This window comes from Dioscorea cayenensis, chromosome 19, assembly GCF_009730915.1.
Source record: "Dioscorea cayenensis subsp. rotundata cultivar TDr96_F1 chromosome 19, TDr96_F1_v2_PseudoChromosome.rev07_lg8_w22 25.fasta, whole genome shotgun sequence".
NCBI lineage: Eukaryota > Viridiplantae > Streptophyta > Magnoliopsida > Dioscoreales > Dioscoreaceae > Dioscorea > Dioscorea cayenensis.
In genome coordinates, this window is record NC_052489.1 from 9,889,318 (window position 1) to 9,950,265 (window position 60,948).

The 60,948-nt window shown below is 38.1% G+C and overlaps 1 protein-coding gene, 1 long non-coding RNA gene and 2 other non-coding genes across 5 annotated transcripts; 2 read left to right on the forward strand and 2 right to left on the reverse strand.

The window, feature by feature from the left end:
• Nucleotides 1-8,498: 8,498 nt before the first annotated feature.
• On the reverse strand, nucleotides 8,499-8,605 carry LOC120250777. The gene has a single exon (XR_005533115.1). It is a non-coding gene; the product is annotated as a small nucleolar RNA R71 (small nucleolar RNA).
• Nucleotides 8,606-11,228: 2,623 nt separating this feature from the next.
• Nucleotides 11,229-11,335, reverse strand: LOC120250931. The gene has a single exon (XR_005533260.1). It is a non-coding gene; the product is annotated as a small nucleolar RNA R71 (small nucleolar RNA).
• A 19,301-nt stretch (nucleotides 11,336-30,636) lies between these two features.
• Nucleotides 30,637-31,650, forward strand: LOC120284034. The gene is made up of 3 exons (XM_039290859.1): nucleotides 30,637-30,868; nucleotides 30,979-31,412; nucleotides 31,621-31,650. Exons 1-3 carry the CDS (start codon nucleotides 30,637-30,639, stop codon nucleotides 31,648-31,650), a joined length of 696 nt encoding a protein of 231 aa, XP_039146793.1.
• A 12,935-nt stretch (nucleotides 31,651-44,585) lies between these two features.
• Nucleotides 44,586-57,534, forward strand: LOC120250348. Of its 2 annotated transcripts, XR_005532997.1 has the most exons (4): nucleotides 44,586-44,789; nucleotides 46,619-46,719; nucleotides 46,798-46,967; nucleotides 57,509-57,534. It is a non-coding gene; the product is annotated as an uncharacterized LOC120250348 (long non-coding RNA). The 2 variants fall into 2 exon arrangements; XR_005532996.1 differs by lacking the exon at nucleotides 57,509-57,534 and having other exon boundaries at nucleotides 46,798-47,074.
• The last annotated feature ends 3,414 nt before the right edge of the window (nucleotides 57,535-60,948 follow it).

Below are 60,948 nucleotides of genomic sequence, written 5' to 3' on the forward strand. Positions count from 1 at the left end.
TGAAAAGAGAAGAAAATAGCAATTTCATACCACCCCCATACCACCCAGTATTGGGTCGTATGCACTGTAGGAGAGGGATGAAATTGAAGTTATCTGCCTAGATTTTCATACCATCCCCATACCTCCCAGTATGGAGGCCATATGGACCCCATATGCACCCCGTATGGAGCGTGACTCTAGATTATTTTACTGCTATACAATCCCTATACGACCCCTATATGACCCCTATACGACCGATATGCCATGAGGTGTATAAAAGCTGACTTTTAGGGCATAACAAGGGACTTTTTCTGGACATGTTTTGAGAGACCACTTGAGAGACTTTGGGCGACCGTGGGAAGGAGAAGAAGGGCAAGGAAGCTAGGAGATTATTCAAGGCCAAGGTCCAAGGCTCTCAAGGCAAGAATGCAACATCATTCAAGGGGAGATCAACCACAATTTAAAGAAAGGAGACCCACGGCTAGAGGAAGTGTCATTCAGCATTCCTTTGGCAAGGGAAGCATCATTTGGCACATTCTCTACCTCTTTCTCCACCATTTCATCTAGGTAGTGTCATCTATGCTTTTGCTTTGTGTTTTGCATGATTGTGTTATTTTTTGTGGGATGATGACACACTAGACCACCAAGGCCACCGGGTGTTGGTGAACTTGGGGGGGTTTTATCATGTATTTTGGATGATTACTTGTTAATTCCATGCTTGGGTTATCTTGAGATTTAATCCATTGTTTTCATGCTAGGTGCTATACTAAGGAGAAATCGGTAGCTTTTTCATGAGTGATGCATATAGATGTGACTTGCTCACATGTATTAGATCATGAATGGATTAGAAGGGGATACTTGTATCATCATGCTAACAAATTAGGTTTTGGTGACCCTCCATGTTAGGTTTAAGCTGAAGAAGAGTAGGTTTACTCCTATTTGAGATTTCCTTGTACTTAATGCAATCATAGAAAAGTGGATTTAGAAGAAATTCCTATCAATGTTCATATGGGATTAGGGTTCAATCGCCGAGAAATTGGGTTTGTTCTAATCTAGAAATCTCTTGGTCCAATTTGCACGTGCATATTTTGATCATCATCCATGTTTCATGATAACCCCCCAAAGGGGATCCACATCCATAGACCTTTGCATTACATTGATACTCTTGCTTGCTCATTACTTGTTCTCTGTAATTTGTTGGAAATCTTGTTTTAGTTTTTATTGCATTTAGTAGAGTTAATTCCATCACTTAAGATCTTAGGTTAGATAAGGGGATACTTGTATCATCATGCTAAGAAATTAGGTGTTGGTGACCCTCCATGTTAGGTTTAAGCTGAAGAAGAGTAGGTTTACTCCTATTTGAGATTTCCTTGTACTTAATGCAATCATAGAAAAGTGGATTTGGAAGAAATTCCTATCAATGTTCATATGGGATTAGGGTTCAATCGCCGAGAAATTGGGTTTGTTCTAATCTAGAAATCTCTTGGTCCAATTTACACGTGCATATTTTGATCATCATCCATGTTTCATGATAACTCCCCAAAGGGGATCCACATCCATAGACCTTTGAATTACATTGATACTCTTGCTTGCTCATTACTTGTTCTCTCGTAATTTGTTGGAAATCTTGTTTTTAGTTTTTTTATTGCATTTAGTAGAGTTAATTCCATCACTTAAGATCTTAGGTTAGATAAGGGGATACTTGTATCATCATGCTAAGAAATTAGGTGTTGGTGACCCTCCATGTTAGGTTTAAGCTGAAGAAGAGTAGGTTTACTCCTATTTGAGATTTCCTTGTACTTAATGCAATCATAGAAAAGTGGATTTGGAAGAAATTCCTATCAATGTTCGTATGGGATTAGGGTTCAATCGCCGAGAAATTGGATTTGTTCTAATCTAGAAATCTCTTGGTCCAATTTACACGTGCATATTTTGATCATCATCCATGTTTCATGATAACCCCCCAAAGGGGATCCACATCCATAGACCTTTGAATTACATTGATACTCTTGCTTGCTCATTACTTGTTCTCTGTAATTTGTTGGAAATCTTGTTTTAGTTTTTATTGCATTTAGTAGAGTTAATTCCATCACTTAAGATCTTAGGTTAGATAAGGGGATACTTGTATCATCATGCTAAGAAATTAGGTGTTGGTGACCCTCCATGTTAGGTTTAAGCTGAAGAAGAGTAGGTTTACTCCTATTTGAGATTTCCTTGTACTTAATGCAATCATAGAAAAGTGGATTTGGAAGAAATTCCTATCAATGTTCGTATGGGATTAGGGTTCAATCGCCGAGAAATTGCATTTGTTCTAATCTAGAAATCTCTTGGTCCAATTTACCCGTGCATATTTTGATCATCATCCATGTTTCATGATAACGCCCCAAAGGGGATCCACATCCATAGACCTTTGCATTACATTGATACTCTTTCTTGCTCATTACTTGTTCTCTCTAATTTGTTGGAAATCTTATTTTAGTTTTTATTGCATTTAGTAGAGTTAAGTCCATCACTTAAGATCTTAGGTTAGATAATAGTTTGAGAAGAAATAATAGGAGATCCTTAGCCCAATGGAATACGATCGTCGTATCTTCACACGAGGTATTACCTGGCAATCTCGTACACTTGCGGGGAAGCAATCACTGGGAAGCATCCCAGGGAGGATTCCCCAGAGGCTGAGCATATGGAGTTTGCGATTTCTGAGCACTAGGCTTGGTTTGAGTGACTGTTAAAACTTAAGTTCAGTTAAACACAATTCCCAGACTTGAGTGTGCTCAGGGAGGTTCAGTTAGCGTATGACATGGCAGATGAGGTAGAGGAGCTACTATCCATGGGCAGTTTATATATGGCTATTGTGTATCAGAGATCTTGCTATCCGTATGGTGACACTTGAGGTATTAGCATTATTTGAGTTTGATCGATCGTACAACAAGTTTGATACTATAAACTCTATTCAGTTACATACATTCGGTCAGTACCAAAGCATGAGTGTTACACAGTTTTTAGTCTAACTGTTTTTATACGACGAGGCCTGTATTAACACTAAGGGGCTGTTTTGTTCGCGGTAATGATATATTACCACGTAACGAGATTACCGTGGTAATAAGATTGGGAATGTTATATGCCCAGGAATGTTGTGGTAATTCATGATAACCATGTTTGGTTGGAAACTCATGTTACATAGTAATCAACTTGGTAATATTCTAAATTTCCCAAAATACCCTTGTGTCTACTATTTTATGCAAGTTTAAATTTAAAAATAAAAATAAAATTTTTGGATAAAAAAATTAAATTTTTCGAAGCTAAACATATTCCAAAAAAATAATGTTATTTAAATTTAATTTTTTTATCCAACAAATAAAAGTATGAAAAATTATTATATTTAAACAAAGGGCATATTTGTCCAAAAAATATTTCAGATTACCACCCACTTGGTAATCCAACATAGCCACCTATTTTTGTGGTAATGGGATTACCAAGTTTCTTGGTAATCTTCCAAGGTTAGTAATCACAGATTACCATCAATATTACCACTATCAATAATCTAAACATGGTAATGTGAAAAGATTACCACGTAACAGGCGGTAATGTGCAAACATTACCACCAACCAAACGGCCCCTAAGGAGTATGAGCAACTATCGACAGATTATCCAGGAAGTCTGACTCCTCATTACGCATATAGAGCTTTATGTTGCCAGGTATAGTATGAGCCGAGGGTGTCCAAGGCCACGTGTCTTTCTTGACCTGCACATCATTATATTCATGCTATTTTAAGTAGGTCGGTGAATGGTCGTGGTGATAGCATTAGTGTACTCAGTCGGCAGGAGATGTTGTAACTTTATTCGATGATTCTAAGTGTGCCAGTCCACTTGGGACTTATCCTGGCAGAGTATCTGAGATATTAGGAACAGTATGTGAGAGTGGGAGTAATCTTCTCAGGGCCATATATCACCAAACTCATCATCACAATCGATCTACTGGACGTGATCAGGGGGGCCGAAAAGATGATTATCCCAATACCCCTCGGCTTGGAGACTATGAGACAGATGGGTATGATCAGGAGGTATAGAGACAGGGTGTATATGATGAACATGCCTCCACCAGAGCCAGTTAAGGCCGAGGGAGATTCAACCGCGGGTTCACAGCCTACGCTCAAGCATCAGCCTGAGCAGATAGAGAATGAGGCACCACCTGCAGCACAAGAGCCACCTCCAGTGCGTATGTTTTCTCCATCTCAAGCCTATGATCACTTTGAGAGGCTTGAGAGTGCTGTAGGGGTGCTACGGGCCGAGATTGCTGAGGTTCGCGTGACACAGGTCACCAACCACACAGAAGTTATGGCGCATCTCGACACCTTGCAGCAAATCCTACAACGAGACATGACCTCACCTTTTATGATGAGACCGAGGACTCCTCAGGCATCCCAAGCACCACCATCACCTCCAACAGCACTAACCGATCCACCAGCATCTATATCTTCACAAGCACCAGCAGTAGCAGAAGCACAGCCAGTAGATGACACCGACGATTGATGTGTCTTTACTTTATTTGTTTTTATGTCTTTAGTATTTTATTTCTGTATTTCACTTTGGACTCGTATTACTTCGAAAGGATCTTCCTTCTGAGTTTATCTTTTATTTTCAGTTGCTTTGAGTTGTATTTCATTCTTCATATTTTTATATACTTGAGTTTATTTTGTTTTTTTATTGAGCTTCACTGAACCCCTTGTTGCATATGTGCATATGGTCTTGTGAGTATGGAAATTAAGGACTAGTCATGGACACGGTCATTGTGATAATCACATGGCCGTGTGTGCTCCACAACCCATTGGAACTCAGCTCTCAATGAATAAGCTCTATCAAACGTACCATTAAGAGTTCAGGGGAGTATTGTTTCAATTGCCCACCTTCACATATGTTTTTGATTGCTTTGTATTTTATTGTGCTTGCATGTGCATATTAAGGGCAATGTACATCTTAAGTGTGGGGGGAAGTTCACATTACACTTATTCTATACTTATGCTCTTATTGTTCGTGCTCATGTAGCCAATGGCGGTTCACCTTAATTGCAATGGTTGTATTCTTAAGTTTAGGAGAATTTTGAACATTGAATGTTCTCATGCTCTAGTTTTTACTTGAATTTTTAGGAATTTTTATCCGATTGACACTTGTTTCACTTCTCACTCATTAAACCTTATGGAAACTCAAGTTTGACATTTAAGGGAGTAGTTAGTTGTTTCTTGTTTTAACTTCATTAAAAAAAGTTATTTTTGTTTTGTTTGTGCATTGGGGGTGGAAAGAGCTACTACCTATGAAGTATGAAGCTACTCTCATAAGTTGGATAATAGTTATACCCTAATGAGAGAAAGAGCTATCTCATGGGATGAGTGAAAGCTACTACCTCCGTAGAAGGAACTACCACCTCGAAACTGTTAAAGGCACCTTAGCGGCTGCTTCAGAAAGGGCTACCTTAGAGGATGTGTGAAGCTACTACCGTCTCTTTTCTCTCTTTTTGTAAATAAATAAGTCCCTTATACTTAGAGCTTTGAGGAGTATACGATGGGTTAACTTGCGTGAGTTTACACATACTTACACGATTTTGGGTTATTGTCCTTTTTTATTCGAGTTTTTAGCTAGAGCAATGATTTTTCATATATGGTGTTGAAATTTTACCTTACGTGTAGAATGCCCCTCTTGCATGCTTTTGGTGAACCTAAGGCCAACCACTTTCAATATTTCTTTCTTCTATGCTTCAATGTTTTATTTTTCTTGAGGACAAGCAAAAGCTTAAGTGTGGGAGAGTTTGATAAGTGCTTGTGTAATACTAATACAAAGTATTGTTTTCTTACATTGAGCATTGCTTTTCTTAGGTTTTATCACTTATGCATGTGTATTTGTGTTCTTTTGCGCATGTAGGGGTTGTGGAGACAATTATGAAAGAAAGAAACCTGATAGGTGTTTGTGTATTAATAATACTAAGTGTTCTTTCCTTAAGATGATCATTACTTTTATCACGTTTAAGCGCTAATACATGTGTATTTGTATTCTTTTACGCATTTAGGGTTGTGAAGCTAAGTTTTAAGAAAAGAGGCCAAAAGTAGATTGTGAATGCACTATTTGGTGGAATCTTGGAAGGAACAAACGCGAAGACACAAGTATGGCTCTAAGATACATGAATGTGTGCCAACCTCCATGTATTTAAGTCATTACAATGAGTTGGGGGGGCACGAAGGCAGTCACATTTGCGTATCCTAACTTGTGCATTAATAGGAAGATCTTTACCAATGAGGCCTTTGATTGAAGAAGAGTTGGAATCTACGACATAAACATGTGCCTGTTTATGTTGCCTCTATGAAAAGTGTGGAATTGGGAGTGTTTTGGTTGAGTACTATAGCAGGTTAATGTCGCAAATCACTGTAGTAATACACTATAGCAGTTATTGTTCACAGGTGATCGAAAATCTGGTTTCCAGAGAGTCGACACATGGGTGTGGAAATTCCCCACACCCGTGTGGAAATTCCACAGGACGATGTGGAAATTCCTAATACCCGTGTCGAAATTCCACAGGCCGTGTGGAGAATCCACAGGGGCGTGTGGATGTCCGATTCCAGCCCTATTTAAGCCACGATTCAGCCAAATTTTTAAGAGAATCTTTCATCCTTCTCTGCAACTTTTCTCCATCTTTTGAGAGGCCGCCAGCTAGGGTTTTGAGAGGCTTTTGGCAAGTCTTTAGAGTGGTCATACGGATTCAACACCGTTCTTTTCATGGCAAGTCTTTGGCCAAATCTTTCACCGATCTAGCGAGGTGTGCCCTAGGCTACACAAGAGGACCTTTTGAGAAGAAGAGGCTACTCCACAAGACCATCAACACAAATACCGAGGGGTTTTCCTATGGATTACTTATTTTACTTTCGATTTCATTATTGATTGTATCTTGCTCCATGGAGAGCTAAACCCCCTAGTGAATACTTGGATTTTTTAAACCCTAGGATGTTAATGTTTCTTTGACCTTTTATTATGCTTTCCTTAATTTATGTTTTTAATTGAGTTTCAATCTTGAATGCTTGTTGAATGATTTATCCCTTAGAGTAACACTAGGGTTGAGAGTTCATCTTTGTATCCTTCGTGGTGGGTGACACGCCATGAGTGTTAGACAAAGCTAGATTGGAGAGGGTTGAGAGGGTGAGTCGAGAGGTAGCGGAGCGTCCCTTTTCCCATCTGGTGTGATTTATCCTACCTCCAATTCCTAGAGTTCTTTGCGGTTACAATAGAGTGAAGAACTAAAAGATGAACTCCGATGGGGCTTAGTTGCTCAAGCAATAGAGTGAAGCATTGAAGTGACTTTAGTATATGGGGCTTAATTGTGACTAGGGGTCTTTCGCCTGGACCAAAGGGTTAGATCTACACATAGGAATAGGGTTTATCACTTGGAATCCCTAGAAATCTATGTAACTTTGCACAGTGTGAGGTGTTGAAACTGAGCGATTTCATCGCCGGGACATAGTGTAGAGTTAGTCATGGTTGACTTTAGATTTGGGACTGTGTGCTTTAGCATTTCCACTACTCATTAAGAATTAGTTAGGAAGTATAAAATTTGGTCTTGCACTTGAAACATTAGTCCTAGGGGGAGCATTATCCAAGTGCCCCACTTCTGTCAATTGTCTTTCCTCTCACTTACTTGGGCTTCTCGTTCTTGTTTCTTTTGTTTTTGCTTATATTACACTTTATCAACACAATCGTTATTCATCTTTGCTTGGCTAAGTAGCAATTTTAGTATTCTTATTCCCTGCTTCCTATGGATACGATACCCCACTCACTTGGGATTTATTACTTCGACAAACTCGTGTACTTGCGGGTCACACGCAAGGGGCGTTGTCAAGTTTTTGGCACTATTGCAGGGGAGTAGGTGTTTAGAGATACTTTGTAATTTGTTATTTTAGCCATTCATTATTCATTCTGCTTCATATCTTCCTATTCTATCATCATTCTGATTTGTTTTCTTTATTTTGGTGGAGCTCCTGGTTATGACCTGAGGGAACCCTTCTATATTAATTGAAGGTGATCCTGAACTTGAACGTACACACAAAAGAAAGGGTAAAGAACCTATGCAAGAACCGTTGAATCTAGCTGAAGTGGAAGTTGAAGGGTCTGACAACATGGCAGAATAGAATGAACAATAGAGAACACTTTCTGATTATGCCAAACCGTCAGTATTGGGGACACAATCTAGCATTGTGCAGTCCCCGATTATAGCTCTGAACTTTGAGCCAAAGGAAGCATTCATTCAATAGTTTGGCTGATGAGGATCCAAACAACCATATTGAAACTTCTTGGAATTTTATGACATGCTGAAGATTAATGGTGTTACAGATGATGCTATAAGATTGAGGGCTTTCCCATTCTCTCTAAAAGGAAGAGCAAAGCAGTGGCTACATTCTTTACCACGAGCATTCATCACTACATTTAATGGAATGGTCAAAGCTTTTCTTACATGGTACTTCCCTCTGGGGAAATCGGAGAAGCTTCGTAATGAAATATCGTCATTTGATTAGATGGAGGTTGAATCCTTGTTTGAGACATGGGATTGATTCAAGGACCTCTTATGGAAGTGTCCACAGCATGGTTTCCTTGAATGGATGATCATTTAGACTTTTTACAATAGGTTGAATCCAAGTACGAGACAACTTCTAGATGCCGCTGTAGGAGGTACAATGGGGAACAAGTCCACTAAAGAAGCCCGGCAGTTGGTAGAGGAAATGGCCATGAACAGCTACCAATGGATTGCAAGGGAAAAGAAGAAAGTGGCCGGACTCGATGAAATTGATGCGGTTACATCCTTAGCAGCCCAAGTAGAGGTATTGAGCAAGAAATTGGATACATTTACTTCACCGAGGGTGGTTGCAATCACGAATTTTGATGGTTATGGGGGTTTACATATGCCGTTTGATTATCCTATATCAATTGCTTCTTCAGCCCAGACTGAACAAGTAGACTTTATAGGCAATTCGGGAAGGGTACAAGGTAATCCTTATAGCAACACCTACAACTAAGGGTGGAGGAACCACCCCAATTTCTCATGGAGTAACCAAGGGCAGCAAAAGGTCATAGCACCACCGGGTTTTCAATAGCAACAAGCCCCAAACATGGAGAATAGAGTTTGAGGTTTGGAAACCTAGATGACCCATTTAGAGAAAGCCTTGACTAGATTTGTGCAATCATCGGATACACTGTTCCAATTGGTCAAGGGTACACTTCACAACCACACCGCTTCATTGCAAAATTTAGGAAATCAAGTGGGGCAAATTGCAAAGTCTCTGTCGGAGAGACCATAAGACAGCTTGCCGAGTAATACCGAGACTAATCTGAGAGAACATGTGAAGGCGATGACTTTGAGAAGTGATCATGAGGTTGAGTGTAGGTTTCCAAGTGAGAAGACCAATGTTGAAGCCCTTGAGGTCGTGGAGGTTGAGGAGAGAGCTAACAAAGAGAAGGAGGTGGCACCCGCACCTTACAAGCCAAGAATCCCGTATCTTTCAAGATTAATGAACGACCAAAATGATGAGCAATACAAGAAGTTCTTGGGTCTATTCAAGCAATTACAGATCAATATTCCTTTTGTGGAGGCGTTGTCTCAAATGCCTCGGTATGCCAAGTTCTTAAAAAATCTTTTGACCAACAAGAGGATGTTGGAGGAGAATGCATCGGTGATCTTAAATGCCTCTTGTTCGGCGGTGTTGCAAAAGAATATGCCGAACAAGAAGAAAGATTCCGGAAGCTTTGTGATTCCATGCAACATTGGCAATTTGGGTGAAGAGATGGCTTTGGCAGATTTGGGGGCTAGTATCTACATCATGCCATGCTCGTTCTTTTAGAAGCTAGGATTGGGAGAACCTAGGCCAACTCGGATGACATTACAATTGGAGGACCGAATAGTGAGACATCCAAGGGGCATCATTGAAGACATAGTTATCAAGATGGACGAATACATATTTCATGTAAATTTCATAGTGTTGGACGTCGATGAGGATGCACATGTTCCTTTGATACTTGGGAGGTCATTCTTGTGCACTTCCAAGGCACTAATAAACATGGGCGGCGGGGAGTTGACACTGAGGGTTGGAGATGACAAGCTCACTGATAAGTGCTTGTGTGATAAGAATATGAAGTGTTTTTTCCTTATGATGAGCATTACTTTTATCGGGTTTTAACGCTAATATGTGTGTATTTATGTTACTTTCATGCATATAGGGTTGTGAAGCCGATTCTTATAGAAAGAAGCCAATGTAGATCATCAGAGCACCATTTTGAGGAAATCTTGAGAAGGTTCAAATGTGAAGACATAAGTCAAGTTCAAGATGCTCGAATGTGTGCCAACCTCCTTGTATTCAAGCTAGCACAATGATTTGGAGGGGTACAAAGGCAGTCACATTCTAAGTATTCCGGCTTGTGCATGTGTAACAAGATCTCAACCAACGCGGCCATTCATTGAAGTAGTAAAGCGAAGCACTTGTGGATCTCACAATAAGTTTTTGGAACTGTTGCAGAGGACCCACCAGGAATACTCGGAAAACTTGGATCTTGTTGATTTTACCATTGTTTTGTCTACTTGTATATCTTGTTTTTATATATTATTTGTGTACATACATCTTCATTTTCTTATTTCTATTTCCTTTTTTTACTCTCTTTTCAATTTCTAAGTGTTGGCCTAAAATATTGTGCAAGGTACCCATCTTATGACACATGCAAGTCAAGCAAACTTAGTAGAGCCTGACAATGAAATTGAGAGGACTTTCCATCAAAGATTAAGAGAAGTGGCTAAGAGTTCAAGACAACAAGAAATTCAGGTTGAATCTAGTGAACCTTCAGTTATGGTCGAGCCTAGAATAACTTTATTTGATTATGAGAGGCCACAGTTCACTAGTCAAGAATTTAGTGTACAAGCACTAACATTGCCAGCAAATAATTTTGAGATTAAAGCAAGCACAATCGGGATGGTACAAAATTCAGTGTAATTTGATGGTCTGGCCGATGAAGACCCACATGCTCATCTATCCCATTTCCTTCAGATCTGCTCTACCTTTAAGATCAATGCAGTTTCTGATGATGCAATTCGACTGATATTATTCCCATTCAGTTTAAGAGGGAAAACTTACAGATGACTTCCTTCCTTGGCTCTCAGGTCGATTACCACATGGAAAGCAATAGTGGAGAAGTTCCTTGCTAGATAATTCCCACCAAGTAAGGTGGCCTGACTAAGACAAGAGATTTTTGCTTTTAGGCAAGGTGATTCTGAGACACTTTTCAAGGCACATGAAAGGTTCAAGGACCTTTTGAGGAAATGCCCTCATCATGGTTTCTCTTCTTTGATGAGGGTACAGATGTTATGTAATGGTTTAAACTATCAGACTCGTCAGCTCCTTGATATCGCAGTAAGGGCCTCATTGAGCAATAAATACCCTGAAGATGCCAAGAAGCTCATTGAAGATATGGTAAATAATGAATGTCATTGGAGCATATGACAGAAAGCACCAAGGGCAGCAGGTATTTATGAAGTGAATGATAACACCGCACTGGCCACAAAGGTTGAAGCATGTTGGGGTTCAAGCTTAAATTCAGGAGCTGTTTTATCTTGTGAAGCATGTGGTGCCGGCCATGCAACTATGCAATGCCCTATTTCTATTATTTCTTCGGCACCTGTAGAGACAGTTGACTATGTTGGTTGAAGACCAAGAGGACCGGGAAATCTTTATGGGAATACATATAATCCAAGGTGGAGGAACCACCCAAATCATTCTTGGAACCAAGGCACACCACTGAATATGTTCTAGCCAAGTTCATGATCAACACGGAAGAAAAGTTTCTAAGTGTAAACACTCGGCTTGATGAGTTTGGCACAGTGTTGAGATATGTCCAAGATCCTATTCAATCTCTTGAGACCCAAGTCGGACAACTAACTAAGGGCATGTTCATTTGGGCTGAAGTGTCTGGGAAGTGAGGGAAGTGAAATGACTTCCCCCACTTCGGGTGTTTGTTTATCCTAAAGTGGAGGAAGTGCCACTTCCCCCACTTTCACACTAGGAAGTGAAAATATAACTAGTCCTACTTCAATGAATTTTACACTGAAGTGGGTAAAGTGAACTCCATATAAAAATATGACTTCCACCACTTCCTTCATCCATGTTGAAGTTACAGGTATCTCATTTCTAGATTTGGTGAACTAACCCCTCCTGAGACGCCAGCCTCCCTGACACATCCGAATATGCGTGTAAACCGCAAGTGCACGGGTGTCGAAGTAATAATTACCCCGGTGAGTGGGTAGTCGAATCCACAGGGAACGGAAGTATTAGTATTAACCAATTCTTAGTTATCTAGTCAAAATCAATGGATGTGATGAAATGAACTAATTGCAAGAGAATTAATAAGCAAGCAAACGAGCAAGAAAACAAGTAAAGGAGATCTCAATCAATAAAGATGAGGTACCTGGACAATGCTCCCCCTAGGATCTAACATGAAGCTCATGATTCACTAAATGCTTCTAAACTGAGTCTAATGAGTCGACGTAATCCAAGAACAACCGGCCCTTGCCTCCAAGCCATCGGTACTAGTCCCCTACAAGGTCCCGGCGGAGAAATCGCTCAATCTCAACATCTCACACCCATATGACCGCAATACGCTCTAGGGACACCTAAGAGTGAAACCGATTTCTAAAGATAGATCCAACCCTAATTCCCTACAAGGTCCCTGTGGAGAAATCTCTCAATCTCACGCCTCACACCAAATATGGTTGCATAGAGTTTAGGGAATACGGAGATAGGAAACACTCGATCGGAAGAGAAAGGGGACACTCCACTATCTCATGACTCACCCTCTCAACCCTCTTTAACCTTGAAGTTTTAACTCTAATGGAGACCTCTCTCACATCAAAGTAACAAATCATATGAATCCAATCAACCACAAGGATTAATTAAACAAGCAAGTAATGGGAATACAAGATTAAAACTCAAATCAACTCGGATTTAATAGAAACATAAAGCAAATCATTACAAAAACATAGATCCTAGGGTTCACATGCCCAAATACCTACTAAGGTTTAGCCCTCCATGGAGCAAGTTACAAAACAATGATTATTACAATGAAAAGTAATGAAAACCATGAAGTAAAACCCCCTTAAATTTGTGATGATGGCCTTGATGGGTCGCCCAACGTCTTGAAGAATCCTTCTCCGAAGCTAGGTCACTGAAGGCTCCCTCTAAGCTATGACGGAGAGAAGATCGATCAAAGTTCGTGATGGACGCCCCCCAATATCGCCAAAGACCTCCTCCAAAACCCTAGCCGCCCTGCCTTCAAAGTGCTCGCCAAAACCCTCACCAATATGTGTGCTTTATAGCCTATTGGAACACCACTCCCAACAAATTGGCTCCATCAAATGAAACACTAGGAGTCAGGGGAGCATTGTTTCAATTGCTTCTCCCATATTTATTCTTGATTTATATACATCATGAGTGAGCTTGCATGTGTACATTGGAGACAATGTACAACTTAAGTGTGGCGGGGGGAGTTTCATAGTGCACACATCTCTTTTATATTAGTCTTGATTGTTATACATGCTCACATAGCCATTGGCGGTTCACCTTAGTTGAAATGATTGTATTCTTGGGTTTAGGAGGAGAATTTTTAACATTGAATGTCTTCATGGTCTAGTTTTTGCTTGAATTTGTAGGAATGTTTGCCCGATTGACACTTGTTGCACTACTCTCTCTTTAAACTCTTTTGGAAACTCATGTTCGATGTTAAAGGGTCTAATTATTGATATTTCTTTTTTTTATTTGTGAAAAAAATGGAAAAATGAAAAGAAAGAACAAAATAGTTTTGTTGTACTTGTTGGGTGGAAAGAGCTACCACCTATGATGTATAAAGCTACTTTCATAAGTTGGATACTAGTTATGTCTTAATGAGAGAAAGAGTTATCCCATGGGATGTGTGAAAGCTACCACCCTGGTAGAAAGAGCTACCACCTCAAAAGTGTGAAAGCCACCTTAGCGGCCGATTTGGAAAAGGCTACCTTAGAGGATGTGTGAAGCTACTATCCTTTTTTAATTTTTGTTACCTTTTGTAGATAAATAAGTCCCTTATATGTAGAACTTTGAGGAGTATACTTTGGGTTGACTTGAGTGAGTTTACACAGTTACACAATTTCAGGTTTGTTGTCTTTTTTTATTCAAGTTTTTTTAGCTAGAGAATTGATTTTTCGTATTTAGTGTTGAAATCTCCCTTACTTGTAGAATGCTCTCTTTGCATGCTTTAGTGAACCTAAGGCCAAGCACTTCCAATATTTCCTTAATCTATGCATACAATGTTTTATTTTTTTGCTTAAGGACAAGCAAAAGCTTAAGTGTGGGGGAGCTTGATAAGTGCTTGTGTGATAAGAATACGAAGTGTTCTTTCTTTATGATGAGCATTACTTTTATCAGGTTTTAACGCTAATATGTGTGTATTTATGTTACTTTCATGCATATAGGAATGTGAAGCTGAATCTTATAGAAAAAAGCCAATGTAGATCGTGAGTGCACCGTTTGGAGGAAATCTTGAGAAGGTTCAAACGCGAAGACATAAGTCAGGTTCAAGATGCTAGAATATGGGCCAACCTCTTTGCATTCAAGCGAGTACAATGATTTGGAGGGGTACAGAGGCAGTCACATTCTAAGTATTCCGGCTTGTGCATGCATAGCAATACTGTAGCAAAATATTGTAGCAGGTATTGTTCACAGCCAGCCGAAGAAGGAGTTATCCAGAGAAGCCAAACATGCATGTGGAAATTCCACACGCCCGTGCGTTAATTCTACACGGGACGTGTGACATATTCACATGGGTGTGTGGATTCCTGATTCCAGCCCTATTTAATGCCGATTTCACCCACGATTTCAGTATTCTTTTCTCCATCTTTTTCCCAACTTGAGAGAGTGCCGGAGCTAGGGTTTTCAGAAGTTTTGGCTAGGGATTGAGAAAGGTTCTACGGCTCTGACATCGTACTCCATTTGGAAGAAGGTTAGTGGGAGAGCTTTCATCGGCACCGATCAGGCGAGGTGTATCCTAAGCCGGACAAAGGAACCCTTTGACGAGTAGAGGACTCTCCACAAGACCGTCGTCATGACCATCGAGGGGTTTTCTATGGATTCATTGCTTTTACATTCGATTTCATTGATTATACTTAGCTCATGGAGAGCTAAACCCCCTAGTGGGTACTTGGATTGTGAACCCTAGGATGTATTCATTTCATTGAACCTTGTATTTATGCTTTCATTAATTGATGTTTTTATTGAGTTCCAATCTTGAATGCATTGCTTGTATGAATACTCCCTTATAGTGACACAAGGGTTCAGAGTTCTTATTGGTAACCCTTCTGAGTGAGTGACACACCATGAGAGTTAGACAAAGCTAGATTAGAGAGGGTTGAGATGGTGAGTCGAGAGGTAGCAGAGCGTCCCCTTTCCCATTCGGTGTGATTTATTCTACCTCCAATTCCTCGAGTTCTTTGCGGTCATAATAGAGTGAAGGGGCTAAGGGATGACCTTCCACTGGGGGCTTAGTTGCGAGTGCAATGGAGTGAAGCGTTGAAGTGATTTTAGCATCTAGGGCTTAATTGTGGCTAGGAACCTTCCCCTGTACCAAAGGGTTAGGTCTACAAATAGGAAGAGGATTTATCACTTGGAATCCCTATAACTCATTGCAATTCTATACGAGTGCGAGGTTGAGAGATTGTTTAATTTCTCCTACAGGACATGTATAGGATTAGACATCGTTGACCTTAGATTTGGGACCATGTATTAAAGGATCTACACGACTCATTAATGCATTAGTTATGAAGCATAATAGATAGTTTTTGCACTTGAAATGATTGTCCTATGCAGGTCAATATCCGAGTACCCCATTTATATCGATTACCTTACCTTTCCTTTACGTGTGCTCTCTCTCTTGTCTCTTTTACTTTTGTTTGCATTACTTCTTACCTCACAAATCACTATTCATATTCCGCTTAGTTAAGAAACAACTTATGTATTTTTATTCCCTATTCCCTGTGGATAAGATACTCACCTGGGATTTTAATACTCGACAAACCTGTGCACGTGCGGGACATACGCAGGGGGTGTTGTCAGTAATGCAAACAAAAGTAAAAGAGACAAAAGAGAGAGCGCAAGTAAATGAGAGGTAAGGCAATCGGTATAAATGGAGTACTCGGATATTTTTCCGCCTAGGACAATCGTTTCAAGTGCAAAAACCCTCTATTATTCTTCATAACTAATACATTAATAAGTCATGGAGATCCTTTAATACATGATCCCAAATCTAAGATCAACCATGCCTAATCCTATACATGTCTAGTAGGAGAAAGTGAACAATCTCTCAACCTCGCAAACATATAGAATTGCAATGAGTTCTAGGGATTCCAAATGATAAATCCTCTTCCTATATGTAGACCTAACCATTTGGTATAGGCAGAATGTTCCTAGCCACAATTAAGCCCTAGATGTTAAAATCACTTCAACGCTTCACTCCATTTCACTCGCAACTCAGCCCTAGCCGAAGGTCATCCCTTAGCCCATTCACTCTATTATGACCGCAAAGAACTCGAGGAATTGGAGGTATAATAAATCGCACTAGAGGGGAAAAGGACGCTCCACTACCTCTCGACTCACCCTCTCAACCCTCTCCAATCTAGCTTTGTCTAACTCTCATGGTGTGTCACACACTCACAAGGGTTACCAACAAGAACTCTCAACCCTATTGTCACTCTAAGGGAGTATTCATACAATCAATGCATTCAAGATTGGAACTCAATAAAAACATCAATTAATGAAAGCATAATAACAAGGTTCAATGAAATGAATACATCCTAGGGTTCATAATCCAAGTACCCACTAGGGGGTTTAGCTCTCCATGGAGCTAATTACAATCATTGAAATCGAATGTAAAAGTAATAAATCCATAGAAAACCCCTCGATAGTCATGACGATGGTCTTGTGGAGAATCCTCTACTTGTCCAAAGGTCCCTTTGTCCGGCCTAGGATACACCTCGCCGGATCGGTGCCAACGACAGCTCTCCCACTAACTTTCTTCCAAACATAGTGTGATGTTAGAGCCATAAAACCTCTCCCAATCCCTAGCCAATACCTCTCAAAACCCTAGCCACAACCCTCTCTCAAGTTGTTGAAAAGATGGAGAAAAGAATCCTGAAATCGGGGTTGAAATCGGCCTTAAATAGGGTTGGAATCAGGAATCCACAAGCCCATGTGAATATTTCACACGGCCCGTGTGGAATTAATGCGCGTGCGTGTGGGATTTCCACGTACTCGTGTGGCTTCTCTGGATAACTCCTTCTCCGGTCGGCCATGAATAGTACCTACTACAGTATTTTGCTACAATGTTGCTATAGTGCCCTACTACAGCACCGGTCCGAAACACTCGCAAAACCATGCTTTCATCGAGGTAACGTAAACGGGCACACGTTTACGTTGTAGATCGCTTTGCTTCTTCAATGAACGGCCGCATTGGTGGAGATCTTGTTACACATGCACAAGCCGGAATACTTAGAATGTGACTGCCTCTGTACCCCTCCAAATCATTGTGCTAGCTTGAATACAAGGAGGTTGTCACACATTCTAGCATCTTGAACCCGACTTATGTCTTCGTGTTTGAACCTTCTCAAGATTTCGTCCAAATGGTGTACTCACGATCTAGATTGGCTTCTATCTCTAAGATTCGGCTTCACAACCCTATATGCATGAAAGTAACATAAATACACACATATTAGCATTAAATCCTGATAAAAATAATGCTCATCATAAGGAAAGAACACTTTGTATTCTTATCACACAAGCACTTATCAGCAAGTTGTACTCAAAGACATGTCAGTGTGTGCCAATCTCCACTGTGCTCGAGTGAACACACATTGGAGGGGTACAAAGCAGTCACACTCATGTGTTCTGACTTGTGCAATTCTAGCAAGATCTTCATCAATGTGAGTTAGTTGAAGACGCGAAGCGATCTACTACATGGATGTGTGCCCATTCATGTGGCCTCGATGAAAAGAGTGGATTCGGGAGCATTTTGGTGAAGTAATGTAGCAGTTTACTGATGAGTCCGCAAGTGCACAGGTCATCAAGTAATACCCTGTGCATGACACAGGGGTCGTATTCTCTAGGGTCCCAAGAGCTGTTATTACTTCCCCTTAGACGGCACTGTCTAGTCTACCAAATATAGGACTAAAACAAGATAAGGAAAATAACAAGGAGAAAACTATAAACACATGGACTAAGGCTCACCACATAAACATACTAAGGAAGCAAGTAACAATGAAAGTGCGAGGTCCCCAGGCGAGGATCTCCTCGGGACTACTAAAGCTAGATGGATGTTAGAATTACAAAGGCAACGGTGGTTGGACCAAGAGACAACCAAAAATAGATCACCCCGATGGTCACGGCAGTAATCCCTAATCCAATAAGAGTTTTGACTCGGAATCTCTTCCGACCAAATCCTCCTATGATCGCATTACAAGTAGGGATATCTCAAACTAAGGCCAGAACTCAACCTAGGTACAGCCCTAATAGTTGGAGGGGTATGAAATACCCAATCGTCATGGTGTATTCATACATGTATCCCTTCTAAGCAAGGTGTGTCGAGTACAAGGGCGATGGTGTGGACCCCACTCTCTTTAAAATTATCTTTTTGTTTTTTATTTAATTTAATTAGTTTCATTTAAAAGTTTTATCTTATCCTTTCATAACCTTCTACCCATATTTTAGGCAACCTCCCACCTGCGCGATTTTTTTTTAAATCTCAATAAAAAGGGATAATGATGAGTGCGATCCGCAAGTGCACGGAGTCGTCAAGTAATACCTCTCGTGCGAGCACGAGAGGGTCGTATTCCCCGGCCCAAGGATCTACCCTTACTCTCTTCGCTATTGTCTCAGCCGATGATTCGAAAAGGTTTCTCTAATCTATTAATTTGAATAAGATAACTACAAGTGGAGACTAAAAAATACGGAGAGGGGTATAAAAATCGGGGAAAAGGAACGGTCACGGATGCGGATTCCCTAGGGGCTACTAAAGTGCACAGGATGCTAAGAATGTCATGCAATTGAAGGTTTGGACCCTAGAGATTTCCTTTGATTAGGTCAACCCGATGGTCACGGCCATTGACCCCTAATCCGGTATAAGTATTGACACGTAATCTCTTCCGATCAAATCCTCATACGATTGCATTAACAAGTGGGGAAATCCCTAATTAGAGCCGAACACAACCTCGGTCTAGCCCCTAATGGTGGAGGGGCATGAATCACCCGATGGTCACGGCGATTCGCATACGAATCCCTTCCAAACTTGGTGTGTCTAGTACAAGGGCGATGGTCACGCTACCAAGTACAACCTAACAGCTTGGTTTTACGGAGTTCTCATGTAAGCAACACATCAAATGCACCAAGAATGAATCTCAAAACACAACAATTGCAATAAAACAAACTTAAATCATCCAAATACATTAGTTCACCCCAAGGTTCACCGCAGATCCGTGACCTTTGGGGTCTACTCGTCCCATACAAACAAAATCCAAGTAACAAATCCATGCAAACAACTACAAAAAGGCATAATAAAAAAACTCCCTCAAACAATGGAAGAAGGAAGACAAGCCAAGCTAGGTGGAAAGGCTTTCCACGGACGCCCGCAATGTGGGCGGCTTCCCTCGCCGCTCACAAACTCCCAAAGAAGAGATCGATGAAGATCTAGCCAAACCGAGCTTCTCCCTTAGATTTCCCTTCTCCAAAAACATGTAATCTTGCCTCTCAAAGATTGGTGAAAATCGGCTTGAAGAACCCTCCAAAAACTCCTCCCCTTGCCCTAGAAGAAATCAGCTCTTATATACCCCGTCAGTCATGCGGGCTCCATGCGGGCGCATGGAGCCCGTGAAGCTCATGCACCAAATGCCCAAAAACCTGCCGGGTACTACATGCTGCTCACCATGTTGTTTTTTTGCTACATGCATTTTTTGCTACAGCCTTCTCCCTATCGCCTCTTTAGCGTTGTGGTGGCGTAATCGAGAGGTTCTCCTAGTCCCGATTGTCAAACGAGGATCTAAGCGACTTCCAAATACAAGGTTAGGCGACTATCCGATTGCACCTTTGTGGTGGTCTTGTTTGGCAGTTGTTGGGTGTTTGTTTGGTGTTGTATGTTAGATGTTCTCTCGCTTGTAGGTTCTTCATGTTCTTTTAAGTTTCTCTATTAAATACGCTCTTTTATAGTTCCGCTAGTGGTTCAGTTGAATTCAGCAAGCTTTTACTTCCATGTTTTATCCTCGGGTTATTTATGGATGCCATTGTGTGAATATATATATTATCCTTCAAAGGTTAATTAGTAATGCTTTAGCAGCTTTAATTTTCTTCTTGATGCACTCGCATCGCTTTGGGGTTAGGATGTGCAAAGTGTTTTTGATTGAGGTCTTATAGTATCCAATGATATTTATTTTCCCGATCCTTTATAAGATTAAGTGTTATACTTGGAATCCAAGACTCCTAGTTAATTTGTAAAGTTAGGGTTATTGAATTGATTTTATGTCTATAGGTTCTTTTGTGGAGAGTTAAGTGGGAGTCAACTTGGATTTTTTTGTGGATTTAGCGTAATATCGTGTAAGTATCCCACATATAAATTATGCTATGTATATACGCTCTTTGACACTAGCTAAATTTGTGAAAAATAAGTATTTATTTATTTATTTTGTGATAGATAGGTTTCAGTTCATTATTCAAATTATATTTATTTAATTAACAGTATTTTCGGAATTATTTTTAATATATTTAAAAACTTCAAATTAATGATATCCCTGAGAATCGAAATGTCTAGATGTCTCAAATCCTCGAATATTTCAAGTATTTGAATTTTCAGCTAATTCATTTTAAATCCCGATTATTTGCCATCCGAATTTCATGTATTTGATTTATGATTATTTAAATTTTTTTGAATTAAAGATATGTTTAAACTAAGAGATCCGGAAAATTATTTAAATGTTGGTTTTCTTAAATTTTTAATTATTATATATACTACGCTTGTAAATCGTGGATCATATCATTCCTGCTTTTTTTTTATTTACTATTATTACTTTGTTTAAATTATAGTTAACTTTTTGAATTTCAAAGTTGTATTTCATTTGTTTTATTCAGACAAAGATAGCTTGTGAATTTCGTGATACTATATTTAAAGATTATTGTTAACTTTATTTAAATTCAGATTTTCTATTCTACTGATTTTGGGTATTTTATTTAATTTTTGTTTAACAAATATTATTATTTTTTTATTATCTCGTTAATGTATGGATTCTATTAATTGGTTTATTTTGATATGACAAAAAAATGGGATCATGTTATCGTATTCTTGTGCTTTTGCTTATTTTTGAATTTTGTTAATTCATCGCTTTTGTGAACAAGGTACTTTGATATAGAAATTAGTCCCCAACTAACTTTGCAATAACCCCGTCACATCGGGTTAAACACCCGACCGTGTCGACACGTATTTTTGTTCTAGAAACTATAGTTTCCCACCGCTTGCCGTCGTGCGAATATCGGCCTTTGTTAATTTTTGGCTCGGGTCACCGAGGGTAAAAATATGACTTTTGTTTTGTCTCGGGACACCGAGGGTAAATATATGAATTTTGTGATTTGTTTTGGGCAATAGTTGTTTGGGGGACCTATATGCTTAATTTTTGACATCTATGTTAAGTGAATTAAACTTATGGTTGGTTTTTGCAAATTATTAAATTATGATTTTTGATAAGTGATCCCTATATTTTTAGTGGGTGCTTACTGGGCTGTCAAGCTCATAAATTTTGTTGTTATTTTTTTCTTTCAGATCAGGAGTAGAGGTCAGTGACGGATAGCTTAGCAGGATCGTTGGGCCACCGTCAATCTTCTTAGCATGTAATAAGTCCCGCTTTGTTGTGGGCATAGTTTTTTTATTTGATTAAATTTGTAGCAACTGCAAGACACTTAGTTATTTCTTTTTAGTGCTGAACTCCATTCTTGTTTCTAGCCTTTGCTCTCGTTAGACTTTTTTTGTGATTTGTTGAGAACAGGTTTTGAGGCCTTACATGCCTACTGGGCCTCAGCTTGGTGGGTGTGTGGCCGTTTGTCAGTGCACTGGGCCTGGGGAGCCAGGTTCGGGGCGTGACAGATGGTCTCACACCAAATACATCCTAGAAGTTGGATCACAGAGTTCTCATGCAAAACAACACATCAAAGAGCACCAAGCAAAGATCACAAACCACACAAATACCATAAATGTAAATCAAGCATCCATACAAGCAAGTTCGTCCTAAGGTTCACCGAATGCCCGGTAACCTTGGGAGTCTAGTTCATCATCAACAAAGAAGCAAGTGTTGGAGATAAGAGATAGAAAGAAAAGCTCATAACAAACTCCCCTAAGATGAAGACTAGAAGGTGGTGATGAGAACTCGTTGTATCGGCGTCGGCGAGCTCCTAGATCGTTTTCCTTGAGTGTAACCTTCTTCCCCCTTCGATTTACCCCTCAGATCTACCTTCCCTCGTAGCCTTGAAGCTCTAGAAAATGATGGTGGAAAGTGGTGGCCAAAAGTCCCCCATATGATGCCCTAACAAAGCTTTTATATGCCCAGATCCCGATAGATAAATGGGTCAATATACCGGCCGTATGCCAACCCTCAGGATATCCTGTTTTTTGCCGAGAAGCCCGCGATGAGCTATAGTAACTGCTACAGTGAAACTGCTACAGTAACACTAATATAGTACTCCGCTACAATAATCCCTGCTCGGAACACCGTTTTGATGCCGAATTCATCCCCAATCGCGTCGCTGAGTCCCCCAGGGCTTCAAGTAGGCCTGAAATGCAATAATAACACAATTTAGACCAAAAGGGCATCGAATCATTAATAAAATACACAATTCATACATAATAAATACATGCAAAATACATACATTTAGGCGTTTATCAAACATCCCCACACCTAAGCGTTTGCTTGTCCCCAAGCAAACAAACATGAAAACTAGGGGCAAGAAGATAAACGGCTAAATGTACGACCTCAAGCTCAATATTAAAGAACTCCACAACCACAAATGGACAGAAATCAAGATGTGAGTTGTTCAATAAATAGTGAAGTAATAATAGTTCAATCTCATCTAGAGTGCTCCTGTGAGTGTGTGCTAACCCCACCTTGACCTCCACACCCTGGATTACCCCAGGATACCCATTCACCCCACACAAAATGAAAATGGCATTAAAACGATAAATACATCCTCAGTACTCAATTAAGAGTCCTCTGGTTCCTAGATAAAACTCTAACTTTCAAGTAACTATGCAGTAAACCTTAAGGGAACAAGAGAGATACTATGTTTCTTTCACACATATATTCAAGGATACACACTTTTTTTTTCTGAGTTCGACTAACATAGACTGCATACAAAATTTTTACAATCTTTCTAAGGGATGCACATTCTGATTAGGCACAAGATCCACCCAACGTACTCGAATACAGTCTACATAGACACATTCATGCTAACTAGCAGAGGAATACTGTCATAGACTCTTTTTTTTTCACATGTACAAACTATATCTCATGTCCCTTGTATAGACTTGCTACAATAGTACACTCTAAGCTAGAGAAAACAATAAAGGAACACAAAAGCTCTTAAAAGTGCATTGAAAATAGAATTTAACAAATTAATGCCAAAATCATAATGATGGGTTGGTTGGAGTGTACAAGGTAGAAGTAATTGTGAACATGTATATAGGTGCACTAGAGATGATACAGAACTACATTCAAGCACAAATAAAGTAGAACTCACAACTATTATTCTACCAAGCTAGGAAGTCCTTAACAATAAAATCATAGCTATCATAGGTAATCAAGCATACAAATGCAAACATTTTCAAAGTTCACGGAACTCCACCCCCCACTTAAAGATGCACATTGCCCTCAATGTGCCTAATCAATAAAATGCAACAAGATAGACAATAAAAACATCGTAAGAGGGTTTCGTGAACTTCCCCAAGTCTCAAAGCATGAGTCATCAAGTCCATGAGATCAAGGTGACCACCAAAGATCATGGTAGATGATGGAGGAAGAAAGTGTGCTTGATGTCCTAATTCCACCCTGCAAGGCAGAAAAGAACATCACCTCGAGGCATCTATTCACACACCCATCAACACAAACACAATAAACAACTACAACACAAAAAACAATCACAACATAGAAATAAAAGAAAACAGAAAATAGAGCAATGTCCATGTGATCTGAGCCAAGTGTCCTTGTCGTTGAGTCGGTAGCAATGGAGGCCCAAAACTTGTCATTTGTCATCGGGTAAGGAAGGGAGGAAGAGAACCATCCCTCCTAGCTCTCTTGAAAGCTAATTTCCTGATGGGCATCCAGCAAAAACACAATGGACATCATCCAACCAAGTTACAAGCAAAGTGGGCATCGAAAGAACGAAGAAAATCAAGAAAATGCCAGTGCTACAGTAATTTCGGAAAACATTTTCAAGAACTTTGCTTGTAAAAGTAGCCAAAAATTTTACAAAACAAGGAAAACACTTTGATCATCACTATGCATTCACAAACCAACAAAAATCCCAGAAATTCCACCCTCAAAAACAAAAAGAACTCAAGGTTTTGAGTGAGAGGTCAAACCCTTGCCCTAGAGCTAGACGAGTGAATCTAAGGGTTGAATCCGGCCAACAGCTGCTCAAAGTCCAAATTTTCATCACTAAAATGGAAAAGAGGAGGAGGAGTGCAAACTACAACAAAACAAAATGATGAAAAACGGTGGAGAAATGAGGGATAAAAGGTTAGAAGAATGGGGAAGAAGGATGAATAGTAAAGTGCCCCAAATCCTCACTTTAATAGCCCTCACTCGGGTGGTCTTGAGGGGCATCCTTGCGGCCGCAAGGATGGTCCTCGGGATTTTCCTGACACACAACTTTTGTTCTCCACATAATGCACACTTCGTTTATGATTAAAACTTTGAAAAATAAAGCCGGAAACATCGATAAAACACTCAAAACATCAACAAGCATGCATCAAGAATAAGAATTGCTCAAAGACCACATGACAAACAAGAAAACACAAAGGCTAAAGAACTAAGAAAATCAAAGAAAATGCAATTACAACCAAACCACACAAAGAGTACAAGTTAAGCAGAACAACACAAATAGGAAAAAGAATACAAGAAATATAAAGAACTTTGGTTGCCTCCCAAGAATCGCTTGTTTAACGTCATTAGCTCGACGTACCTCTTTCTTACCTAGGAAGGCTTGAAAATGGTGTGTTCATCCCGGCTAAGAGTTGCATAAAAACCACCAAGAAATACGAAACTTACCCTCCGGGATGATGCAAATTTGGAGGTCAAGCATGAGTCACCTTTTGGCCTCTATGGAAAAAGCTTGGGCCGGGAGTTGTTTAAGCTCGGTATTGGCGGGTCCTTGGAAGGTTTCAATCTCCTACCCGCATTTGCTTCCTCAACGCATGTCAAAATGCCTTGAACTACCCATAAGTGTTGTTTGGGTCTCCAAGGGAACAAATTTGGTTGAGAACTTGTTAAGCCTTGCATAGGTGGATCAATTGGTGGCTTCAACATCCTATCCACAATATATTTCTTAACCATGGTGTGATGAACTTCAATTGCCCATAACATTTGCTTGGGCCGCCAAGGAAAAATCTTTGGTTGGGAATTGTCCAAGCCCGGCATAGGTGGGTTCAAGGATGACCTTGGCTTCTTACCCACATCTTCAAATACAATTCCCAGAATTTCTTCTTTGCACTTGAAAATTATTGATTGGTTGATGGAATGGTCGAAGTTGAGGCAAGTAGTGTCTTCAAATGTGGTCGATGAAATTTCTTCAACTTCCTCAAATGTCTCGACGTCTATGATCTCATCCTTCACCTTATCTTCTTTAGTTTCAACTTGAGGTGGAACATCAATTATTTGCTTAAAAGGTATTGGTGGTACATCAATTGCTTCTTCAACCTCCAACACCGCAATACCAACTTCCACCACAATTTCACCCTTATTCTCTTCCTTTCTAATGTCATTCTCATATATGTCTTCAATAGTTCATGGTAGCTTGGTCGATATATTGGAAGACTCTCCCATCTTGTTTTCCATACTTTGAAGAGATTGTTGGGTATTAAAATTTGTGGTATTCATGGCTTCAAGCTCCGCGTCCGCATTCATCATGAATCTTGCAAACACATCTTGTGCACTGAGACCAGTATTCATGGCTTCAAGTTCCTCACCCGCATTCATCATGAATCTTGCAAACACATCTTGTGCACTGAGACCCCGTTGATTGAGTTGCTTACTATTGTCTACAGGAAGTGGGTGGGACCATGGTATATGAAAGGAGGGTATTTGTAGCAATCCATCTAGAGGGTACTCCCATTATTGGGTATGATGAGGTGCCAAAGAGTGTGGGTGCCCTCCCCAATATGGATTGTAAACATCAGGATATGGATTGCTAAGTCGTGCTCTCTTGGCATCAAGTTCTTCCATTTCTTTCTCAAGTGCATACATTTTAGCGGCCAATAATTTTTATTGAAAATCCAGGGTCGGATCATATTGGCATGCTCTCATGGCATCTAATTCTTCCATCTGTTTCTCAAGTGCATACATTTTAGCGCCAAGCAATTTTTCTTCAAAGTCCATGACCCTGTGTAAATAAACAAAACTAGCTAGAATAAGCTATCAAAGAAAACACGAAAGAAACAAAATAAGTAAATATGTACAAAATGGTAAAAGACACATACAAAGACAAATATTTACAAAGACAAAGATAAATAACTAGAGCAGTGAGCTAAAGGTTTTCCTAGCATTCTAGGAGCTCCCCGGCAATGGCTCCAAAATTTTGATGAGTCCATAAGTGCACGGGTCATCAACTAATACCCTACGCGTGACACAGGGTTCGTATTCCCTAGGGTCTCAAGAGCTACTATTACTTCCCCTTAGACGGCATTGTCTAGTCTACCAAATATAGGACTAAAACAAGATAAGGAAAATAACAAGGAGAAAACTATAAACACATGGACTAAGGCTCACCACATAAACATACTAAGGAAGCAAGTAACAATGAAAGTGCGAGGTCCCCGGGCGAGGATCTCCTCGGGACTACTAAAGCTAGATGGATGTTAGAATTACAAAGGCAACGGTGGTTGGACCAAGAGACAACCAAAAATAGATCACCCCGATGGTTACGGCAGTAATCCCTAATCCAATAAGAGTTTTGACTCGGAATCTCTTCCGACCAAATCCTCCTATGATCGCATTACAAGTAGGGATATCTCAAACTAAGGCCAGAACTCAACCTAGGTACAGCCCTAATAGTTGGAGGGTTATGAAATACCCAATCGTCATGGTGTATTCATACATGTATCCCTTCTAAGCAAGGTGTGTCGAGTACAAGGGCGATGGTCTCACACCAAATACATCCTAGAAGTTGGATCACAGAGTTCTCATGCAAAACAACACATCAAAGAGCACCAAGCAAAGATCACAAACCACACAAATACCATAAATGTAAATCAAGCATCCATACAAGCAAGTTCATCCCAAGGTTCACCGAATGCCCGGTAACCTTGGGAGTCTAGTTCATCATCAACAAAGAAGCAAGTGTTGGAGATAAGAGATAGAAAGAAAAGCTCATAACAAACTCCCCTAAGATGAAGACTAGAAGGTGGTCATGAGAACTCATTGGATCGGCGCCGGCGAGCTCCTAGATCGTTTTCCTTGAGTGAAACCTTCTTCCCCCTTCGATTTAACCCTCAGATATGCCTTCTCCAGCAGCCTTGAAGCTCTAGAAAATGATGGTGGAGAGTGGTGGCCAAAAGTCCCACAAATGATGCCCTCACAAAGCTTTTATATGCCCAGATCCCGATGGGTAAATGGGTCAATATACCGGCCATATGCCATCCCTCGGGATATCCAGTTTTCTGCCGAGAAGCCCTCAATATAGTAACTGCTACAGTGAAACTGCTACAGTAACACTGCTACAATACTACACTACAGTAATCCCCGGCTCAGAACACCGTTTTGATGCCGAATTCATCCCCAATTGCATCGCTGAGCCCCCCAGGGCTTCAAGTAGGCCTGAAATGCAATAATAACACAATTTAGACCAAAAGAGCATCGAACCATTAATAAAATACACAATTCATACATAATAAATACATGCAAAATACATACATTTAGGCGTTTTATCATTTACTGTAGCAAATCACTATAGTGAAACCACTGTAATAGTTACTGTTCATAGCTCGCAGGAAACCGATTTTTATAAATCCAAAAGGCCGTGTGGAAATTCCACATGCCCATGTGGATGCCTGATTCTAGCCCCTATAAATACCATGATTTGAGACGTTTTGAAGGATCTTTTCCCTATCTTTTCCCTAGCTTTGGAGGTGCTCGCGGCTAGGGTTTGGAGAGGCTTTGGCTAGGTCTTTGGAACAGTTCTATGGCCTACAACATCACGTTCCTTAGGAAGAAAGTTATTGGGGGAGCTTTCATCAGCATCGATTCAGCGAGGTGTGCCCTAGGCTTGATAAGGGAACCCTTGGAGAAGACGAGGCAGCTCCACAAGACTATCGATACGGACTACAAGTGGGTTTTATCTATGGATTGCATGTTTTTACTTTCGATTTCATTATTGATTGTATATTGCTCCATTGAGAGCTAAACCCCTAGTGGGTTCATGGACGTGTAAACCCTAGGACGATTTTGTTTCATTGACTTTCATTATGCTTCTTTAATTAATGGTTTAATTGAGTTCCATCCTTGAATACTTGTTTAATTGATTTTCCCTTAGAGTGACACTAGGGTTAAGAATCAATTTTGGTAATAATTGTTAATGAGTGACACGTTATTAAGGTTAGCCAAAGAAGGTTGGAGAGGGGCGAGAGGGTGAGTCAAGAGGTAGCAGAACGTCCCCTTTTCCTTCCGATGTATTTTATCCTACCTCCATGTTCCAAGAGTTCTTTACGGTCACGATAGAGTGAAGTGCTAAGAGATAAACTCCACTGGGGCTTAGTTGCACGAGCAACAAAGTGAAGTATTAAAGTAATCGTTAGTGCTGGGGCTTAATGGTGACTAGGGATCTTTCGCCTGGACCAAAGGGTTAGATCTATATTAGGGAATAGGGTTTATCACTTGGATTTCCTAGAGCTTTAAGAAACCTTACACATTGTGAGGCGTCGAGAGTATTCCTTTCCACTAAGGCATAGTGTAGGGTTAGTTACAGTTGATCTTAGGTTTAAGACCATGTGTTTTAGGATTTCCACAACTCATTAAACATCAGTTAGGAGACATAATGATTCGTCTTGCACTTAAAACAATAATCCTAGGGTGAGCAATGTCAGGGTGCCCCATCTTTCTATAGATTGTCTCTCCTTATTTCTATTACATCTCTTTCTCCTGTTCTTTATTTTCACTTGCATTGATATTGTTCACATAACTCCTCAATCATTTTCACTATAGTTAAATAGAAATACTTGTGTTTCTAAGCACTATTCCCTATGGATACGACTACTCACTCACCATGATACTTTATTACTTTGACAACCCGTGCACTTGTGGTACACACACGCAAGGGGTGTGTCATATACTTTATTATTAATTATGCAAACTTGTAAGAAATATGTTGAGAGTTTTGTCTGCTTTTTATTATTGGAAAATACTATCTTGTCAATGCTGGGTACACAACATATGGATTGATAAGTCCTTATAGGAAAGTTAGATATCATCTAAAAGAGAACATGAGTCGTAAGCCGCAAAATGCGAAGGAGTTATTTAATCTTCGTCATTCCCAACTTAGGTCCCAAATCAAAAGAGCATTTGGGATTCTAAAGAATTGGTTTAGGATCTTGGAAACAAAATCATTCTACCCTTTACAATGCAAGTTAATATTGTTCTTGCTTGTTGTATATTATACAATTTTATAAAAGAAGTACACCCTAGTGACATATTGCTACATGCAGATGTTCCAATTGTGAAGGAAGTGTCTACACATGAAAGACCTATCACATATGGTGAACGAAGAGAGACACAAGTGCAATGGCGGGAACTTCATGAGAAAATTGTGGGTGACATGTAGCTTGACTATGTTAGAAGAGGGCGCACTTTAGAATAATATTGTATTTGTGTTTTTGGGTATGTTTTGTTTTGACATTGAGGGTTTGTGTTAAAATGGATGTAGTTTTAAATTATGGCTATAAAAGAAAAACTATGTAATTCCATTTATTTGTTTGTGTTACGCATTTTTATTGTGCTTTCAATGGCATGTATGCTTAAATGATTGATTTACGGAAAATATGTACATTGACTTCATTGTTTCTTCTAATAATATAATATGTTGAATTTTGTTTATAAATAAAAATATGATTATTTCATTTTCATACTCCTACTAATTGTTAATGCTATCACTTTTTGAAATGAAATAACTCATGTTTATATTATTATTTTGTATCTTTATCTTGGTATTACATAAGATGTCAACTTCACGTTACATTGTTGATGGGGCACCAAGTGAAAAGCGAAAAGGAATATCAAATAAAAGATAGACAAAAGAAATGAACAATGTGTTAATACCATTGCTTGCGGACATGGCAAAGAGTGGTTTGAAGGTGGATAAGTCATTCAAATGTAAAGCATTTATTGAAGCCGGGAATGTTGTCAATAATAGATTCCCCAATGCTTGCATGGACGCAGATAATGTGGAGAACCACATGCATAAATTGAAGCAAAAATACCAAGACATCAAAAAATTAATGAATCTTAGTGGTGTTGGGTGGAATGACTGGGAAAAAATGCTAGTGCTCAAGGATGAGACGTACCGTACATATGTGGAGGTACTTGAATGAATTTAATTTATTTCAAATCTTTTTTTGTAATTCATACATATAACATATGTTTGATGACTTTGATTTAATTTATTTTTTTCAAAGGACATCCAAAAGCCAAAAAGTACTTGAACAAGCCCATACCTTTATTTGAGGAGTTACGTTTGGTTGCTAGAGATGACCATGCCACCGGTGATTATGCACAATCAATCTATGACCAATTTGGTGGTACAATCCATGAAGATGACCATGATACAATCCCTGATAATGTTCCTGGACCTAATGAGCCAATGGACTGCAAAGCTTTTGTGGCAAATAATCGAAGACATGAAGTATTAAGGTCAAATGCAAGTAAGACAACCACTAAGTCTAGTCGCACAACAAGGACCATGTGTGAAAATGTTGGAATGGAGATTGTTGGGGATAAATTGGGTCAATTGGCAACATCAATTAACCGAGCAAGAAAGAAAGCATCGAAGGAAAAACTATCAGATGCTCTATGGGACATGGAAGGTTACGACGATAAGGACATGGGAATGGTATTTGACATATTAATGATTAACAAAGCACAAGATGAATTGTTCTACTTAAGGAAGCCATTTCTCCAAAAAATATGGTTGGATGAATATATTAAATCTATAAAGAATTCTAGCCGTTGATGTTAGCATCAAAGATAAGGATTGCATATGCATTATTTAATACAAACTAAATGCCAAGTTGGATTTAATATGGTTGCTTGTTTTGCAGGATGCAAACCTTGGATGGTGTTTCTTGTGATGCAAAACTTGGAACATATAAATGGTGTTTATTGTTTCCTTGGATGATTTTGTAAAGTGTTTCTTATAACTGTTCTTTGGCATGAAAACCTTGGAACATTGTATGGTGTTTCTTATATTTGTGATGCAAATCTTGGATGGTGTTTCTTGTTTGCTTGGATGATTTTGTGATGCAAACCTTGAAACATTGTATTGGTGCTTGTAATTAACACCTTGTAATGCAAACCTTCGAATGGTGTTTCTCTATCAAATTTTCCCATGAAACTTGAAACATTGTATTGGTGCTTGTAATGAACACCTTGTACTGGTTGAATGAATTCATAATGAAAACCTTGTTTTCTATTGATTTTATGATGCGAACCTTGTGTCGATGTTTCTATATTTGCACTTGTGGATTTTTATGTATGAGATTATTGAATGAATGAATTTTTTTAGCCATGCATAATTTGAGATCATTTTAAAAGCACAAAAATAAAACTTCATTTCATTCTCATATTTTTTTAAAATTTGTAAAAAATTATGTTATATCTATTTTCATGAATTATGTATATAATAGTATTGATCAAAATAATAACAACAATATTATTTTATAGTTATTATTATCATTATACTTTACATATCATTATAAAGTATTTAAAATTATATTAATTAAAATATTAGTTGATTGTTACAAATATTTATCATTATGATTTACTCCCCTCACTTCCCTCACTTTCATAGAAAGAAACATGTTACGGAAGTCAATCCTGAAGTGTTCCCACTTTCTTACAAATGAACATAGGAAGTGAAAAACTGGCACTTCAGGAAAGTGTCTGATACACCCCTTGCGAGTGTGTACCGCAAGTGCACAGGTTATCGAAGTAATAAAGTACCCTTTTGAGTGGGTAGTCGTATCCATAGGGAATAGTGATTAGAAACAAAAGAATTGCTATTAACTATGGTGAAGATTATTCAAAGTAGTGTGAACAATATTGATAAAATAGAAATAAAAAGAACATGAAGGAGACATAATAAAATGATAGGAGAGGCAGTTGATAGAAAGTGGGGAGCCTGGAGATTGCTCCCCCTACAACTATTGTTTCAAGTGCAAGATCAACCATTATGTCTCTTAACTTATCCTTAATGAGTCGTGAAAATCCTAAAATACACGGTCTCAAACCTAAGGTCAACAGTGACTAACCCTACACTATACCTCGGCTAAGAAATCGCTCAATCTCAACACCTTACACTATGTAAGGCTGCTTAAAGCTCTAGGGATTCCAAGTGATAAACCGTATTCCCTAGTATAGATCTAACCCTTTGGTCCAAATGAATGACCCCTAGTCACGATTAAGCCCTAGCACTAAGGATTACTTCAACTCTTCACTTTATTGCTTGCGCAACTAAGCCCCAGCGGAGTTCCTTTATTAGCACTTTACTCTATTGTGACCGCAAAGAACTCTTGGAACATAGAAGTAGGATAAATCACACTGAAAGGGAAAGGGGATGTTCCTCTATCTCTCGACTCACCTCTCAATCCTCTCCAATCTAGCTTTGTCTAATCCTCATGGCGTGTCACTCATCCACAAGGATTACCAAAATGGATTCTCAACCCTAGTGTCACTGTAAGGGAAAATCACTTCAACAAGCATTCAAGATTGTAACTCAATTAGAACATCAATTAAAGAAAACATAATGAAAGATCAATGAAACAAAAACATCCTAGGGTTTACAAGTCCAAGCATCCACTAGCGGTTTAGCTCTCCATGGAGCAAGATACAATCAATGATGAAATCGAAAGTAAAAACATGCAATCCATAAGTAAAACCCTCTTGTAGTCCGTATTGATGGTCTTATTGAGTAGCCTCTTCTTCTCTAAAGGTTTTCTCATCAAGCCTAAGGCACACCTCACCAAATCGATGCTGACAAAAGCTCCCCAAATAACTATATTCCAAAGGAATGCGGTGTTGAAGGCCTTAGAACCACTCCAAAAACCTTGCCAAAGCCTCTCCAAACCCTAGCTATGAGCGCCTCCAAAGTTGGGGAAAAGATTGGAAAAAAATCTCAAGTCGCGGCTTAAATAGGGCTGGAATAAGGCATCCACATGGGCGTGTGGAATTTCCACATACCCATGTGAATCTCTAGGAATCAAATTTTCAACGCGCTATGAACAGTAATTGCTATAGTGATTTGCTACATTTCTTTACTACATTAAATTGTTACAGTACTTCGCCAAAATGCTCCCGAATCCACACTTTTCACCGAGGCCACATGAATGGGCACACATCCATGCGGTATATCACGTTGCGTCTTCAATAAAATCACATTTGATGAAGATCTTGCTAGTGTTGCACAAGTCAAAACACATGAGCGTGACTGCCTTAGTGCCCCTCTAATTTGCATGTTCACTCGAGCACAACGGAGGTTGGCACACACTCACATGTCTTTGAGCACAACTTGTGTCTCCATGTTTGTTCACTCTAAGATTTCATCAACAAATTGCATCCACGATCTACTTTTGGTTTCTTTCTTTCATACTTGTCTCCATAACCCTACATGCCCAAAAGAACACAAATACACAAGCATAAACGATAAAACCTGAGAAAAGCAATGTTGAATATAAGAAAAGAATACTTCATATTACTATTACATAAGTACTTATCAGTGTCACTTTAGCCCAAATGAACACGTGAATAACCAGAAGTGACAGCACTTCATCCACTTCATGGAAGTGCCACTTCCTCCACTTCCTCCACTTCCTGACTTCCATTGAGTTCAGCCCAAATGAACATGCCCTAAGGTGAACTATGAACGTCCCCCATTTAGTTTACCAAGTAATAATGAAAATAATCAGAGGGAACACTTAAAAGCCATTACTTTAAGGAGCAGGAAGCAATTAGAGGCAAGGCCTAAGGAGGGCTCAAGTGCCACAAATGAAATTGTAGCTATTCCAGAAGACCCTATCCTGACTGAAAATGTGAGTGAAAAGAGTGGGACAAAATAAGATGAAACATGTCCCGAGTCTCTAACTTCAAGGAATCCTGAATACAAGCCTTCAGTGCCATATCTGTCAAGGCTTAAGCAAGACAAGAAATATGCTCAGTTCAAGAAATTTCTCAACATCTTCAAACAACTTCACATAAACATACTTGTCGAAGCTTTTCACAAATGCCCAAGAATGCAAGTTCATGAAATATCTCCTCACCAACAAGAGAAAACTAGAAGACTTGGAAATGGTGACTCTTTCTGGAAATTGCTCAGCAGTGATTCAAAAGAAATAATCGAAGAAACTGATTGATCCTGTTTATCATTCCTTGTGTCATTGGGGAAGGAATGCAAGAGAACGCTCTAGCAGACTCAGGGGTTAGTATAAATGTGATGCCTCACAATTTGTTCCTGAAGCTAGGGTTAGAAGATCTAAGGCCCACAAGGATGACACTACAGTTAGCAGATCGTTCAGTGAGAAAACCCCGAGGATTGGTTGAAGATGTGCTTGTGAAAGTAGACAAACTCATTGTCCTGGTGGACTTTGTGATCCTTGATGTGGATGATGATGTCGAAGTCCCTTTAATCCTCAGGCACCCAATCCTCAACACTTCTGTTGCTTTGATCGATGTCAACGGAGAAAGATGACGCTGAGAGCAGGGGAAGAACAAGTGGTCTTCACTCTTCCAAAGGTGATGAAACATACCCTAGATCATGATGACACTTTATATTTTACTGATGAGACTGATTTGATCATTTCTGATTGTGTGCATGAGGTCCTGGCAATAAACCCTTTGGATGAGTACTTGGAAGAGATAGAAGTCAAGGAAGTAGAGAAAGAAAACGCTACCTCTCCATCGATATAACAAGTGAACCAAATGGAGATTGATTCATCATCTCATGGAAAGAAAAAGAATACTTTGAAGAAAATGTGGAGGAAAACAAATGAAAAATTAAAGAGGAGCATGATGTTAAACAAGCACTCCTTTGGAGGCAACCCAAGATTTTAAATTCATTGCACTCTTGTTTTCATATTCTTTGTATGTTTGGTTAGTAATTTGTTCATTGGATGTGATTGAGTTGTTGTAGTTCTTTTCATCATTTTCCTTAACTCTTTTGCTCATGTTATCTCATGCTTGTTGTGAATTTTGAGTTGTTCCTTGTCTTGGTGCATCAAAGATAAATTCTTGATTGTTTAGGTTGTGAAAATGGCTTTGTTTTGCTCATTTTTAAGGTTGCTAGGAAGACAGGTTCAAAAAAACTAGAAAATGCCCATTTATTTACCGTTTCTGAGCCTGTATGCAATTTAGAGAGAGCCGCATGCTCAGTCATAGGCCATTTAGAGATGCCATGCGGCCTAGCATGCAGCCGCATGCTTGCCCGCATGTCCCAGTTCTTCTTTAACGTGGCTTGCCACTTCTCTTTTCCACTATTCACCATTCTTCTTCCTTGTTTATTCCTTGTTTCTCCTCCATATCTCCACCATTTTCTCTCATTCTTCTTGCTTTAAAACACTCTCCCCCTCCTAGCAACCAATTTTGTGAAATGATTTTGAAGTTTTATCACTCTTTTGGTTGTTTTCTCACTTGATCTTCTCTTTCAACCCTAGCCCAAATGTATATTTCTCCTCACCCATTCCCTTTGTTTTTATTGCTTGAATGGGGTGCAAACTTGGTGATTTGTGGTTTATTTTCTTCTTGTGCAACTTGGGGAATGATTCTAGAGCATTGTAAATTTTTTTGGCTACCTACACAAGAGAAACTCTTGCAGTTTTTTCCCGGAGTACTGTAGCAATATCTATTTTCCACATTTTTCATTTTATTGAGCATTACTTTCTTGGCATTTTGGTTTAACTTGTCTTGTAGGGATGTCGACCAAGCATGAGGTTTCAAAACGATCAAGGAGGAACACTCCACCCCCGTTAGTGAACCATGATTAAAAAATGAAGACCATAAGACAAGATTTGCATTATTGCCCCGGAAAGGGTTCGGTACCATTCGGAAAATTAATTGGGTTATGTTAAAAACTTTAGGTTTGGACGGTGTCATCTTGGAGCATATCTCTCATGATGGTTAGAGTCTTTTCCATCGAAGAACCCACTTATCGAGAGCTTACCTTGGAGGTGTTGAGCATGATTGAGGTTGCCAAATATTGTCCCTTCACCCACCAAGAAAGTTCCATCTCCTTTCGGGCATTTGGAAAGAAACGCAAGATATCTTAAGGCCAATTGTGTGTGTTTTTAGGAATTTATATAAAGGCATTCACACAGACACCAGAGTTCAAGTACTTGCCACAAGACTCTCTGTTTCTTGTTTCAAATGACTCTTATTGGATGTCCATTGTCGACACAAGGAGGAGGAAGGCATCTCAAATGTCAAACCCCACTCACCGTTACATCCAAGCCTTGTTGGCTAGAGAAATCGGGGGTCAACTTGATTCAACGGGAGTAGTCACACGCACTGATCTCTTAATGCTTTATAGTATTTTTGAGCGCTACCCCCTACACATAGGTTACCTCATGGCCTATTGCCTTGCTCATTGAGAAACATCTATTCGCCTTCGGCCATTTTTGCCAGACCTTACATCACACACTTGATTAGAGGCATGGGACTGATTGAGCTCACCCAGGGTATGAAAATTGTGGGTGCCATTGCCAAGCTTAGGATGCAGACTCTAGCTTCCATTAGGATAGTTGAGAGATAGGGGAACACTTACCGCCTTGGATGGCATCGTGGGATGAGTGCACAAGATCCTGGGCCCTCACATGAGACATTGAGGAGTTTCATACTGAGGTACACCAATAGTTACATGTTCTTGAGAGGGGGCAAAAGGAATTAGCTGCATCACCATGCTGCATTGAGAGCAACATGGCTGAGATTTTGGTTTTTATTCACGGTTCATCATCATCTGTTGGCACTATCTTTACCGCTACCACATGCATGGCACCATCACTTCCACCAGACTCTTAGGCTCATAGTATGCTTGAGCATCTACCAACTTGTGTTGTTATGTTCTTATAGTTTTGTGTCATACTTTGGGTTGTTTCTTTTTTATCTTGTATTCTTCAGTTAGTAAGGGTTCAGTCCCTACTAAACATTATTTGTCTATTTTGGTTCTTGTTTTCACGCTATCTCTATTATTTGTTTTTCTTGAGTTGTGATAAGCTTCTTGCTATTTTTCAGGAATATCATCAATGGAGCTTCATACTCTATTGCCCTCATTTTGCAACTTGCCCCATGTCCATACCCATCTAGCGCATTTCTCACCGACTAATTCGGGAAGTTTTTTTACTCCGTCTCTTTATTTTTATTGAATACTTTTCACCATATTCTGCTGACTTATGTACATTAATACAATGTACAACTTTAATGAGTGGATGGAGTATCTTATACATGTACATGCTTGAATTGCCTAGTACCTTATTCTTTTGCATGCTTGAATCACCAATGATAGCTATGATTTCCTTGTTAAGAACTTCCTAGCTTAAAAGGATGATAGATGTGAGTGGTATTTATTTTTTGTGCTTGAATGAAGTCCTGTTTTATCTTTAGTGCACCTTCATGCTTTTTCATGATTACTTCCACCTTATACACTCCAACCAATATATCATAATGATATTGGCATTAGAATGTTAAATTATATATTCAATACTCTTTTAAGAGCTTTTGGTTCCTTCATTGTTTCTTTAGCCTTAAGTCAAGCATTGTAGCAGGTTTTATACCAGGGGACATGGGATACAATGTGTACATACAAAAAAGTGAAAAAAGAGAGTCTATGACAGTATTCCTTTGCTAATTTAGCACGAATGCATCTCTGTAGAATGTAATCAAGTAAATTGGGTGGCTCTTGTGCCTAATAAGTGCTTGTGTGATATGAATGTGAAGCATTCTTTCCTTATGTTGAGCATTACTTTTCTCGGGTTTTTACACTAATATGTGTGTTTTTATGTTACTTTTATGCAGGTAGGGTTGTGAGGCCGAGTATGAAGGAAAGAAGCCAATGTGGATCATAATGCACCGATTTTGGAGGAAATCTTACTAAGGTTCAAACGCGAAGACATAGGTCGGGTGTGAGATGCTAAAGTGTGTGCCAACCTCCTCGTATTTGAGTTAGCACAACTATTTGGAGGGGCACAAGGGCAGTCACACTCAAGCATTCCGACTTATGCACATAGAACAAGATTTCCACCAACTTGTCTGTTATTAAAGAAGCAAAGCGATCCACGACTTGAACGTGTGCCCATTTGCCTCACCTCGATGAAAGTATGGACTTGGGAAGTATTTTAGGCCAGGTACTGTAGTGAAACACTGTAGCGAAAGTACTATAGCAGCAATGTTCACAGCCGGCCGAGAAAACAGGAATTCAGAGAATCCACACGGGCGTGTCAAAATTATACACGCCCATGTGGAAATTCCACATGAGCGTGTGTAAAATCCATAGGCCCGTGTGGTCGCCCGATTCCAGCCCTATTTAAAGCCGATTCAGCCCCGATTTCAGCATTCTTTTCTCCATCCTTTCCACAACTAGAGAGAGGGTTTCGGTGAGGGTTTTGAGAGATATTGGCTAAGGTTTTGGAGAGGTTCTACGGCTCCGACATCGTCATTCCTAAGGAAGAAGGTTGGTAGGGGAGCTTCCGTCGAGGCATATCCTATACCGGACGAGGGAATCCTTGGACGACGAGTAGAGGACTTTCCACAAGACCATCAACACGACTATCGTGAGGGTTTCTCTATGGATTCATTGCTTTTATATTCTATTTCTTTGATTGTACTTAGCTCCATGGAGAGCTAAACCCCTAGTGGGTACTTGGGTATTTGTGAACCCTAGGATATATTTGTTTCATTGAATCTCTTTATTATGCTTTCAATTAATTGATGTTTGTTGTGAGTTCCAACCTTGAATGATTGATTGTATGAACATTTCCCCTAGAGTGACACTAGGGTTGGGAGTTCTTGTTGGTAACCTTGTGAGTGAGTGACACACCACGAGCGTTAGACAAAGCTAGGTTGGAGAGGGTTGAGAGGGTGAGTCGAGAGGTACAGGAGCGTCCCCTTTCTCCTCCGACGTGATAGATTTTACCTCCGTTCCTCGAGTTCTTTGCTGCCATAATAGAGTGAATGGTCTAAGGGATGACCCTCCGCTGGTGCTTAGTTGCGCGTGCAACGGAGTGAAGCGTTGAGGTGATCTTAGTATCTAGGGCTTAATTGTGGTTAGGGACCTTCCACTTGGACCAAAGGGTTAGGTCTATAATTAGGAAGAGATTTATCACTTGGAGTCCGTAGAGCTCATTGCAACTCTATTCGATTGCGAGGTTGAGAGGTTATCTAATCTCTCCTCTGGGATATGTATAGAGTTAGGCATAGTTGACCTTAGGTTTGGGACTATGTATTTAAGGATTTCCACGACTTACCATTGCATCGATTAGGAAGCATAATAGAGGGTTCTTGCACTTGAACGATTGTCCTAGGCGGAGTATTATCCGAGTACCCCATCTTTATCGATTGCCTTACCTCCTCCTTTACTTGTGCTTTCTTACTCGTTGTTTTTACTTTTGAGAATTGAATCATTGTCACACTTATCACTATTGATCTTTCACATAGCTAAGAAGTGGATTAAGTGTTTTTATTCCCTATTCCCTGTGGATTCGATACCCGCTCATCCGGGATTATTACTTTGAACAAGCCAACATGCAATCTATTATGCAAGATATTAAAAAGAAAAATATTATATAAAATACCAAAAATAATTAAATTAGAATTTAACAAAAACAAAAACTTTGAACAAGCCTATGTAAACAATTAGGGTATTTCAAAAAAAACAAAAAAAAACAAAAAAAAAACAATTAGGGTGTGTTTGATACGCAACAAAGTACAGCTTAAGTAGTACAGAACATAACGAGTAGTTGTGGTATAGCACAACTACTTGTACTATATCATGTTTGATATTTTATGGATAGCGCAAAACTTTTTGTGATGTTCTTCATTTGATTTCTTGAGTACTAGACAAAATATGGTAAAATTACTTCTGATATCCTTTGTACTATCCTATGTTTGTTTTACAATAAACAACTTCACAAGTAAATTTCAAAGTTTCTCATTTTCAATATTAACCTAATTAAATTTTTTTTTATAGTTAATAAACTCATTAAATCAAAATTATATATATTTTTTAAATTTTCAAAATATATGCAAAAATAATTTCTTCCTAAAAAATACATGATAAATTCAGTTAATATGTTAATCTGCTAAATAATAAAATTTGTTATAATCCGTATAACTTAATTTATAATCAATAATCTTATTAATACATGATAATCGGTGTATGCATGTATGGTATTTTTTTAATGGTTTTTATATGAATATACTAATATGTTTGATATGTCTATGAAAATTATATCCATGATTCATGGATATAGATATAAAGAGATTTATATTTATTTTTTATACAATTTAAATTTTCATTTTTTTTGATGGAAATATAAAAACTTATGTTAATTTTTATGATTTAAAATTTTAATTTTAAGATATAGATCAAGATATTTCTCACTTTTATTTATCCCATAGAGATGATTATGAGTCAAACATCCAATTAAAAGGGAGACACACAACCTAAATCAAAAGAAATCTCATCCTTCCACTATTTGGTTGCAAAGATCCTATTATATAGAAATCAAATATTAATTTAGATGAAATACATCTCTTTTGCATTAAAAAAATTGTATATTATTCAAATTGAAATGAAAACACAAATAGCATAAGGAAAATTATAAAATATAGCAATATAATTCTAAATTAATCATAAATATAATTAACCCCCTTATTTATTGAGTAATTGAATGAAATAAATTAAAAAAGCTAATAATCTCAACAACATGTACTTTTTCAGTGTGAATAGTTAACTGATAATTCTAGAGTCCCTGGAAACCCTAAAATTTCAAAGAGCCTTTCAAATTTTAGAGAGACGAGAGGGCAAAAACCATAGAAGAGAGGAAAAGAGGAGGGAAAGGGAGAGGGAGTGGGAGAAGGTCTATGAAGATGATATGAAGATGAGGAAGGGCTTTGGCAGAGGAAGAGAAGGATGTGTAAGATCGGGGACTTGATGAGCGTCTTGGGATGTGGAATGCATGATTGTAATTTTTATACTTTATTTAGGGTAATTTAATCTTTTAGTTGTGCTATACCACGATAAAATTTTTCTATTGAGGTTTTGATGTTACAAAAATTTTATTTGCTTGTTTTGTACTCTGATATCCTCTTGTGTCGTATTCTCAACCTTTTTACAAACCAAACAAGGAATAAGAGAAGTTGTGTTGTGCTGTACCTCAAAATTTTGTATCAAATGGACCATTAGTATTTGAAAGATTTTTGCAAAATAGAAACCAACATAATAAATACCCCTATATTTACATTCAAAATGGGATAAAGTTTCTCAAATTTTTTACTTTGAAAAAAAGACATCTTGGATGTAACCTTGAAAGTGTTGACAAAGTTACAATGTGATAAGTGCTTGAACATGCATATTTTATATATCATTTGCACTACATATAGCATGAAATTTCATATATTCAACACCAAACTACTACAAAATTATATTCTTTCGTTCACCATGGGATCTAATTGCATTTCAGGGCTGAAGAAGCAAATATGGAAGCGATTTAAGACAGATGGGACCAAAATACAACTTCCAAAACATCACCACGCCCGTGGTCTGATCGTGCCAATGTGCAAACCCACAGGAAAACTTTATAGGATCTAGAATGACCTTTAAAATGGCCGTTGTATAGTGCCGGTGGTCAATGCATACAACGCCCATAGTCAGACCATGAAAAGACACGACTTATGGCCCAAAAAACCTAACTTTGATCACACTGGCAGTTGTGACCCCTTGGTGCACTACAAAAAACAGACATTTTGCGGCGAGCATTTCATGATGGTTTATGTAAACTGACTCCAAATACAATATTCACGGTAGTTATAGTGGCGGTTTAAAGAAATGCCACAAAAATTCATGCATTTAGTGGTGGTAATCCATAAAACCGCCACGAAATGTAGCAATTTGTGGCAGTTAGAAGAAAACCGTCGCCAAATACATGAATGTCGTTGCAATTTTGTTATAACCGCTGCAAAATGTATGCATTTCACGACCATTTACATGACAATCGTCACGAAGTGCAGATTCTCACCCCTTTTTTTTTATTCTGTATCAATGTTATTTTTTTATTTTACATTGAGGTTAGTCTCATTAAATTGCTCTAAATTAACAATATCATTATACATTAATTAATCCCTGAGTAATTATTAGTCTAACTTGATATTTTGATACCCTATTTTAAATAAAATTCAACCGATATGTAATTAGCATTTGTAATCTAAGTTTTTATTTAAATTTGAAACACGCAGAATTTAAAAAAAACTATTATAAATTAGGTAAAATATCATGTAATGTAAGTGAAATGTGTTTATTGTCACTACAAAAAAATAATAATAATATTTTGCAACAAAAGTTGAGCGATGGCCTCAAATCGCCCTCGCAAAAAGTTATTTTTGCAGCCATTTCAAATCCCCATCGCAAAATAATAAGTTTTTGTAACCAACACAAATAGTCATCACAAAAACTATAACCTTTTGTGACTAAAACAATTACCTGCCGCAAAAGCTATGACCTTTTGTGATGCACATGAATATATACCCGTTGCAAAAACTATAGTATTTTCGACCACCATATACATCAATCGCAAAAGCTATAAGCTTCTATAACCTTTTGCAACCAACACAAATACACGTCACAAAAACTATAATCATTTAGACCAAAAAAAAATTTGTTGCAGATACAATAAGATTGTGTGACCAATACTGATAACCGGCACAAAAACAATGACCTTCAGTAATGACAACCATATATGGTTGTCACAAAACCTATGAATTTTTACGAACAAAACAATTGCCGTCATAAAAACTATAAGATGTATACCCAAGTTATTGTGATGACAACAAGGGTCGTCGCAAAACTTACAAACATTTGCAGCCAAAATCAAATGTCGTCTCAAAAGTTGAGTTTTGCAACCATGATGAATGCTGTTGTAAAAATTATAAGCTTTTGTGACCAACATTGAGATTGTTGTAAAAACTATAAGATTTTGTAACCAATACTTATGCATGTACAAAAATTATATCTTGTTCAACCAACTTACATGTCATCACAAGAAGCTTTTATTTTCAAAAAATAAAGAAGTACTTTTATTGACATATCAAGCTCTCATAAAGTACTTCTTAGAAAATATTTACGCATATACTACCACAACCTCATTTCAGATGCTTTAGATATTTTTAAATGAGACCAAATGTTATGCTTTTTTTTTAGTTAAGACCGAATGTCTACTTTGAATTAATGCTAATTGGATTAAAAAATAAAATAAAATTACTTTTTTACAAGTAAATTTCCAATTAAATATTTTGTATAATTTTAAAAATTTTCACTAGAAGAAAAAGTAACTAGTTTTAATTTATGATCACTGCAAGAGACTTATTTATATAAATTTTCACAAATAGGGAGCATAACCAGTTTTAGTAATTATTAAAATGATATTTTAGAGTAAATTATGAAAATCGAACTCAAACATAACTATAAGTTTAGTAAATAAAAAAATAGCCAAATTGTGATTAATCATAGGATTAAATTGCAAAAACAATGAATAAAAAAGAAAAGAAAATAAAAAACTTAAACGTTAAATTGCAAGAAAAAATAAATAATATTATTTCATAAAAAATAATGTCTTCTTCAATAACATCGGTAAATAAGACATTGTTGAAGGTTATTATAATATATTAAAAACTTTATATTATTTTGCATAATTATTTTAAACTTTAAATAAATACAATAAATATTTTATTAGGGCTAAAATAAGAATTTTTTTAGAAGAATTTAAAAGAGGATTGTTTTTTAACAAATTTAAAAAAAAAAGTTAAACTTTCGAAACCATTGCTCATTCCCAAAACTTCATCTTGTTCTTCACCAGCGTTGCTCAAGCCCTAAAAATCCTTCCCTCCAAGCTTTTTCATAGTTCTAATTATTTTAACATCGTTGAAGCCATCGGAGACTCTATCTCACTATTCAAGGTCCGTGATCATGTTTGCTTCTTCGTTCGGTCTAGTTTCTTATTGCTGATGAGAAGAATCTGTGAGTATTTTTTTAGTTCAATTTCTTGTTTCTTCTCTTTTGTTTCAACTTATGATATGTAGATCTTTTGTCTTCTTTTTTCTTTATTTTGAGAATTTTTGGTGTTTGTGATTTGTTTTACGGTTTGTTTAGAGAAAATTGAGATATGATTGTTGGATGGATTTAGTTTTTCTTGTCTAAATATTTTGATCTAAATTAGTTGTTTTAGATGTTTGTGAGCACTGTTTGTTCTTCAATTTTAATGGAAATTTTGGTGTGTGTGATCAGAGCTTGGATTGGAAAAAAATTGTCCTTTTTATATATGACTTACTGTTATGGAATAGCATAAAAGATAGAAACTTGATCAAGGTTAAAAACTTAAATATACACTAGAAAGAGGGCATATATACAATAACATACCATTGGAAGATCCCTGCTCAAAACAACATCAAGTCCTAATTCAATGCTAGCTTCTATTAATGCAGTTACATGTAACTCAGAGGTAACAACATAGTCAAAGATGGAAACAATCTTCACTTGTAAATTTGGAGATGAGATCCTAAATGTTTCAACAAAGCGAGCTATCACCCCAGAATCTATCATCTCCTTGTGAAGGTCGCAATTAGTTTGATGCCATTCTTTTATCAGCATGACAGCTTCAAAATAAGGATTAATAAAAAAAATACAAAATAAGCCAAACCCTTTTCCACATTTATAGCATGATTAAGGGTGACGATAAAAATGTAGTAGGAAAAAAATTGATTAGTCCAAATTATCAACTATAGTAAAGCAACCCATCCTTGAATCCATACATGCATGCATCGTCAATGTTCAATTGCAACTGATCGATGCGTCATATAAATTATATCCGCAACTTCCTAAGTACAACAATTGCAAAGAAAACAACATAAGAAATCCTAGACACTAGCATACTTCCGTTATCGATTACAATGTTCTTTCCTTTTAGTCTTTCCTGTAAACATTGCTTCTCATAATAAACCAACCTAATCATTCTGGGAGGAACTAGAAGGAGATTTAGTGTGAATAAACAACATTGTAATTTTGGTTATGATTTGGATAGGGAACAAAGTGCTTCCGAGTGGTTTATTTATTTTAGACAAATTCACTAATTATTATATAAAATATGCACGTTCAAGCACTTATCATGCTTCCATTCTTCTGATAATTTTTCTAAGTCCTGATCTAGGGTATATAAAATGTCTTTATGAAATGCACTCATCAATAGCCATTCCTAGCTTCAAAGACCAATACAATCATGTAAATTCTATAAATCTACAAGAAAAGAATGGATCCATTGAAAAACTTCCTTGAATCTTCACTGTTTGGATAATGAGATGGCTTCTCCTCCAAGAATTCTTGGTCTTTACCTTCAATCTTTCTCCAAGTCTTCTACGATCTTCCTTCTAGAATAGGGTTCTAAACTCCTTCTATGAATGCTCCAAGAGTCAGTAAAAGTCTTCTATAAGTGTCTCAAAGGTTCGGCCAAAATGATACCCTCAGAATTGTGCCTTCAAGTATTTATAAGCTTCGGTTCTCACCATGTTTTCACAATGGTTATGGTGATTAGCCATGGTTCAACTCAAAGATTCCTCCAAAATGCTCTAGAAGATTCACCACTTTGGAACGAACATGTTTACTAAAAAATATTAACCATGTGAAAGATATCACTTGTGCTAATATGATGCTGTCTGGCAAGAAGTTAATCTTGAATAATTTCTCACATGCTGATGGCTTATTCCTTTTCTTTGCATCAATTTGGAATGAACATGATTAGGTAAGCAAGAATGGTTTCTTTATAACTTTTTCTAATTATACTGTCTCCTTTGCAGGATAAATGTCCAACTTTGTTGAGAATCAAATTGTTACTAAAATTCAATGACTGGTTGTTGCCCTTAAGACTACTGTGGATCAAGGCTTGTATATTCAAAATGTATTCATCAGTACTTATAAAATTTATCCTTTACTTAATTCCGCTGATCCGGTTTTTACTTGCTATTTCACTCCCTAGATCAATAGCCTCTGATAGATTATTGAAGATGCTCTCCATACTCGCATTCATATTATCCCTCGTGATTGGATGGAAGCGCGCTACTCTTGCTTGAAACATGCACACGCTTAACCTGCACCATGATGGTTGTGACCATCCCAAATGGCTCAAGCAAGCTTTTGTTGATTCAAGTTTTGTTTTTTAACTTCTCAGTTGTTCCTTGTATCCTAGTCTCCTTCTAGTTTTTTGTTTCTTTTTGTTGTAGTTTCCTAGCTATTATCTTTTGAATAAAATAACCTTGGGGCTCCTTTCTTCAAAAAAAAAAAAAACTTTTTAGCCTCTATGGAATTGCATGTGGTGTTCCAGTCATGGTTATTGTCACGTCCAAACCCGTAAGCCCACGGGACGTGATAACCACCGCGATAATCCTGAGGAAGGACACCCCGCCACTCAAACTTGGAAACATCAATATTTTCCCAAATACAATACAAAGTAGTGAAAATAATGCCACATAGCGGAAGTAACTACAACAACAACAAAACAACAACGATAACCATAAATAGGGAGGTCCACAAATGCATAGGGAAACACCACTACAATAGTAGTAGAGCTAATACACGAGAGTTTAAGAGTTGTTTAGATATAAAAACATGCAACAGAGTTCTCTAAACACTAGTGGATCTAAAAACATGCAACAGAGTTCTCTAACCACTAGTGGATCTAAGACTCAAACATATGTTGATGACCAAAATAACATACATGACCATGAAGAAAAAATACATAAAATAGAACAATAGAAAATGCTTAGCACGCTACCACACAACCACACTTACTAAGTGCAATAGCTTGGGAGAAAGAAAGAGGGGTGAGCAACTAAAATTACTCAGTGAGGGAAGGTTAGCACAACTCTATTAGAAAATACCAAAATAATATTTTACTAATATTTTAACTAGTTTAGAGCATAATTGCACATATTAGTAAACTTTAACACAATATAATGAAAAGATAGAGTTAAGAAGGTCTTTTTACCTCAATTAGGGTTTTACAACATCAAATCCACAAAATCCCAAACATGGTGTCCAAAATATGAAAACATGTTAACATCAAGCTAAACTTTTACCATAAAACATATAATCAAAGAAGTTCCAAATATGAGTATAACAAACTAAATAACATATGTTTTGAAGTAGATAAACACAATACTAGTGCCAAATCGAATTTATGGGAGACTACCATTTTAAGACGATAGCTGGGCTTCTCACCCTCACCAAAAATTCATGATGATACTATACACAAATCACAACAAAACAAATCTCAAACTCTGTTGCATGAAAACACCAACTCAATACAATACCTAACTCACAACACACACCTAGCATAAAGTACTCTAGAAACCTCTCTAAACCTTCGTCGTGGCCACGGCTAGGTTCAGAGACATCGAGGTGCTCATGCCCTTAATGTTGACCCATCGGTTGACCATATGGTGACATCGGCTCCCCGGTTACCTTCCAATTAGGGCTCTATACTTCACCTAAAATGTACCAACAAGTCTGCCGGTCTTCCATGCCACCTCAACAAGCTGTCAATGGAAACCGACTGCTATAGTAGGATGTCACCAACCAATAATACAAATATGCATCTCATAATGAAAAGCCCATACCCATGACCATAATCACAACCGAACAACCATCATTTCCATACAAAGGACATGAAGAAAGCACAAGTATACCCAAAGCTTTGCAAATCCAATGAAGCACAACAATATAAAACATGCATCCTCAAGAAAATCCTTCTTTTTGAACAAAAATACATGCAAACATGAAACATAAGTAAATAACTCATTTCAACGCTTCTAAATTCAAAAACAAACACACACCAAGGTTTTCCACAAAAAATCTCCAATAAAAACAACAAAACGAGAGGGAAAGAAGAAAGAGGAGAACCATACCTCCAAGCTTCTCAAAACTCAAGGAAAACCTTCACATGAGAGGAGGAAAATGATATCTTCAAGCTTCTAACTCCAAACAAAGGCAAGGAAAAGAGAAGATTAAAGAGTGGGGAAAGAGATCTAAACAGGAGAAAGAAAGGGGAAGGAAGAAGGATAAGAAGAAGGGGAAAAGAAAAGGCAAAGGTTTGGGCCTTTAAGCCCTCGAAGCCCCTACAATCAGGGCTCCTTGCAGGCTTCCTTGCGGCTGCAAGAGAGGCCACAAGGGCTCTCGAGATGCCCTTGCGTGTCCCTTGCGCCTGCAAGGGAGGCCCCAAGGCCTTGTAAGAGCCCTTGTAGGCTCCCTTGTGCTCCCAAGGGAGGCCACAAGACCTTAGACTTCCTTTTAAGGGTCTTCCCCATCCTTTCTTGCCCTCACTTGATCCCAACTTAGGTTCTAACACAAACAACAATCAAGAGAGCTCACACGCTAAAGATACACATGAGAAATGAGTCAAAAACAAATCAAGGAAGTAGAAAAAAAAGGTCGGAAGACTGTAGTCATGATGGAATATTTTAGTATAATGATCAAAATAGTTTACCATGACTTACTAGCATACTAACCACGCCCAGCTACTTTGCTCACCATGGATATGGTCAACTGCAAAAAACTCAAGCCTCTCTAGAATTAGCCATGGTGTTCAAACCACAGCTGTGGTCTCGCCACTAATGGCTCTAAGTCTTTTATTTTGGTTTTTTTTTTAAATAGTTAAAATGATTCTTTTTATTATCTAAAGAGTATTTTACTAGTAATATTAAAAAATAAATAAATTAAGTATCAAATTTTATGATTTTAATTTAAAGAACAAGTGAAATTCTAAAAAAAATAATAATAATGAAAAAATTATGTACAATCAACCAATTATCATCACTTGCAAAATTGAGAGTCATTAACGACACTTGCAGCCATTAGAGGACTTCAAGATTCTTTCTCCTTGTTTAATCTTCTATTAGCCGTTTATTTTGTTTTATATTTTTTTTATTTGTTGATGTGTATTTCTTCTGCTATATATTCCTGTCAAATGATAGACATTTCTTATGGTATCCTTTGCTAAGTAGTTTTTTTTTAACAGTTAAGAGATAACTTTGAAATTATTTTGCGGAAACTTTTAAACCAATTAAATTTAATTTTTGATTTAATTAATTTTATTTAAATTTAATATATGCTCTTTATTCTAATTGACTTATAAATCTTTGCTTATTTTCTCTGAAATATTCGAATCTTCCCTTGTTTTCTTTGAAGGCTAGTCTCATTAGTAGTTTATTTTGTTTTATTTTTTTTTATTTATGTGTTTTTCTTCTAATTTTCCTTTGGGATGATAGCCCGTTCTTGGGATATCTCCTTCTTCATACTTTATTCTTTTTAATAGTCCCACTTAGAATTTATTTTTGGAAATTTTTAATTAACCGAATAAATTTAGATTTTTTGAATTTAATTTAATATGAGGCCATCTTTTCCAATTGGCTTACAAGTCTTCCCATGTGTTTTGGAATATTCAAGTCCTCCCTTTTGTTCTCTCTAATGAGACGTTTTCGGCGATAAGCTTCTCCTGTCCATGTCCGCCACTGAGATTACCATGTCTTTCTTTAGTGGCACCATGAACATGTATTAATGTATTAGTATTGCATTATAAAATCATCTCCTACATCTCCATTAATTAATCATACAACACAGTTATTTGTCATGGGCTTCTCTGATTTTCTTTTCTTGTATTTGGTTCTCTGTTCCATGGCCATTACTTTGTTAGCACATGAAACTGATGATTACTTAGCATTACTTGAATTAAGAATGGAGTCATATCTGATCCTTCTGGAGCTCTTAATTCTTGGAATGGCACCATTTACTTGTGCAACTGGATTGGTGTCTCTTGTTCTCACAAGCACAAAGGCAGAGTCACCGCTATCAATCTCTTCATGCTGGGTCTGGGGACCTTCCTATCATCTTCCATAGCCAATCTTAGCTTCCTCAACAGCATTGAGCTCTCTCATAATGAGTTCTTTGGGGAGGTTCCACTGGAGTTGGGCCTAAACCTCAGCTTCAATACACTTCATGGCAATGATGTCATGATCCCTGTGAACTTGGCCAACTGTTCTGAACTCAGAGTTTTTGACTTCTCTGGCAACCAGCTCACTGGTTTTATCCCTGTTGAGCTTGGAGAAAATCTTCATAAGCTTGAGCTGCTCATCCTCTATAATAAGCCTCACTGTAGTTATTCCATCATCCATTGGGAATCTTTCTTCTCTAGTTAAACTCCCTTTGAAAATGAATAATATACAACGAATCATCCCTGAAGAACTTGGGAGGCTGTCAAACTTGGCTCGTTTTTAGGTGGCTGGGAACTTGCCCCATGGGACAAACCCTTCAGTTTTGTTAAACATTTCATCTATGAATTTTATAAGCGTTGCAGGCAATCAATTCCATGGCCGGTTGCCTTCAAGTTTAGGGAGTAAACTTTCTAAACTCACAAACTTTTACATTGATGGTAACATGTTTAGTGGAACCATCCCAGCTTCACTGTCTAATGCTACTCTTCTTGAGACAATTGACATTTCAAGCAACCAGTTTATTGGGACAATGGCTCCAATTTTTAGAGGATTGCATGGTCTTTTTCCTCTCAGTTTAGAATACAATCAATTTCAAGCCAATGACGCAAGGGATTGGAGCTTCATTGATTCCTTGGTGAATTTCAACAACTTACAGGAATTCTCTATTGCATTTAATGATCTATGAGGTATCTTACCTTCATCAATCACCAACTTCTCCATAGATCTAAGGCATCCTAATTCATAGAAGGTATTCAACACTCTTGTAATCAGAGCCTCTACTGTTGTTTCTCCTTCATTCTTAATGGTCAACTATGAATAACTTTCTTAGCATGCTCTGAGCTCTCTCTCTGTTTCCCTGCTTCCCCGTCTTCGCCCCCTCATGGCAAGGGGGGACAAGTTCCCCCCTCCCCCCCACCCCCATGGATCGCAATCCTGGGCTCAAGTTGCATCCTCAACTATCCGTAGTTCTGACACTTCACCTTTTCATACCCCTCAAATCTTAGCCAAACTCAAAGAAACCTTTTTTATTTTCATCAAACTTGATGGAGATACCATTTCCCAAGCTTGATTAAGGTTTCAAAATTCACTACATGGAAAATTCTTTGGTAAACCTCCCCCTTTAACCAAGTGTAGTCGAGTCTGATGATTAAATGGGCTGAGTTTGGAGAGGTTCTTATGTCAGATCTTCCTAATGGATTTCTTCTTATTTGATGTACCACTCAAGATGCAGTTCAGAGTCTCCTAATTGATGGACCTTGGTCCATTAATGGGATTATACCTCAACTCTCCCCCTGGCAACCATTCTTCGAGCCTTCGTTCGCCAAGTTAACTACAACTGCCATTTGGGTCCAACTTCACAACCTTCCAGTGGAATTTTGGTTCGATAATACCTTGAAAGTGTCACTGCTCATATTGGGCAACTTCTAATAGTGGATGATCTCATGTCCTTACTCACTAGATCAAAATTTGCCTGTGTTTGTATTAAAATTGATCTATCCTAACCTCTTAGTTATGGGTTTTGGGTTGGCGATGATCATCAGCGGGTCTTTGTTGTTGTGATGTATGAACGCCTACCAACGTTTTGTTACAGCTGCAGTTTGATCAGACATGGATCCAACTCTTGCACTCATACAATGAGAACCGGGCATAACCAAGCTTCTCCACCCCTTCATGAGTCACAGAGGCTGTTTGTCAGTTCGTGTCAAGCCCCGGATGCACCACCACAGGAGGCTCTCTTGTAGTCTCCAGATCACCCCTTGGAGACAGATTTCGGCCCGTGGATTTTGGTCTCCCGCTAACGAGGTCGCGCTCAGGGACGCAAGCTAGTTCACATGCTAAGCACGCGAACTTTGATGTGGTAGCCGATGTGAGAGACGAATCTAACGGCTCTTATGCCGTTCCCATTTAAAGCACATGTGGTCGTACAAGGGGAACGGTTGAGGAGGTCATCGTGATTCCCTCACCGTCCTCCCCGACCCTTCTTTTTGTGACTTGACTTCTTTTAATATTACCCCTAATCCTTCAATTCAAGTCCAAGACGATCCAGCTTCGAAGGCACCGTCTAACAGATGTGATAAAAAGCTTTGCTTTTTTGAAACCTATTGGAACTCTAAATTAGCCGCCCTCCCTTAATTGACTGAGTCCCAAGAATAAAAATCTTGTTCATGCTTTATTGAGCTCTCCGCCCCTCGTCATTCGAACTTCTACATTGTTTTCTTCCCCAATGGATTCTTCCAACCTTAGTAGCTCTCATATGATGGCTGTTGTTAGAGTCTCTATAGCCCTTAATGGAGACCCAATGGGTGACGGTTGCTACAGTAATGATAGCTTTTCTAAGGAGGATGACACTACTATATCGGATGATGAAGAACCTAATGATCTAATGACCCTTAATCAATGTTAGGAGGAAGTACGTTGTGAAGCTCTAGTTAGAAAGGGATCTCACACTGGGACTCCATCTCAGAAGAAAGGCATGCTCGAGATTGGGGGGCCTAGTTCCTAAACTCTCCCCAGTTTTCTCTCTTCTCTGTTTCACTCTTAGAGAGTTCCTTTTTTCTTTCTTCTATTTTACTTATGATTATGAGATCTATTAACATACTTTGTTAGAACTGCAGGGGGATCTATTCTGGGGATACCTCAACTCGTCTTCTGAGACTCATCAAGAAGTATAATCCCATGGTTGTGTACCTCATTAAGACTAGAGTAGATTCTGCTCGTTTGGAATGATTTTGTTCCAAATTTTCTAAATTTTGGGGCTGGGTTGCCCTTTTAGCTAAAGGTTTCTCAGGAGGTATCATTGTCCTTTGGAAAAGACCTATTGGTTAGCTTACTCCGCTAGTTGTTTCTCGAAGAGCTCTTCATCTTATTATTTCTCTTAATTCTAGCTCGGATTATATTATTTCTATTATTTATAACTCTCATCGCCTTTGTGCCCAGCTTTTTTTATGGCAGGAACTGACTAGACTTGCTAATTGGAAACTCCCGTGGCTCATTCTTGGAGATTTTAATTGCATCACTTCTCAGAATGACACCAGTGGAGGTTTGTTCGCCTATTACTCTAGTAAGGCTCATTTTTTCCCTTAATTTTATTGAAGATAATAACTTGTTTGATCTTCAAATCTCTGGTTTCAATTACACTTGGTGCAATAATCAATCCGGGTCTGCTCGCCAATGGGCTAGATTGGATTGTTGTTTGGTCAATAGTGTTTGGCAGGATAAGTATTATTCTTATTCTCTTAGGCTTTGTTTGGTTGGGGGAGGGAGGAGGGGTGAGGGGGTGTTGGGGGGTGTGGGTGTTGTTTGGTTGAGGGAGTGAAGGGGGGTGAGAGGGAGTGAGGAGGGGTGCCTCACCCCTCCTCACCCCTCATAATCCACTCCCCCAAATTGGGGTCTTTTGGGGGAGTGGATGTTTATTGTTTTTTTTAATTTTTTTAAATAATGCAAAATACCATTAATGCCCTTCACCTATATGTAGAATTCCTATTGTATCCTAGTGATTGTTTGTTTGGGGTTGTGAATATGTTTATCATGAGCATATTTTTTGTTAAATATGAAAAAAATAGGGTATGCTTTCCAAGTATGTTTTCACCATTTTTTTTTTAAGTTTATGAAAAAATATGACAAAAATAGGGTATGTTTGAATGATCATTGGGTGTTCACATTTTAACCAATATTTGTCAATTATAATCAAGATGTTATGACTCCTCATAATTTTTTTTTCGAATAAATATTTTTCCCTAATTATTGTGTGTGTTTTATAATGTTTATCATATATTATATATTGTGTTATTATTATTATTCTACAATTGATTATTATATATATTATTACCTATTTTATTGTACAAGGGCAAAATAGTCAAATACACATTACACTCTTTCTCTCTCCTCCCCACTCCTCTTTTCAACTAAACAAAAAAAAATAAACTACTCCTCCACACCCCTCCATGAACCAAACACAATATTTTCTCAAACCCTCCATACTCCTCCCCCCCTCACTCCCCCTCACCCCCTCCTCCCCTCCCCTCGAACCAAAGCAGGGGTTAAGCTCCTTCCCAGAATCTTTTCTGATCATACCCCTCTTTTGCTTGCCATTCATTTAATTTCTTTTATTTCTCGAAAGATTTTTCATTTTGAAACTTACTGGTTAGATTACATTGGTTGTATTAATGATATAAAAGAGGCTTGCAACTTTTCTCCTCATGGTAATCCCATGCATTCTTTATCGCATTTATTTGCTTATACTTGATTTAAGGTTATATCTTAGAGATGTACAGGTTTATATTTTCTTGATACAACCATTCAAAATACTGAAGCTAAAATTTCTTCTCTGGAATGTGCTGATTCCTGCTTTTGATGCTTCTATCATACTCATGGATCTTTATACTAAGTTTGCCAACTTTCAGAATTAAAATACTTCAAGATGGGTGCACATCTTAATTGGCTGCTAAATGGGGATCAGAACACAACTTTCTTTCATAATATGGTTCATATTCGAACTCATTCTAATTCTATTACTCATATTTCTGATTTAAATGGCTATTCTGATCGCACTGACATCGAACATGCTTTCATATATTTTTATACTAATCTTTGGCCTGAGCCTTTAGACAGAAATCCTATAGAAATTTCCATTGTTCGATAACATGTGTTTTAAGATTGTGTCTAAAATCCTTGCCAACCAGTTCTCCATTGTTCTCACTAAGCTCATTGGTCGAGAACAGTCAGGGCTTCTTGTGGGTTGTTGCCCCTTCGATAACATTAATGCTTCGCAAGAAGCTGTGTATTCAATTGAGCGTGAAACCAATGACCCCTCTAGAATGATAATTAAAATTGATATTGAAAAAGCTTATAACACATTTAGTTGGAGTGTAATTCTTGTCACCCTAGCTAAAATGAATTTCCCTAGCAATTGGATTTCTTGGATTAAAACTTGTTTGACTTCTACTTCCTTCTCCTTCCTGATCAATGGTCATCCCACTCGCTGGATTTCTTCTTCTAAGGGCCTTCGCCAAGGTGATCCTATTTTCTCTTATCTTTTTATCCTTGTCTCACAAATTTTGACCTCCATGCTTAATTCATCCCTCAACATTGGTCAAATTATGGGATTCAATAACAATGCCAATTCTAACTTCAATCATCTCATATATGATGATGACCTTGTTCTCATCATTCGGGCTTCTCGTCTTGCTGAACGAAACATCAATCATTGCTTGGATATTTATGGTCAATTAATTAGTCAATATTTAAATGTTTCAAAATCAACTGTTTACTTCCCTTCTTGGTTTAATAAGAGGGCCTAAACAAGTATTTGTTCTATCTTAAAGATCAATTCTGCTTCTTTCCCTCTTAAGTACCTTGATATATTAATTTCCCCTAAGAATCTTGTCGTTTCTGTTTTTAGTAATATGATTGACAGGATCAGTCGAACCTGTGCCCGTTGGAAACATTCCAAGCTGTCCATGGCTACGAAAACTACTTTGATCAATGCCTCTCTTCTTTCTATTCTGAATAATTATCTTTGGGTATATCCTATCCCTGATTTAGTTCTTTCTGAAATCAATAAAATTGTTAGGGATTTTCTTTGGCATAAGGGTGGTAATGGAAAGGACATCCACATTGTTGGTTGTAATTGTATCACTGAAGATAAACATGAGGGGGGGTCTGGCGGTCAGAAATCTGTCAATTGCTAAGCACTCTCTTTTTGCAAAGCATGTTTTCAATTATTTGAATCATGAAAATGTCTTTTGGGTTGATATTTTGCTATCAAAGTATGGTAGTATTAATTTCTAGTGTAATTATGCTCCTTCTAATTGTTTTGCTTTCTTTAGAGGTTTATGTACTACTGTGAATGTTTTAAACTTTTTTGTTGGATTAAGTCTACTAATCCCAAACATATTTCCTTGATCTACGACCCTTGGTGCTTTGAAGTTCCTCTGGCTTTTAAACCAACTTTTCTTAATATTGATTTTGATCCTGTTAAAATGATTATTTCTGATTTCATTACGGATAATACTTGGGACCATCAAAAACTGGTTTTTTTATTTGGCAACAGCTACATTGATATCATTGGTAGACTGGGAACAATAGATCCTAGTGGCCCCTGTCATTAGGTCTGGCTTCCCATGTTTCAAACTCCTAAAGTTGCTTTAACTATTTATCATTTTCTAAATAGCAGGAATTCAGTCTCTATTCCTTGGTTAGGTTGGAGGAAATTGTGGAACATCAATACTGCTCTGCGTGTTAAGCACTTTCTCTAGTTGATGTTTCGTGGCCGTTTGCCAACTAGTGATCTTCTATTTGCTTTCAATTTGGGCCCTAGGAACATGTGTGCTCTCTGTGGCAATCAGCTTGAGACTTCTGAGCGTCTATTTTATTTATATAGTAAGGCCCAAATCATCTAGAAGCAAATTGACTCCATGCTGGGCAATCATATCTCATTCTCACATGGCTTTACTGATAAAAATTAGGTCATTTGTCCCAATATTCCAACCTTCTCTATGTCTGTCATTACAGCTATTTCCTGGCGCATATGGAAAGCCTGATGCAATGTTATATTCCGTGCTATTAATCTAAACCTACATGTGATTTCTCTCAGAGTATTCAATTTCGCCAAAGATACTTATCAATCATGCTCAATCCTTGTTTGAAAGAAACTTCTTTTGAATAACTTTACAACTAATGATGGGTTGTTCCTTTTCTCAGCTGCAAATTGGAATGAAGATTCAAAGGTGAGTTTTGCTGTTTTTTTTATTACAAATTCTAATTATATTACCTCTCTTGTAGGTTGCTGCCTTTGGAAGAAACTTCAAAACTTAGTGCTGAAAGTCAGGCTCTCATCTTTGCTCTCAAACTCATTGTGAATCAATGTCTCAACGTTCAACATGTTTTCACTTCTTGTTCTGAGCTCAAAGATCTGTTATCTAATGCTGATTCTCCAAATGACTGGCATCACTAGCGATGGATCAACACTATCACATTTGCGTGCTGCTGCTCATTGGCCTCAAATTCATGTCATTCCTCAGGACTAGTTGGCTCCTGCCCCCAGTTTAGCTTCTCATGCTTCCAACCTTCACTCCATAACTCTGTTTCATAATGGCAAGGATCTCCCTCATTGGATCATGCGTCGCTTTACCTAAGCTAGCTTTATTTTCTAGTTCAAATTTACTTGTTGTGTATTTTAGTAGAAGCTTCCTCTTCTATTCCTTGTTTTATTCTTTTGGTTGTTTGTCCTTCGTTTGTTGTATCTTTCTATTTTTTTTTTTAATATATTAGCCGTTGGGTTCCTTTTTTTTTAAAAAAAAAATAGATCTAAGGTGCTTATTAATGGACAGTAACCAGTTCTCAGGGATCATTCCTCGTGGGATTTAAAATTTAATCAATTTGAATGAAGTGGCTTTAAGCACTAATTATCTCACTGCCCCAATTCCAGAGCACATTGGTAAGATCGCCATGTTACAAGTTTTTGAGTTTTGAAGACAACTAGCTTACAGGTTACGTTCCATCCAGTATTTGTAATCTATCTCTGTTGTCAGATATCAACTTATCTCGGAATAGATTTAAAGGCAATATACCTTCTACTATGAAAACTCTAAGGTAACTAACAACGTTGTATCTCTTTAACAATAGCTTCAGCAGGTGGATACTAAGAGAAGTCCTAAGCCAACTCCTTACTTTCCATGCTCTTAGTTTAGCCAACAACTCTTTTAATGGAACTCTTCCTTCAAAAATAGGAAGCTTGATAAATCTTCGACATTTGCTATTGAATGGAAATAGATTTACAGGTGAAATTCCTAGGACCATCGGTGGATGTACAGTCTTAGAAGTTCTCAATTTGCAAGGTAATCTATTTACTGCATCCATTCCTCCATCTTTAGGCAAGCTAAAAGGTCTATAGAATTTAAACCTTCCATACAATAGCTTGTCCAAAGGCATTCCTTCATCTTTTAGCAACTTGACACTCCTCGAAACATTTGGTCTATCAAACAATAACTTATTAGGGACTGCCGCAAAGTTCCCTCAGGATTTCAAGTTTCTCTCTGTTTTGGACCTTTCTTACAAGCACTTCCACGGTGAACTCCCTGCAATAGGGGTGTTTGCAAATTCGTCTTTAATAATCTCAATTTTTGGAAATGGTGAGTCTTGTGGGGGTGTCCCATAACTTCACTTAAATGTTTGCCCTAAATTCCGTAATAGAACAAGTAGAGGATCTCTAAGGCCATTTTCAATCCATGACCCAAATCTCAAATTTGACCGCAAATTTAGAGTTTGGAATGGGATGACCCTAAATTTGGAGTTACACTATTGTAACTCCATATTTGGGGTCCCACATGAATATTAGTTTTTTAATCAATTTTTTTTAATTATTATTATTATTGTAATTAAAATTATAAAGTTAATATTTCGTTAATGTAATTATAAGTAGTAATAAATATTTGTATTTTTTATTTTTAATCAATTATGGTTGTAAATTTTTTTATTTATTTTTATTGATAAATTATTAAATTGTAATAAATATTTAATTAAATTATTGTTAAAGATGATTAATTTCAATTATTTTTTTATTGAATAGTAATAATAATATAAAATAAGATGTAGAAGAAATATTTTGCGAAAATGCTTTTTTGGAGTAAAATTTGGGGTTTGTAGTTGGAGTATAATTTACTCTAACAGAAACAAATTTAAAATTTGAGATAAAAATTTGGGGTTGTGAATTGGAGATGGCCTAATGCTCAAGATTGTGATCCCAATAGTCTACTGTGCCTTCTGTTGCTCTTACTATTGGTTTTCTTTTTCCAGCAATGAGAAGCAAAAATGAAGACAAAGATTATATCATCCTTATCTGTTCCATATGAAGAGTTTCTGAGACTTTCATACCTTGATTTGATCAGAGCAATAGATGGTTTCTCTTCCAGTAATCTCATTAGTAAGGGAAAGCATGGTTCTGTCTACAAAGGAGCTCTTGATGGCATCAACAACACCATAATGACAAATTTAGTGGTATTAGAGCGTTCTCAGTTAATCTTGATCCTAGTATTCCTGACCTTCTGATTTTGACAGCTAGGGTGACTTTTATGTTAACTATACATTCTTGGAAATTAGTTAAACTTTTAGAGTTTTGTCTGATTTTGATTGGGTTACCTTCCAAAATGGCACCCTGTAGAGCTGCCAGTAGGAGTATTGGAAAGTTGTTTGGGCGGGCATCGACTTCTGTGGATGCCTCCACTAAAGGAGGGGCCGAAAGGGTGGATAGAGATGAAGCTATGTTGGAGCTGGTTCGAGAAGTGGTAGGGATGGTGCGTGACCAGAGAAAGCAACAAGCAGCAGCACCACCCCCACCGCCGCCGCCTCCTCCTGCTCTGCCTACTCCCAAGAGCCTAAGGAGAAGACTATTATGGAATTTAAAAGATCTGGTCCGCTATTGTTTGAGGGCACTGTCAATCCTGACGAAGTGGAAGTTTGGGTAGAAGAGATGGAGAAGGCTTTTGCAGTTATGAAGTGCATTGAAGAAAAAAAGCTCAGGTTCGGAGTGTACATGCTCAAGGGCCCAGTCAACCACTAGCACAGAGGAGAACTTCGCATTCATTAGGGACAGGAGTTCAAATCTTGGAAGTAACTGATGGAAGCTTTTTTTTGTAAATACTTCACTAGAGACAAGAGTGTGCAGTTTGAGAGGAAGTTCATTTACTTAACTCAGGGAAGTATGACTGTTGATGAGTATGAGATGGAGTTTGACAGGATTTTTAGGTATGCTCCTAAGGTTGTTGATGATGATCAGAGCAGGGCCCAGCACTTTGAGGGAGGCTTACAGGCACATATCCGGAGGGGTTTAGCCGCTTTACACCTGACCAGTTATGCAGAAGAGGTAGGGCGTGCTAAGTCATTGGATACTATTTGGGGTGACACTAGGGCTCAAAGCAGTAGATTTTAGAAAAAGAGAGATAGGAGTTTTGACAACCAGGGAAATTATAAGTCTAGGAATGGAGGAAGGTCTAGGTCTGATACAGGTTAGAGTAAGTCTCAAACAGTAGGTGAGCTACTAGCTCAGAGATCTCGAGGATTGCCATTTACTTATTCTCGTTCTGGCCAGAAGAAATGCTCTACTTGTGGAGGTGCATATGACCCTAAGGATTGCAGACGTACGA

What these genes read in the sequence shown, in the direction of transcription:
- LOC120284034 (XM_039290859.1), top strand. Translation starts at nt 30,637, where the DNA reads ATGGCAAAGAGTGGTTTGAAGGTGGATAAGTCATTCAAATGTAAAGCA. An exon ending in GCTCAAGGATGAGACGTACC is followed by an intron (nt 30,869 to 30,978) that starts GTACATATGTGG and finishes TTTTTTTCAAAG; the next exon opens with GACATCCAAAAGCCAAAAAG. An exon ending in ACGATAAGGACATGGGAATG is followed by an intron (nt 31,413 to 31,620) that starts GTATTTGACATA and finishes CTTGTTTTGCAG; the next exon opens with GATGCAAACCTTGGATGGTG.